Source organism: Procambarus clarkii, chromosome 25, assembly GCF_040958095.1.
Source record: "Procambarus clarkii isolate CNS0578487 chromosome 25, FALCON_Pclarkii_2.0, whole genome shotgun sequence".
Classification (NCBI taxonomy): domain Eukaryota; kingdom Metazoa; phylum Arthropoda; class Malacostraca; order Decapoda; family Cambaridae; genus Procambarus; species Procambarus clarkii.
The window spans coordinates 41,214,907-41,286,995 of NC_091174.1; the positions used below are offsets into that span (position 1 = coordinate 41,214,907).

General features: G+C 40.7%; 2 protein-coding genes and 2 long non-coding RNA genes across 6 annotated transcripts; 2 read left to right on the top strand and 2 right to left on the bottom strand.

The window, feature by feature from the left end:
* Positions 1 to 8,734: 8,734 nt before the first annotated feature.
* On the bottom strand, positions 8,735 to 11,808 carry LOC138368410 (uncharacterized). The gene is made up of 3 exons (XR_011229590.1): positions 11,698 to 11,808; positions 9,305 to 9,432; positions 8,735 to 9,176 (listed from the first exon to the last, which is right to left on the bottom strand). It is a non-coding gene; the product is annotated as an uncharacterized lncRNA (long non-coding RNA).
* A 2,674-nt stretch (positions 11,809 to 14,482) lies between these two features.
* On the top strand, positions 14,483 to 15,478 carry LOC123756574 (uncharacterized). The gene is made up of 3 exons (XR_006772657.2): positions 14,483 to 14,580; positions 14,997 to 15,127; positions 15,246 to 15,478. It is a non-coding gene; the product is annotated as an uncharacterized lncRNA (long non-coding RNA).
* A 4,940-nt stretch (positions 15,479 to 20,418) lies between these two features.
* On the top strand, positions 20,419 to 25,254 carry LOC138368411 (uncharacterized). The gene is made up of 3 exons (XM_069330927.1): positions 20,419 to 21,103; positions 22,800 to 23,005; positions 24,659 to 25,254. The coding sequence occupies exons 1-3, from the start codon at positions 21,001 to 21,003 to the stop codon at positions 24,695 to 24,697; spliced, it is 348 nt and encodes a 115-aa protein (XP_069187028.1). The 5' UTR covers positions 20,419 to 21,000; the 3' UTR covers positions 24,698 to 25,254.
* Positions 25,255 to 41,919: 16,665 nt separating this feature from the next.
* LOC138368668 (uncharacterized) lies at positions 41,920 to 48,956 on the bottom strand. 3 transcript variants are annotated; one of them, XM_069331396.1, is made up of 10 exons: positions 48,818 to 48,956; positions 47,656 to 47,727; positions 45,914 to 47,188; positions 45,465 to 45,569; positions 45,080 to 45,309; positions 44,695 to 44,873; positions 43,988 to 44,105; positions 43,661 to 43,752; positions 42,610 to 42,817; positions 41,920 to 42,476 (listed from the first exon to the last, which is right to left on the bottom strand). In XM_069331396.1, the coding sequence occupies exons 7-10, from the start codon at positions 44,067 to 44,069 to the stop codon at positions 42,340 to 42,342; spliced, it is 519 nt and encodes a 172-aa protein (XP_069187497.1). In that variant the 5' UTR covers positions 44,070 to 44,105; positions 44,695 to 44,873; positions 45,080 to 45,309; positions 45,465 to 45,569; positions 45,914 to 47,188; positions 47,656 to 47,727; positions 48,818 to 48,956; the 3' UTR covers positions 41,920 to 42,339. The 3 variants fall into 3 exon arrangements, 2 of the variants coding, with proteins under 2 accessions (XP_069187497.1, XP_069187499.1); XR_011229642.1 differs by lacking the exons at positions 47,656 to 47,727; positions 48,818 to 48,956 and having other exon boundaries at positions 45,914 to 46,510; XM_069331398.1 differs by lacking the exons at positions 44,695 to 44,873; positions 45,080 to 45,309; positions 45,465 to 45,569; ... (1 more) ...; positions 47,656 to 47,727; positions 48,818 to 48,956 and adding an exon at positions 44,321 to 44,621.
* Positions 48,957 to 72,089: the final 23,133 nt, after the last annotated feature.

Sequence of the window (72,089 nt, forward strand, 5' to 3'; positions counted from 1 at the left end):
CAAAGGGCTGGCATACCGAAAGGGAAACTATGAGATGAATAAATTCCTAAGAGATATACAGTGAGACACAGAACTCAGAACCAAGTCCGTATGAGACATGATGGACTATGTCACTCAAAAGTGTCAGGAGGCTGTGTTAAGAATTTAAGTGCTGATATGGGGGGATGGAGTATTAAAGTGAAGGGCCAGCAGTTAGAATCAGGATGTATGACAATTAAGGGAGGTCAGATAGGCCCGGCCCCCCCAATAAGAACATAAACAATATTAAGTAAGTGGCTTAAAGTCAATACGTCAGCCTAGAGGTTTGATCACTGCTCCCTTATACTCCTTTAAAACTAACTTATTAATTAAACCCTCTTAACAACCCCCTCATATACATTAAATAACACTAACAATAACTACTTTACCACACTATTTTACGTTAAAAGCCTTGGTCCACATAAGCAGGATACAAGGTTTTACAATGAGGACAAACTAGGGTAAAGTCTACTAGGCAAGGGACACTAGCAACGACTCTAGGTAGCTTGGTACCACTTGAGCACACGTGGTTCCACTGAGACCCCTTAGAGTAACTTAGCAATATAAACACTAGCGTAGCCTATACACAATACTACACACTTATATGCCAGAAAACGAACATGCAGCACGGTACTTAGCTTGGTAAACTAGACACAGGATAAGGTAAGGGAAGAGGAGAAGGAAAAGGAGAGGGATAAAGACCAACACAGAAGAAGTATTGACTCAACTACAGCAGTTCAGAGACACCGCTCCAGCGTCCAGTCCCAGAGCTCCCGAATTGTTGTTGTGGTTGCCGGGAAGGCCTAATTGATCGTGCAGTTACAAACAGTACAAATCTTCACCGGTCTTCGTTACTTTACTAGTTCTAAGAATAGTTAGTAATTAGTTCACTTATTAATAAACAAAAACAAGCTCAAGTCTGAATGCTCTGTGAGAAACAAGATTAGTCTTACGTCTGGCAAGGAAGATAGGAACAAAGGCGCATCGACAAGCGCACCAAATAATGTACGGTAAGTTATTTTAGAGCTCAATTTGACCTCTAGTTTCCACTGAGGAACCAAGGGTCGTAACAGGCTGTAAGCAGGTTTGTCACCGGCCCGACAGGAAAAAAACAGAGAAGCAAAAGAAGAATTCATGCTTTACTAGGGAATGTATGAAAGGAAAGGAACGGAACAAAAGGGGCATGGAGGAACTTACGTAATAACAGAACACCTGAAAGTAGAGAGAGATACCAGAGAACCAGGAACGAGTATGTCAGTGTGAGAAGAGCAGCTGAGAAAAGGTATGAAAATGATATAGCTAACAAAGCCAAGACCGAACCAAAGCTACTACACAGTCACATCAGGAGGAAGACAACAGTGAAGGAACAGGTGATGAAACTTAGGGTGGGGGAGGACAGGTACACAGAGAATGACAAAGAGGTGTGTGAGGAACTCAACAAAAGGTTTAAGGAGGTCTTTACAATAGAACAAGGAAAAGTCACGGCGCTAGGAGAGGTGGCAGCAAACTAGGCGACCTTGGAAAGGTTCGAAATTACAAGTGATGAGGTCAAGAAGCACCTATTGGAGCTGGACGTGAGAAAAGCTGTTGGGCCGGACGGAATCTCACCATGGGTATTGAAAGAGTGTGCAGGAGCACTTTGCTTGCCACTCTCCATAGTGTAAAGTAGGTCACTGGAAACGGGAGACCTACCAGAAATATGGAAGACGGCTAATGTAGTCCCAATATACAAAAAGGGTGACAGACAAGAGGCACTGAACTACAGGCCAGTGTCTTTAACTTGTATACCATGCAAGGTGATGGAGAAGATTGTGAGAAAAAACCTAGTAACACATCTGGAGAGACGAGACTTCGTGACAACCCATCAACATGGGTTCAGGGAGGGTAAATCTTGCCTTACAGGCTTAATAGAATTCTACGATCAGGTGACAAAGATTTAGCAAGAAAGAGAAGAATGGGCGGACTGCATTTTTTTGGACTGTTGGAAAGCCTTTGACACAGTACCCCACAAAAGGCTGATGCATAAGCTGGAGAAACAGGCAGGAGTAACTGGTAGGGCGCTCCAGTGGATAAGGGAGTACCTAAGCAATAGGAAACAGAGGGTTACAGTGAGGGGTGAGACCTCAGATTGGCGTGAAGTCACCAGTGGAGTCCCACAGGGCTCTGTACTCGAACCTATCCTGTTTCTGATATACGTAAATGATCTCCCAGAGGGTATAGACTCACACCTCTCAATGTTTGCTGACGACGCCAAAATTATGAGAAGGATTACGACAGAGGAGGACAGCTTGAGGCTTCAAGTAGACCTGGACAAGCTGCAGGAATTGTCGAACAAATGGTTGTTAGAGTTTAACCTAAGCAAATGTAATGTAATGAAGATAAGGGTAGGAAGCAGGAGACCAGATACAACATATCATTTGGGAGACGAAATACTTCAGGAATCAGAGAGAGAGAAAGACCTGGGGGTTGATATCACGCCAGACCTGTCCCCTGAAGCTCATATCAAGAGGATAACATCAGCGGCATATGCCAGGTTGGCTAACATAAGAACCGCATTTAGAAACTTGTGTAAGGAATCTTTCAGAACATTATATACCACATATGTCAGACCAATCCTGGTATATGCGGCTCCAGCATGGAGTCCATATCTAGTCAAGTATAAGACTAAACTGGAAAAGGTTCAAAGGTTTGCCACCAGACTAGTACCCGAGCTGAGAGGTATGAGCTACGAGGAGAGACTACGGGAATTAAACCTCACTTCGTTGGAAGACAGAAGAGTTGGGGGGGACATGATCACCACATTCAAGATTCTCAAGGGAATCGACAGGGTAGATAAAGACAGGTTATTTAACACAAGGGGCACACACACACTAGGGGACACAGGTGGAAACTGAGTGCCCAAATGAGCCACAGAGATATTAGAAAGAACTTTTTTAGTGTCAGAGTGGTTGACAAATGGAATGCATTAGGAAGTGATGTGGTGGAGGCTGACTTCATACACAGTTTCAAGTGTAGATATGATAGAGCCCAGTAGGCTCAGGAACCTGTACACCTGTTGATTGACGGTTGAGAGGCGGGACCAAAGAGCCAGAGCTCAACCCCCGGAAGCACATCTAGGTGAGTACAACTAGGTGAGTACACACACACAGACAGACAGACAGACACACACACACACACCTTGTCAAGCACAAGACGAAGCTTGAAAAAATTCAGTGGTATGCCAATAGGCTAGTCCCAGAACTAAGTGGCATGAGTTACGAGGACAGGCTGCGAGAAATGCACGTCACGACACTGGAAGACAGAAGAGTAAGGGAAGACATGATCACTACCTACAAAATTCTCACAGCAGTTGATAGGGTACTTAAAGATAAACTGTTTAACACGGGTGGTACGCGAACAAGAGGACACAGGTGGAAACTTAGTACCCAAATGAGCCACTGGGACGTTAGAAAAAACTTTTTCAGTGTCAGAGTAGTTAACAGATAAATTGCATTAGGCAGTGATGTGGTGGAGGCTGACTCCATACACGGTTTCAAATGCAGATATGATAGAGCCCAGTAGGCTCAGGAATCTGTATATCAGTTGATTGACAGATGAGAGGTGGGGCCAAAGAGCCAGAGCTCAACCCCCGCAACCACATCTAGGTGAGTATACACACACGCACACACATACGTGTACACACACACACACAAACATACACATACTAATGCTCCTATTCACCTTGCAGTAAATAGGAACCTGGAAGTTAGAAAGCTGCTACAGGCTGCTTCCTGGGGCTGTGTGTGTGTGTGTTAGATAAAAATATATGTTGTTTAGATATGATGGAGGAAAAGAGGCCGAGAGTCGGTACATTAGACAACCGACGCTTAGAAAGGCGGGCTCCAAGAGCTAACAGCTAAATCCCGCAAATATTATATAAAAATATTTAATACACACACATACATGTTTTACATGAATTTGTCTGAGGGCGACCATCTCTGATGGCCTCGACGGGGGAAGAAAGTCGGCGGTTGATCAAAGGCCTCCCATATCCTCCACATACCTGAGGATTTTTCCGGCTTAATTTTAAACGGAAGTAATGTCTTGGCATTTACGGCTTCAGCGGGTGGGTGGGGCCATGGGGTTTATTACGCTATAAGCGAAAAACAGTCGCCTGTTCTCTATTTTATATTGCCACTTGTTGAGTTTGAAGCTGTTGCCCCTTGTGTGCGTTGCACAAGGGGATTAATTCTCATTATAATATCCTGGGATTGTATCCCAGGTTATTATAATGATAGCTTCTCAGGATATTACAATGATAGCATCACAGGATATTACAATAATAGCGACACTATCATTATTACAATGATAGTGTCTCAGGATTTTACAATGATTGTATCCCTGGATATTATAATGATAGCTTCTCAGGATATTATAATGAGAGCATTTCAGGATATTACAATGATAGCGTCTTAGAATATTACAATGATAGCATTTCAGGATATTACAATGATAGCGCCCCAGGAAATTTCAGTAATAGCATCTCAGGATATTATAATAATAACGCCACAGAATATTACAATGATAGTTTCTCAGGATATTATAATGATTGCGTCTCATGATATTACAATGATAACGTCTCAGGATATTATAATGATAGCATCTCAGAATATTACGATGATATCGTCTCAGTATTTTACAATGATAGCTTCTTAGGATATTACAATGATAGCATCTCAGGATATTACAATGTAACTAGCTCTAAAAATGCCTTCTGCCACACGTGTGAACCTCAATTTGGAGATGTATTTTTTCCACTATGCTATTAAGGGGTTTGTCTTCGTCTACTGAACATTTTCCCAACATATCTTCTGCACTATTTATCTTTTTTACTATAGACAATTCATCCGAGTAAGCCTAGAAAATTCCAGCCTCAAGCAATGTTTCAAACTTAAGTACAAGGAATTTGTGCACTCTTCAGATAATGCTGACATTGCAGCACCTCTGGCCACTTCCAAGAGAACTAGATTCCCATTAATTTCAAAATTTACCAGTTCTGACTTGACTGAAAATACTGTTTCTTTCACAACATAAAGTTTACTATCATCACCCACGGCATCGTCAGTCTTCTTCAAGTTCAAGTTTAAGTTTGTTTATTGAGAAAAGAAAAAATACATCCCAAAGAGATAGAGTAGTTTAGGCTGTTTCTACCCCCAACAGTCTTCTTATCTTACGACGTCTGCTTATCGTCGTTTACTTACCCTCGTCTACTTCCTTGACCACTTTTAAATTTACTTTCAAATTACAATTTTCATCCCCTTTTCCCCTCACTACGAGGATTATCTTCATTGTATTATTATTTGTTATCAAGTTGTTTCAACACACATTTTTCACAAGTTATTTATAGTTAAAACAGATTCACACGAATCACTTTAAATCTGTAATTTATAATACTTTATTTAGAGTCACAATGTTTATTTACATGATGTCTGACCTTGTACGACCAAAATCTCTTGGGTGTCTGGTTTCTCATTCCTAAAGAATCTTTCCTGATATAAATTCCTCTCGAAAAAAGTCTACGATGACATAGATTGTCAATGTAAATTTTCAGCTTCAACCTAGGGAATATTTCAAGATATTACTGCCATGAAAAGCTGATCCCTAACTCCTATCATCGAAATGAACTCCAAAATTGCAATTTTTAGCAAATGTCTTTTAATCCGCATATAACACTTGTAAGATTTCCTGTTGCTTGTTTGTTTTCTTTTTGGAAATCCATCACACTTCTCTTGTATGAAGGTTTCAGTATACAAAGACATCTTAGCAGAGTAATCAAGTACTTACATACCTTCGTATGCAACAAATCTGGTGTACACACATTTCCCAGGACCATATAGAACGCTATTCCCAGTGAAAATAATACGAACTGATTTTTTGTTTGCATCCTCCTTAATTCCACGATGTTCGAAATTGGTTTCTAACATGCTCAGCAACAACTACAGTGAGATTTAGGCTGCCTCAAGTGGTTCCATTTTGATTATGAACGTAGCCATACCAACAGTAAAGATTGACACAAACACAACCTACCAGTCTGTAGTTCCTCCTGCCCGTCCACACCACGTAATCTCGAGTCCTTTCTCATTCTATTTCTAAAAAAAGATTGATTAGAATGGCGGGGTCCAAGAGCTAATAGCTCGATTCTGCAAGCGCAAATAGTAGACACTTTGTTTGGATCCTGGACTCACCCACCCTATGTCAATCCTTGTCACCACTGTTAAGTGTTGGGTAAAATGACAAAACGCATTTTAACGTCATGTTTTTTCTCAACAAAAACCCTACTCTCACTGGTATAAACGCCAGGTATAAGCATACAGTAGACTTAATTTAAATGAATGAAAATAGCTTCTGATCCTAATAGTACGAACCTAACTTAGTTAATATTAATCCAGGAAATCACACTGAACCCTAAGAGTAATATAGTAGGTTATTACTGTTACAGACTTTTACTCTCTTGCGTGAGGTCACGAGTACTGCAGATGTTGTGGTGTCTACACACCTAACAGTTTGCAGTCGATAATTCTGAAACTGCCTGAAATCTATCAGTTTAAGATAATGATTTTTTAAGACAACTTACATCTTTCCTTTTACCTAAGACTTCGTTGACTTTTGCTAATATTGTAACAGGAAGTTCTCTACTAATTGCTGAAATGTTATTCCTTTTATAGTTCTAATTTGTGATTTACAGTGTACCCAAGAATCGGTGTATTATTGTTTTAAGCCTGAACTTCCTGCCTCACAGCTATATTCAAGAGCACTGAATATTATTGTTTCACGCATGAACTTTAATTTCCACAACTTATTACCAATTTTGTAGCTATAGTTTGTTGAAATGTTTATTGTCTAGAATAATTCATCTATGAACAAACGGTGCCTCATGCTGAACAACCAAATTCCACTGAATAACAACATATTTATTTACAAACACATTTTTGTATGACGGTTTAAATCCTGATCTGAGAGAGAGAGAGAGAGAGAGAGAGAGAGAGAGAGAGAGAGAGAGAGAGAGAGAGAGAGAGAGAGAGAGAGAGAGAGAGAGAGAGAGAGAGAGAGAGAGAGAGAGAGAGAGAGAGAGAGAGAGAGAGAGAGAGAGAGAGAGAGAGAGAGAGAGAGAGAGAGAGAGAGAGAGAGAGAGAGAGAGAGAGAGAGAGAGAGAGAGAGAGAGAGAGAGAGAGAGAGAGAGAGAGAGAGAGAGAGAGAGAGAGAGAGAGAGAGAGAGAGAGAGAGAGAGAGAGAGAGAGAGAGAGAGAGAGAGAGAGAGAGAGAGAGAGAGAGAGAGAGAGAGAGAGAGAGAGAGAGAGAGAGAGAGAGAGAGAGAGAGAGAGAGAGAGAGAGAGAGAGAGAGAGAGAGAGAGAGAGAGAGAGAGAGAGAGAGAGAGAGAGAGAGAGAGAGAGAGAGAGAGAGAGAGAGAGAGAGAGAGAGAGAGAGAGAGAGAGAGAGAGAGAGAGAGAGAGAGAGAGAGAGAGAGAGAGAGAGAGAGAGAGAGAGAGAGAGAGAGAGAGAGAGAGAGAGAGAGAGAGAGAGAGAGAGAGAGAGAGAGAGAGAGAGAGAGAGAGAGAGAGAGAGAGAGAGAGAGAGAGAGAGAGAGAGAGAGAGAGAGAGAGAGAGAGAGAGAGAGAGAGAGAGAGAGAGAGAGAGAGAGAGAGAGAGAGAGAGAGAGAGAGAGAGAGAGAGAGAGAGAGAGAGAGAGAGAGAGAGAGAGAGAGAGAGAGAGAGAGAGAGAGAGAGAGAGAGAGAGAGAGAGAGAGAGAGAGAGAGAGAGAGAGAGAGAGAGAGAGAGAGAGAGAGAGAGAGAGAGAGAGAGAGAGAGAGAGAGAGAGAGAGAGAGAGAGAGAGAGAGAGAGAGAGAGAGAGAGAGAGAGAGAGAGAGAGAGAGAGAGAGAGAGAGAGAGAGAGAGAGAGAGAGAGAGAGAGAGAGAGAGAGAGAGAGAGAGAGAGAGAGAGAGAGAGAGAGAGAGAGAGAGAGAGAGAGAGAGAGAGAGAGAGAGAGAGAGAGAGAGAGAGAGAGAGAGAGAGAGAGAGAGAGAGAGAGAGAGAGAGAGAGAGAGAGAGAGAGAGAGAGAGAGAGAGAGAGAGAGAGAGAGAGAGAGAGAGAGAGAGAGAGAGAGAGAGAGAGAGAGAGAGAGAGAGAGAGAGAGAGAGAGAGAGAGAGAGAGAGAGAGAGAGAGAGAGAGAGAGAGAGAGAGAGAGAGAGAGAGAGAGAGAGAGAGAGAGAGAGAGAGAGAGAGAGAGAGAGAGAGAGAGAGAGAGAGAGAGAGAGAGAGAGAGAGAGAGAGAGAGAGAGAGAGAGAGAGAGAGAGAGAGAGAGAGAGAGAGAGAGAGAGAGAGAGAGAGAGAGAGAGAGAGAGAGAGAGAGAGAGAGAGAGAGAGAGAGAGAGAGAGAGAGAGAGAGAGAGAGAGAGAGAGAGAGAGAGAGAGAGAGAGAGAGAGAGAGAGAGAGAGAGAGAGAGAGAGAGAGAGAGAGAGAGAGAGAGAGAGAGAGAGAGAGAGAGAGAGAGAGAGAGAGAGAGAGAGAGAGAGAGAGAGAGAGAGAGAGAGAGAGAGAGAGAGAGAGAGAGAGAGAGAGAGAGAGAGAGAGAGAGAGAGAGAGAGAGAGAGAGAGAGAGAGAGAGAGAGAGAGAGAGAGAGAGAGAGAGAGAGAGAGAGAGAGAGAGAGAGAGAGAGAGAGAGAGAGAGAGAGAGAGAGAGAGAGAGAGAGAGAGAGAGAGAGGGGAGAGAAATGAGAATAGTGCATAGGAGTAGTGTTGATAGTCGACCTTCACACGTTATCAGCTACACAATATACACCAAACCAGCAGTTTTGATTTCGACCTGGACTCGTTCTCAGCTACGCAATATACACCATACCAGCAGTGTTGATGGTCGACTTTCACACGTCCTTAGCAACACAATATACACCATACCAGCAGTGTTGATGGTCGACTTTCACACGTCCTTAGCAACACAATATACACCATACCAGCAGTGTTGATGGTCGACTTTCACACGTCCTTAGGTACACAATATACACCATTCCAGCAGATAGTGTGATGACAGTGTGATGTTCTATCCACGGTGATGGTACGATGGGAAAGGCTGGTGGACCGGGTTGTTAGTGTGACGGAACACAGCCCTGTGGGACCTACAAGCATGGTAAAGGTCAATTACTGCATTACAACACATCACAGTAACTTATGACACGGTATTGTTTGTAGCAAATATAATATGTTACAAATATTAGTAATCTCAGAACTTGATAGTGATTCTTACACATGACCAAACGACCCATGTCCAAGCCTGTGTCCACTGCCATGTCCCAATCTGTCACCATGTCCATAGCTAAGGTTGGGTAGTGCCACTGCCACAGCCACCAGAGCCACAAGTGCCACCAACACCAGCTGAGGAAGGAAGAAAAAAATTTAACAATTGGAAAACTTATCTACAGGAAGCTCCGGATCATTTTGTTCATACATATGCGTGTATGCAAGTCAATGTCTTTCTTTATTATGCACCCCATACCCATCCCGTGGGCGGTAGTGTAAAGGATTACAGAGGCACATAATTGGTTCAGGAACTGAACCCTCTAGTTCGTGTCGCTAAGCAAATAACAATCTTTTGACGCTAGTTACACAATTATCAATGTTATATATACATGTACACATACTCATACATACATGTACATATATATACATATACATATATACAAACACATACATATATATACATATACATATATCACTGAAAACTCACACCCCAGAAGTGACTCGAACCCATACTGCCAGAAGCACTCTGCAATCTGGCGTACAGGAAGCCTTAACCACTCGACCAACACGCCCGGACACAAGAGGATGGTAGCCGAGGCAATTTCCACCCCCCTGCTGGCCCCAAAGAATGAGGTGATTTGATCAAATACCATGCCCAAGATTACCGAGTGCCGGGGGGGGGGGGGGGAGGAGGTGGAAATAACCTCGGCTACCATCCTCTTTTGTCCGGTCAAGTTGGTCGAGTGGTTAAGGCTCCCTGTACACCAGATTGCAGAGTGCTCTTGACAGTATGGGTTCGAGTCACTTCTAGGGTGTAAGTTTTCAGTGGCATATATGCCTGGAGACCATTCAGGCTTGTTCGCATTTGTGTTCCTCATGTGTGCCCCAAAGAATGAGGTGATTTAATAAAATACCATGCCCAAGATTACCAACTGAGTGCCAGCGAGGGGGTGGAAATAGCCTCGGCTACCATCCTCTTTTGTCCGGTCGTGTTGGTCGAGAGGTTAAGGCTTTCTGTACGCCAGATTGAAGAGTGCTCCTGGTAGTATGGGTTCGAGTCACTTCTAGGGTTTGAGTTTTCTTGAGATCTTGAGATGATTTCGGGGCTTTTAGTGTCCCCGCGGCCCGGTCCTCAACCATGCCTCCACCCCCAGGAAGCTGCCCGTGACTGCTGACTAACACCCAGGTGTTAGCCTGGTAACACCCAGGTAAAATATCATTTTACTGCTAGGTAACAGGGGCTTAGGGTGAAAGAAACTTTGCCCAGTGTTTCTCGCCGGCGCCCGGGATCGACCCCGGGACCACAGGATCACAAGTCCAACGTGCTATCCGCTCGGCCGACCGGGTCCCCTGCAATCTGGCCAATTTCAGTGGCATATATGCCTGGAGACCGTTCATGCTAGTTTGCATATGTGTTCCTCACGTGTGCCCCAAAGAATAAGGTGATTTGTTAAAATATCATGCCCAAGATTAGCAACCGGGTGCCGGCGGGGTTGGGTGGGGGGGGGGGTGGGTGGAAATAGCCTCGGCTACCATCCTCTTTTGTCCGGTCCCGTGGTTAAGGCTTCCTGTACGCCAGATTGCAGAGTGCTCCTGGCAGTATGGGTTCGAGTCACTTCTGGGGTGTGAGTTTTCAGTTGCATATATGCCAGGAGACCGTTCAGGCTTGTTCGCATATACATATATACATACACATACATATTTAATCACTACACAAATACACACATCAATAATCTTTTGATCACAAGTGATTCAACAAGAGGCTCACAAGTCACTATTCAAAGCACTTTACATCTATAGTGGGTCACACAGTTACTAGTCTTGCTGCATCCACCCAACTGGGCGGCAGCTTTACAGTCATGTGCATGCATTATCTACAAGAAGCAAATTTTGGATACTTTGCTAAGATCTCGGGCAGCACATCATTATGAATGAAGTACTTACACATTTCTTGGACATCATTGATGGTGTTATCTCTAAATTCCGCGATTTTTTCACATTCCAGTACATAATGACGCAGAGTTTGCGAATACTTCTGCTGACAGAGTTTTGCAAGACGCTGTTAGTAACAGCTTTACCGATCAAATTTGTCACCAAGATATTTTGCCTCAGACCGGGATGCAGGAGTAGAGAAATTCTCGAAACCGACCACAAGTAAAATGAGGAGGTTGCCAGCCGGGTTCTGGCGTGCGTCTTACTGTATATGTGAATATGTATTGTTGATGAAGACGCTTCTTATATTTGTGTTGTCAGTCTTCAGGCCAACTTTCAAGACGAAGTTTTAAGATTTGTTTCCGGGCAATCATTGTAACAATTTATTTTCTGACTTTAACATAATGAAGAAGTGATAAAACTAAGTATTATTCAAGCAAGACGTGAGAGTAATGTTAATGTACTCACAAGATGGCTTAGAGCGGACATAATGCGGTGTTGTACAGTTAACTTAATTGTTCTTCCTTAGTGTGAAGACAGACACCAGACCGATTTTACTACGATATCAGTGTAGCACAGGCTATGGTGAGCTGTAAGGCCAAACAGTCTTAAGGGTCGCTTATATGTATTGTGGAGACCCCGAGTCCCCACCAGCAGTTGCCACTTATGGTTTACTCCGCTTCTCTTTTTAACCCTAACTCACTCACAGAACTATATTTGTATTTGTATAGAATAGGTCACAATGCAAAGTTTGTTTAAACTTTCTAGTAATGTAGTCTAAACATACTCATTATAGACCAATAATAATAATTAATAACACGCAATTACCTACAGCGGCAAGAGGGAAGCCCTCAGAGAAATCTTCTTAACAACTTTCCGAGTTAGTGAGAGGAACTTGGCAAGTCATATCTGGTGTGGGCGCTGCGTGACGCAATACCCACTTATGCCACCAATTTTTGTTTTCCTGAAGTTCATTTATTATACACCCTATACCCATCCTGTTGGTGGTAGTAGAAAGGGGCACATATTGGGCTCAGGAACTGAACGCTAAATAAATAATTTAGATATGCAACTTGTAGTCTTGATAAACTAGAAATAAAATATAATGAATATTAAAATAATAATAATAATAATAATAATAATAATAATAATAATAATAATAATAATAATAATAATAACAATAATGATAATAATAATAATAATAATAATAATAATAATACTAATAATAATAATAATAATAATAATAGTTCATTTAGGTAAAAGTATATACATACAAATTGAGTTACAAGCTGAATGTTGGATATCTTGATAGAGCTAGTATATACTATGCCTAACGCACACAACGTTTCAGACAAGAAGTGGGAAAAAATTGAAAACTATTGTTTCATTAACAATGGGTTCAAGAGTTTAACCACAATTAAGGATGATAAAGAATCATTTATAATACATCGTATCATGTTTGGAGACTCGTACACATGTGAGTGTAAGAAGCCAGGTAAATAACTCGGTCTGAAGGGTAAAGGCCCATTTACTTATACAGACTCTCCACTCAAAATATAAGCCATCGCCCATTGTCAGGACAACTGCCCATCCAACTGTCTCGTGAGACAGTGCAGAGAGCCAAGTGTGTAAATGGTTTGAAAGAGAGCATCGTGAAGAACCAACACCGCGACACTCTAGCACCACGGAGAACCAGCAACATCACGAAGTATCAACACCATCACACTTCATTATCCTAAAGAACCAGCACCACATTCAAACATCACAGAGCACCCACCACCACACTCCAGCACCACAGAGAATCAACACCCTGACACTCAAGGAACATGTCAGCAAATGCAATACCTATATACAAAGGGCAACAAACAAGAGGAAGTTGTAGTTCTTCGTGAACTACAGGAAGATTGTCCCTAACTTGTATATCAGGCAAGTTGATGGAGAACATCGTGAGAATAATCCTAGTAACACATCTGGAGAGAAGGGACTTCGTGACACACCATCAACATGGGTCCAGGGATGGCAAATCTCTCCTCACATGTCTAAAAGTATTCTACAACAGACGTCAAATATTAGGCAAGAAGAGAAGGTTGGGCAAACTACATTTTCTTGGACTGTCGGAAAGGTTTTGACACAGTACCCCTTAAGAGGCTGCTGGATAAGTTGGAGAAAAAGGCAGGAGTAACTTGTAGGGTGCTCCAGTGGATATGAGAATACCTAAGCAATAGGAAACAGAGAGTTATTGTGAGTGGCGAAACCTCAGAATAGGATGATATCACCAGCGGAGTTCCTAAGGGTTCCGTACTCGTATCTATCCTGTTTGTGATATACATAAATGATCTTCCAGAGGGTATAGACTCATTCATCTCCAGGATTGCTGATGATACCAAAATTATGAAAAGGATTAAGAGGAAGACAGCATGAGGCTACATGATGACCGAGACAAATTGAAGGACTGGTCAACATAAGAACTACATTAAAATATTTGTGTAAGGAATCATTGAGAACCTTGCATACCCCATATGTCACACCAATCCTGGAGTATGCAGCTCCAGCATGGAGACCGTATCTAGTCAAAAAGAAGACTAAATTGAAGATGGTTCAAAGGTATTCCACCAGACTAGTACTCGAGCTGAGGGATTTGAGCTACCAAGAGAGAAAGAGGGAACTAAACCCAAGGTCGCTGGACGACAGAAAACTTAAGAAAGACATGATTACTAGCACCACACTCCAGCATCACGGAGAACCAGCACCACCACACTCCAGCATTACGGAGAACCAGCACCACCACACTCTAGCATCACGGAGAACCAGCACCACCACACTCCAGCATCACGGAGAACCAGCACCACCACACTCTAGCATCACGGAGAACCAGCACCACCACTCTCCAGCATCACGGAGAACCAGCATCACTATATTACAACGCAACGAAGGATCAGTGCCCTGTCCGGGAAGTTCCAGTAAGTGCGTCATCGACCTACGGCCTTGACCTCCTCTCTCCAACTCGGAAAGTTATGTTGATTTATCCAAGTATTTTCCCTCTTTGCTGCTACAGTCAATGATTTTTATTAACTTTTATAATATGTCGGCATTCAGTATCGTTGAGCTGTACTTCTTGTAAGATGTACACCAATTGTCGCCAAACCGTAAGTACATGTTAACTTTACTTATATCAGTAAGTATGGCCAAGAGTCGGAGTTAATCATAAGTGGCAACTGCAGGTGAGAGGACCCGGGGTGTGACCGGCACATATAAGCGCCCAGTAAGACGGTCTGGCATCAGTCTTCACACTGAGGAAGAACAGTTAAGTTCACTGTAAAGCACCGCATTATGTCCGCTCTACGCTCTCTTGTGAGTACAACTGTATTTATTCCTGTTTTATGAGATAATAACAATGGCAACGGATGTTTTGGTAATAGGCTTAAGTCGTTCATGTTGAACATATCAGTAAAACTTTATATAGTGTTGTTCATATGTAAATTACAATGTGCTGTGGGGGCTCACAATACCCTAGGTCTTCCCGGCCCATACTTACAAAGTATTGTTCTCCATCTTGAGAGCTGATGTCTCTAGAAATACAAGACAAAATTTTGAAGTTTCTTCAACAACAGCGTTGCGGATAATATATTTAGCAAGACGACAGCCACAACCAGTGTCACTAACCCTTCCTGTTCCTCGGCTGGTGGTAGCGGTAGCACTCCTGGCTCTGGTGTACGTTGTCCTGGGTGCCACCAACAGCCTGTCACTAACCTCTTCTTCTTCCTCAGCTGATGGTGGTGGTGGCACTCCTGTCTCTGGTGTACGTGGCAGTGGCACTACCCTACCTTACTAACGGACATGGTGGCAGATTAGGACACGACGGAGGATACGGGATTGGACACGGTCCTCTCGGTAATCTGTAAGTATTTTTATATCTACAAAACTTTTATGTCTTATTTAGTAAATAAATATTTGACTTAAATTGTGCCATAACTTAAACTAACTTGAAGAGTAATTCAACTTGGAGATCTTTACAGGGTCCATGGGCCAGCTTACCGACCATCAGATCATTCTATCACCCATCACTATGGATAGAACATGATGCTGTCTTTAACCTGACAGTTGATATTGGTGCATAATGGGTGCCGGAGGGCGAATGAATGTCCACCTTCAACTCTTCTCATATCCAAAACATTCCTTCTATTCCTCAAGATGAGGAATTGACACTGTGATTATAAATATATTTTTGTAATAAAATTTGTGTTGTTAACTTTCATTTTTACTGATCAGGTGGCGGCGGCAATTGTCCGGGGAATACTGATGTTGGAAAACTTGGATTAATAACGAAAGCCTTTCTAAGTATGAGGAAGAAATTACAATGTTTTCAGTAAAATTGTTAGAAATGAAGCACTTAAATGAATGGGTTTTAGCTCATGGCTTACCTTCTGATTTAAAAACAATTCTAAAAGCTGGAACATTGGTAAAAAAATAAATGTGGAAATAGAGATAACATATTTTAAAGAATTCTGTAAACTCTACTTTCTTTAGAAACACAAACATAAGAAATTCCAACAAAGTATAAACAAGCAAACTTCACTTGTTGAAGTTTGTGAAAAGATACGAAAAATCTCTAGAAGCAACCCAACCAAACAACAGCACCACAGCCCACTATAACAAGCAAACATTCTCATTAATCAATGGGCACTAACATCGTTACAACTCACTCCCAATTAACATACAGCACCAACTTAGAGAATCACGCCACAACAGACAAGGAACCATCAATCTTGCCTGTACAGCTATTTTCGTGTTGGATCCTAATTATGTATTTGATTGGAAATTAAATCATACACTACAGGTGGGCAAATTACCTGTTCCTGGAGAGAACGGTATTACTTACAGTTTACTAAGATTAGTCTCACAAGTACCAGGTAATCCACGTTTAGTATTATACAGAACGAGTTTAAGTGAAGGAGTATTGCCAGATGATTGGACAAAGTGTCATTTTTCCTATCCCCCAAACCACATTCAGATAATTATAGACCCTTATCTCTAACATCGTGTGTTTCTAAAATGCTTGAATGCATTGTCCTTAACCGATTTATGTATCCTATACAGGGGCACCTGTAACCTCAAATGTTTGGATTTATGCCTGGGCTCAGTTCAGAACACTGTTCTGCTGAATACTTCGCTCATACTGAAGCTTCCCTTAAAGCAGTCTTCATCGACCTACAGCAGCTTTTGATACAGCAAACAGGGAAATCATAACAGAACAGCTTGCTGATCTAGGAATACAAGGGAAATGGCTAAAGGGCTATTTGTCTAATCGAACAACATATGTTTTGTTTAATGGTGTTAGAAGCACAAAGAGCAAAAACTTTGGACTGAGGACTCCACAAAAAGGGGTCCTCAGCCCCTTATTAGTTAACGTTTTAATGCATAAACTTATTAAAGATCTTCCATCTAATAAAAAAGACACGGTCGTCTGTATTGCTGATGTTATATGTTTACAGGCTGCCTCCGAGAATAGAATGTTAGTTCTGCTCAATACTTTTGCAACTAGAGCTGAGGAAGGTGGACTGCTTATCTCTGTACAGAAAACTAGTCCCCTCCTTCCGTGTGGTATTCCACCACCCAATTATCATATAGATGGGTGTGCACTTGAGAGTTGCGAGTCATTCAGATACCTTGGTGTCCCCCATTATCGACCCGGGGTACCTTTCTTCTCTCAAGAGGAGATTCTGGGAGAGATTAATGCCCTAGCAGGTCCTCGTTGGTTTATTTATACACTCTGTGATTGACTACAATGATCTACATCTCACACTGTACACAGAAAAAGAGCTAAAATCTCTTGAATCCTTGCAAAATGAAGCTTTGCGTTTCTTCCTTGGGGGGGTTCAAAATCCACGAGAATAGTTCATATGAGAGCAGAGTTAAAATTACCTGCCATAAGTGAGAGAATTGTGTCCATTAGCACAGTTTTAGGCGTGAAGGCATTAAGTAGATCTCGGCAACATATGAAATTTCCAGCTAAATTTTTTAATATGCTACACTCACCTGAGGTCTAAGAAGAGCAAAATCTGATTAAGCATTTTGGTTTTACAAGGTATTCAACTCCATCAAAATATTAAATATGTACCCAACTAAATTAATGATTAATCAACCAATTAATCCATGGGATAACTGGGATCTATTAGTTGATTTTGTAAATGCACCCAAGAAAGATAGCATACACGCTACATTATTAAAACAGTTAACACTGAAAATCATCACAGAGAGTACCCAGGTTAACGGCAAAGATGTGTACATCGTTGTATACAGCTATACAGACGGTTATGTAGAAGAAGGTAGAAGATGTACTGGAGGTGCATGCAATATATTTAAACAATCTTTTATCATTTGTTCAACAATGAAAGGGCGTGTCAATGATTGGGCAAGTACAACTCAAATCGAACTTGCAGGCATGTACCTTGCCACTGAATTTTTAAAAGACAAAGGCAGTGGACTTATATATTGTGACTCGCAGAGTGTTGAACGCACATAGTAGTATCACCCGGAAAATTGTCAGTGATATACGAATGAATGTTTTAGCTGCTAACGAAAACAGATTTTAAATTCAATTCCTTTGGATACCAACACATGTTGGCATCTCAAGGCATGACACTGTTGATATGCTTGCAAAGACAGCCTGAAGGAAATCAGTTGTAGTAATTGATATTAGTATTGTATTAGCAGTGACAAATTGAATACTTAAACAAATATCTAATGAAAGTCTCACTGGCCTAACAAATTCACAAAAGCATGAAAGTTGTAGCATTAAACATTACGATAAATATCGCGAGGAGACATGAGAATTAATAGACCAAGAACTCAGCAATGTAATGTTATAGTGATCAGAACAGGCCAGGGATATTGACGTATCTGGCAGCTTTCTATAAACCAAATGTCGAATACACCATGTGTCAACTTTGCGAAAGGGAAAACATGCACTCCCATGAACTATTTATGGTAGAATGTCCCGTAGTGACTGACTTTCGATCTCCTGTGATGAGATATGCTGAACTCTGTAAATACTATATGAATACTGGAACACTTGATGATATATTGGACATGTACCCAAGATTGCCTATGTAATACAATGTATTGTACCTATAGAATATGTAATACATCTGTCATACAATGTATGTACCTATAACCTGAGATTGTAAAAGCATCTTAATCACCTTCAGTGGAAAAGTGTTTAGTATCACACTAGTTTCTATAGATGCTATCTTACCCTGTCAAAGTATGAGAGACATAGGTGTATGTATATATATGTGAGTGGGTATGTGGAAGCTGGTCAGATTTGCATTTCTCCTTTGTAAACACACAATAATGACGCAATGTAAAAAACACCTCGAACACTGTATATGTAGAGCAGACGTAAATCTGTGAATTTATGTTTGTAGATTAACTCTAGAGTGTTCAAAGCACTACAATCACCTTCTGTGGCTGATTGGTCACTGAATCAGTCAACTGAAATAAATCATAAATAAAATAAATTCATAAATAACTGAAATATATGTTTAACAGATCTCTAACACTCTCCATAAAGGACAGAAGAAAATGTATATATATTTATGCTGGTTATCATTGTAAATGTCTTGACACGTTTGTGGAAGAATAATATTAATAAAAATAATCTATATAAATAAAAATGGAAATGTTCGTTTGTTCAAAATCGCTTATCTCCGAAAATTCTTTACCGATTGCTTTGAAATTTTCACACAGCGTTCCATTCGCATCCGAGCGGGTTTTTATATACATATTCAACCCGTTCTCACACAAGACAGTACATATATGACTAGTGCTTAAAGTCAATATGTGGAATGTGATTTAGTACATATGTGATATATTCCCAGTTAACTTTTTTACCAAGGCTCAAACTCTTCCTCACGTACCAATTTACGTCTCACAGTACTCGTCCATCAACGTAGATAGCTGAATAGTCGTGATTGGTTCAATTATAACGAAAATTATAGTTTTCAGGTCCCACATGGGTTGTGAAATTCACCTACTATTGTCCATGCTCTTATAATATTACAGATCAGCTACATCCTATTGAAGGCTCGTAGTTTTGTTTTGAGAAATATTAGTTGTTCTTAGTAAATTATAATAAGCACAATAAATTATTACATAGAATAAGTGCTTCACCAATCAATATTATATACTATAGTTTGTGCTTTAGAAATCTTTAAAGAATGTTTTGTAGGAACGCTAACAGAAAACGATGTTATGTTGGAATGTATATAGGGTAAACTACTGCAAACAGGATGGTATGGTGTGGATTATTGGAAACTATAGGATTAGTATAGGGTCCACTACCACCTGTTAGGTGGGGAAGGGGTCCAATAACACCCGCAGGATGAGTATGGGGGTCACATCCACCCACAGGAATGGTATGGGGATCACTTCCACCCACAGGAAGGGTATGGGATCCAATACCATCCACTGGATGTGTATTGCGTCCACTACCACCGACAGGATGGGTATGGGCTCACAACCACCCACAGGATAGGTATGGGGTCCAATACCACCCACAGGATGAGTATGGGGTCCACTATAACCCACAGGATGGGTATGGGGCTCCAACCACCCACAGAATAAGTATGGGGTACAATAACACCCACTGGATATGTATGGCATCCATTGCCCCCACAGGATGACTATAGGGTACAGTATCGCCCACAGGATTAGTATATAGGGTTCACTGCCGCCCACAGAGTCGGTATGGAGTCCACCGCCACCCACAGGGTCGGTATGGGGTCCACTACCGCCCACTGGGTCGCTATGAAGTCAACTACCGTCCACAGGGTCGGTAGGGGTCCACTACCGCCCACAGGGTCGGCAGGGGGTCCAATGCCACCCACTGGGTCGGTAGGGGGTCCACTGCCGCCCACAGGATCGATAGGGGGTCCACTGCCGCCCACAGGGTCGATATGGGGGGGTCCACTACCGCCCACAGGATCGATAGGGGGTCCACTGCCGCCCACAGGGTCGGTAGGGGGTTCACTGCCGCCCACACGTTCGGTAGGGGTCCACTGCCGCCCACAGGGTCGGTAGGGGGTCCACTGCCGCCCACAGGATCGATAGGGGGTCCACTGCCGCCCACAGGGTCGATAGGGGGTCCCTTACCGCCCACAGGGTCTCTATGAAGTCAACTACCGCCCATAGTGTTTGTATAGTGTCCACTATCGCCCATAGTGTTATTATGGGGTCCACTACCCCTCATAGGGTCGGTATGGGGGTCCATTACTACCCACAGGGTGTGTCTGGGGTCTATTTTGGCAATACTGCTTTTCCAATCTCATTTGTTGTTCAATGTAAAATATTTGTTGCTCGACTTGCAACAATTTATATATATATATATATATAGTATAGTGCCTTTGCAATAATGTACCAATGTGTGTATTTTCATAACTCGTTTTAAATTGTTGAAAAATAAATAACTACATTGTGAATGCAAGTCAATGTTTACATGCTAAATCAGAGTTGCCAGATTCCGCTTAAAATAGCAAATTGTGCTTATTTTCAAAGCTTGAGAATTTAGCTTTAAAGTAGTTAAAAAACTACGAATTTCGCAATTTGCTATGTACTTTAGTGTACTATTTTAAAATAAGGTTGGTTTTTAAGCTGCAAGTCATATGAATCTCAAAAAAAGTATATTATTAACAATCTTATCTCCATAGTTCACTAGTTTCTGTAAATCAGATCTGGTAACTGTAGGCCAAGTACTGGTAGACTCAAGACACAATGTGTGTTGAAGCTATTCTCTTTGAAGAAGTCATCTCGACAGGATCTTCCAGCTCCAGCTATAAAACTTCACCAAACATGGATCTACCTAGTACATCAAATGGTAAGAAATTACTAAACTGTAGTAAACTGAATCTGACACTGTCATATATATATATATATATATATATGTATGTGTGTATGTATGTATGTATGTATGTATGTATGTATGTATGTATGTATGTATATATATATATATATATATATATATGTTGTACCTAGTAGCCAGAACGTCATACTCGGCTTACTATGCAAGGCCCGATTTGCATAATAAGCCAAGTTTTCCTGACAGTATATTTTCTCTAATTTGTTTTCTGATGAAATGATAAAGCTACCCATTTCATTATGTATGAGGTCAATTTTTTTTATTGGAGTTAAAATTAACGTAGATATATGGCCGAACCTAACCAACCCTACCTAACCTAACCTAACCTATATTTATAGGTTAGGTTAGGTTAGGTAGCCGAAAAAGTTAGGTTAGGTTAGCTTAGGTAGGTTAGGTAGTCGAAAAACAATTAATTCATAAAAACTTGGCTTATTAGGCAAATCGGGCCTTGCATAGTAGGCTGAGAAGTGCGTTCGGGCTACTAGGTACGACATATATATATATATATATATATATATATATATATATATATATATATATATATATATATATATATATATATATATATATATATATATATATATATATATATATATATATATATATATATATATGAGGGGTACCACCTCTGGTGCAAGTGTAGGGACCCATAGCCTCGGAGAAGAAAATAAAGAGTACTCAGAGAAGACCTTGTGGATCCTCACTGAACACTTTCATATTTTCTTCTCCTACCACCCTTATTCTTTTGGTATGTGTGTATATTTATCTAACTTTATTTGAAAACGTCATTACACAAAAAAAGTTACAATATTGATTATATATATATATATATATATATATATATATATATATATATATATATATATATATATATATGTCGTACCTAGTAGCCAGAACGCACTTCTCAGCCTACTATGCAAGGCCCGATTTGCCTAATGAGCCAAGTTTTCCTGAATTAATATATTTTCTCTAATTTTTTTCTTATGAAATGATAAAGCTACCCACTTCATTATGTATGAGGTCATTTTTTTTTTATTGGAGTTAAAATTAACGTAGATATATGACAGAACCTAACCAACCCTACCTAACCTAACCTAGCCTATCTTTATAGGTTAGGTTAGGTTAGGTAGCCGAAAAAGTTAGGTTAGGTAGGTTAGGTCGTCGAAAAACAATTAGTTCATGAAAACTTGGCGTATTAGGCAAATCGGGCCTTGCATAGTAGGCTGAGAAGTGCGTTCTGGCTATTAGGTACGACATATATATATATATATATATATATATATATATATATATATATATATATATATATATATATATATATATATATATATATATATATATATAATTTTTTTTTCTTCCAATAATATAGTATTCGCTTGAAATTAACAGCCTGGTCAATCAGGCTGTTGGATTCAACTCCTCTCAGTTTTGTTATACGAGTTACAGCATGGTTAATCACATCCAAAATTAAAGTTATTTCCAGATGCAGTCCTAAAATTTTTAACATTGCTCTCACTAGTGTTAATGTAGATTATTTCATAATTTAAATAATATATTTAATTACTGTAGTACATTTTAACAACAATTTAACTTATAATTTTTGCAGCATAGGTCATTTGAATATAAGTATTTTATTAGAAACTATTTCCTTCAGGTCTTCAGGGAAAATTCTTGAGGAGATGCACAAACTGCAAACAATGTGTGCATGTCCGAAGCAATGTTTGCAAGTTCTGCCAGTGTGACTTCCGAAACAGTAGAGAATTAATGAAGAAAGAAGAGGAAGCCCGTTTTCTACTTAAAGGCAAGAAGGCTTTAGAACGAAATACAGCAAGCCGGGTTCTACGAAGGATTGAAAATCAGGTATTGAAGTTTGTCTACATCTGTTGTATTCATTTGTATTCTTCTTATGCTGAACTTGCTTGATAAGGTATAGAATCAACATGAATAATGCTGTACAGTACTTACATACTATTTGTTTATTTATTTATATACAAGATAGCACACTGGGATTATGAGAGTACATAGAATTGATGTTTTTACATTATTGTAAAGCCACTTGCACACATAGTGTTTTGGGCAGGTCCTTAATCTAACAGATAATTTTAAATAGGCAATTTAAAGCTTAAATGGAAAAAATTGGCTGGTACATTGTAAGAAAGTATCACAAAGATTACTATGTACATTAAAGTAAAATTTGAGGGTTATCAACATATAAATTGTAGCATAATTTGAGGAATATTTCAAGGTATAATATAGTAAGATATGCATTCAATATAACAATCATGATATAAGGTGATAGCAATGATTACAATGGAAAAGTTGTATGGTTTAGGCACATATATTCTGGCATTGGATTTCATAAGATACAGTGCGAGTTTAATACACTAGTTAGGAAACTATCAAGAAAAAATTTAGGTACTTTTTGGTTTTATTTTTTAAAATGGCAGAAGTTGGCCAAGTTTTCCTGAATTAATATATTTTTTCTAATTTTTTTCCTATGAAATGATAAAGCTACCCAATTCATTACGTATGAGGTCAATTTTTTTTATTGGAGTTAAAATTAACGTAGATATATGACCGAACCTAACCAACCCTACCTAACCTAACCTAACCTATCTCTATCGGTTAGGTTAGGTTAGGTAGCAGAAAAAGTTAGGTTAGGTTAGGTTAGGTAGGTTAGGTAGTCGAAAAAACATTAATTCATGAAAACTTGGCTTATTATGCAAATTGGGCCATGCATAGTTGGCTGAGAAGTGCGTTCTGGCTATTAGGTACGACATATATATATATATATATATATATATATATATATATATATATGTATATATATATATATATATATATATATATATATATATATATATATATATATATATATATATATATATATATATAATTTCAATTCAATCATCTCTGTCGTTGATGTATATGGCAAAAAGTGTGTGGCCCAATACAGCACTATGTCTTAACGTAATGGGTCCAAGGGCCCATAAGGTCTCGACAGCATTAAGGGTCCTTTAGCAAACCAGTGTGCTGGTGCCCCTATGACACCCATGACGTCTTTGTATCATTTCAAGTTTGTACATGTACTTCTTAAGATATGGGCACCATACAACTGCTGCATATTCTAGCTTTTGTCTAAAAAAATCATGAACAATTTATTTATTATTTATCCATGAATGCCAGAACTAAACCCTGTGGTACTCCACTCGTGACATTTCTCCAGTCCAATACATTGCCTCTGATTACTGCCCTCATTTTTCTATCAGTTTGAAATTTTTTAATCCATGTTAGAAGCTTACCTGTCACCCCTCCAATATGTTCCAGTTTCCAGAACAAACTCTTATGTGGAATTCTATTGAATGCCTCTTTTAGGTCCAGATAGATGCAGTCAACCCAACCATATCTTTCCTGTAAAATTTCTGCGGCTCGATCATAGTAACTGATTAAATTTGTTACACAGGATCTTCCATTTCAAAATTTTTTATTTTTTATTTTTATTTTTTATTCCAGCACGCACAAGGAAGCTTGATGCAGATAAACTTACATTAGGATCAGAAGGTGATAGCGATAATGCCCTGGAAAAAAATCCTGACGAGCTACAAGTGCAGCAGGTGCATAAAGTCCAAAAAGTACCGCAGGTGCAAGAAATTCAACAATTACAAAAAGTTCCGCAGGTGGAACATTTACAAAAAGTTCTGCCGGTGCAACAAGGGCTACCATTAGCAATCCTTCAGAAACAGCAAGAAGTACAAGTAGTAAAATTTGAACCACAGGGAACTACACCAGGAAAACAGTGTAGTAACAACGGAATGGGAATTTTAAAATACCTGAGGAAACAGGTAAAAAAGGACAAACAATAGAAATGGTTCCTTACACATTATTTGGTAGTTTATAGGTATTTTACTTATAATACTTTATATTATGTCTACAGTTTATAATTTAGTTTACAGTTAATTTACTTTTCAACTTCCATATCTTACATGAAGGATTTTTACTGTTTTTCATTTTTAAAACCTTATTAGTATCATTTATAGTTTAGTGTCAATTCACTTATAATACAATATATGGAATAATTTACTAAATTCATTTAACTATAATAAATTTAAATAAACATTTTTACCCCAGGATGAGTTTCAGTCACCCTACCCAAAAAATTAATGTTTCTTTATTACTAATCTTGTGAGAGGTAGCTTATTGTGCAGCCCATACTCATTCTGTGAGTGTTAGTTTATTGTGCACCCCATAGTCATCATGTCACCCAAGCCTGCTGCAGCTGCACCTGAGGGGTGGTGTAGGGAACCATTAGTGTACTATTATGATTTGAGAGAGAGAATGCTCTGTGGACAGAGCATCAATATGGCTTAAGGCATTGAGCTTTGCCTCAAGATGAAGCTTGGGCTGATCTCTGATTTGCTTCTTGGGAGTCTTCATTTACGTGCACCCCATACTCAACCACTTTGTAGTAATTAATTGTGCAACCCATACTCATCCTGTTACCAGTAGTTTGTGCAACCCATACTTATCCTGTGATCCCTATCCCTCTACTTCAAGTCCCTCAAGGGGCGCACGAATTCAGTTTGGCATACTGCATCCTGCCTTCCCATCCCTAGCTACTGACCCATCACAATATTTTATTTTATTTTATTTATATATATACAAGTAGGTACATTGGGGTTGTGAGAATACATTGAATAGTACAGTATTTACAATCTTGTAAAGCCACTAGTATGCGCAGCGTTTCAGGCAGGTCCTTAATCTAACAGATAATTTTAAGTAGGTAATTTCTATCAGAATTGATAAATGATAATAAATACATTGTTTACATACATACATTACAAATACATACATATAAGCTCAAAAGCTTCATTGAAGGTTGTAACAGAACCCATGAGCACCACACCAGAAAAAAATACAGTTTTGATATTCCAAGAATACGACTTAATCAAACTAGAAATGCTCTACAAATCAAGGGACCCAGAATGTGGAATGATCTTCCCAACCATGTTAAAGACTGTACCTCTCTCAACCAGTTTAAGATAAAAACTAAACACTACCTAATAAATTCACTAACCTACCTTACCCCTCTATTGTCAACCCATGTCTGTTATTTTTTTTTTTTTTTAATCAACACTGTTTGTCAACCTATTGTATTTGTGCTGCTTTTTCAGTCATGTTCCCTCTTTTTTTTATCTTTATTTGTATTTGTTCTCAACACATTTTATTCTTTATGCTCAATTAGTATTAAGTTCTAGATATTAATGTTTTTCCTGCCCGAAACGCGTTGCGTAATAGTGGCTTTAGGCATTGTATGTACTAGCTCTATCTATATATCGATCCATTAATGTAACATTACTTGTATGTATGTACCTTACCTGAATAAACATATTTATTTATTTATTTATTTATTTATTTATTTATACAAGTTTAACTCTGGGGATATCAAAGAGATATTTATTTCTGGTGTGGTGATAATGGGTCCTATTACATCTGTCCAGGAAGAGTTTCAGAGCAGGATTTGCATTTAAGAACAGGGTTTTGTAAATGTAGTTGACACAAGAGAATTTATGGAGTGAGATTATGTTTAGCATGTTTAGGGAGTTAAACAAGGGGGCTGTGTGTTGTCTGAAAGCAGAATTTGATATTATTCTGATAGCAGATTTTTGCTGGGTGATGATGGACTTGAGGTGGTTTGCAGTGGTTTGCAGTGGTTGAACCCCATGCACAGATACCATAGTTGAGATAGGGATAGATTAGTGTATAATATAGAGAGATGAGAGCAGGGTTAGGTACATAATATCTGATTTTGGAGAGTATACCAACTGTTTTAGAGACTTTCTTAGTTATGTATTGTATGTGGGTACTGAAGTTGAGTCTCTTGTCTAAGAATAGACCAAGAAACTTTCCATCATTGTTATTGCTAATGTTTACATTGTCATCTGAAGCTGAATTGCATTTGTAGATTTGCTTCCAAATAAGATGTAGTAGGTCTTTTCTATGTTAAGTGTTAGTTTGTTGGTTGACATCCATAAGTGGACTTTTTTTAGTTCATTATTAACAACATTACAGTATTTAGTGTATGTGGGTTGGGGTTGGAGTAGATGAGTGTAGTATCATCAGCAAACAATATAGGTTTCAGAATGTTAAGAACATATACATCCTGCCTTCCCATCCCTAGCTACTGACCCATCACAATATACATGTAGTAGAGTGTTTTCTGTAGGCAATTTTCTAATTATACAATCATATGTTGCCCTCAGCTCTCCTATTTCATACATACTTTTTTTCTTTTGCAAGGGAGTAATTACTACATCTACATTACAATCCTCCCATGGTGGTGTAAATTTTCTCTTGGGCACAGCAATACACTCTGAAATAACATCATACTTAATAACATTAGAACATAAGGTATTCATATATGCTCTTTTCTTCATCATACATTGTTCAGTACTTCCCACCTTTTGAACTGAGAGGACCAATTCATTAGCTCCCCCACCTCTCATTAATCTAATGGCAGAAGCTACATTTATCTCTGCAATTCTATCCCCAATACTCTGCAGATTCAACTCCATCCTGATTTTCTCAATCATAGCATTTCTTGGGCATCCTAAGATAATTCTCATGGCTTCATTTTGTACCTGTGGGAGGTTGGTGCTGGGGTTACTGTGGGAGGTGTACTGTGTGAGGTTGGTGTTGGGGTTACCTGTAGGAGGTGTACTGTGGGAGGTTGGTGCTGGGGTTACTGTGGGAGGTGTACTGTGTGAGGTTGGTGTTGGGGTTACCTGTAGGAGGTGTACTGTGGGAGGTTGGTGCTGGGGTTACCTGTGGGAGGTGTACTGTGGGAGGTTGGTGTTGTGTACTGTGGGAGGTTGGTGCTGGGGTTACCTGTGGGATGTGTACTGTGGGAGGTTGGTGTTGTGTACTGTGGGAGGTTGGTGCTGGGGTTACCTGTGGGAGGTGTACTGTGGGAGGTTGGTGTTGTGTACTGTGGGAGGTTGGTGTTGGGGTTACCTGTGGGAGGTGTACTGTGGGAGGTTGGTGCTGGGGTTACCTGTGGGATGTGTACTGTGGGAGGTTGGTGTTGTGTACTGTGGGAGGTTGGTGTTGGGGTTACTGTGGGAGGTTGGTGCTGGGGTTACTGTGGGAGGTGTACTGTGTGAGGTTGGTGTTGGGGTTACCTGTAGGAGGTGTACTGTGGGAGGTTGGTGTTGTGTACTGTGGGAGGTTGGTGTTGGGGTTACCTGTGGGAGGTGTACTGTGGGAGGTTGGTGCTGGGGTTACCTGTGGGATGTGTACTGTGGGAGGTTGGTGTTGTGTACTGTGGGAGGTTGGTGTTGGGGTTACTGTGGGAGGTTGGTGCTGGGGTTACCTGTGGGAGGTGTACTGTGGGAGGTTGGTGTTGGGGTTACCTGTGGGAGGTTGGTGTTGTGTACTGTGGGAGGTTGGTGTTGTGTACTGTGGGAGGTTGGTGCTGGGGTTACCTGTGGGATGTGTACTGTGGGAGGTTGGTGTTGTGTACTGTGGGAGGTTGGTGCTGGGGTTACCTGTGGGAGGTGTACTGTGGGAGGTTGGTGTTGTGTACTGTAGGAGGTTGGTGTTAGGGTATTCACCTAGTATATCTTGTTTCTGGGTGTACTAACCTAGTATATGTTGCGTGTGTGTGTGTATACTCACCTAGTCTCACCTAGAATATCTTGTGTGTAAGTTCTCAACTAGTACTCACCTAGTATACCTTGTATGTGTGTATTCACCTAGTATATCTTGTTTCTGGGTGTACTAACCTAGTATATGTTGCGTGTGTGTGTGTATACTCACCTAGTCTCACCTAGAATATCTTGTGTGTAAGTTCTCAACTAGTACTCACCTAGTATACCTTGTATGTGTGTATTCACCTAGTATATCTTGTTTCTGGGTGTACTAACCTAGTATATGTTGCGTGTGTGTGTGTATACTCACCTAGTCTCACCTAGAATATCTTGTGTGTAAGTTCTCAACTAGTACTCACCTAGTATACCTTGTATGTGTGTATTCACCTAGTATATCTTGTTTCTGGGTGTACTAACCTAGTATATGTTGCGTGTGTGTGTGTATACTCACCTAGTCTCACCTAGAATATCTTGTGTGTAAGTTCTCAACTAGTACTCACCTAGTATACCTTGTATGTGTGTATTCACCTAGTATATCTTGTTTCTGGGTGTACTAACCTAGTATATGTTGCGTGTGTGTGTGTATACTCACCTAGTCTCACCTAGAATATCTTGTGTGTAAGTTCTCAACTAGTACTCACCTAGTATACCTTGTATGTGTGTATTCACCTAGTATATCTTGTTTCTGGGTGTACTAACCTAGTATATGTTGCGTGTGTGTGTGTATACTCACCTAGTCTCACCTAGAATATCTTGTGTGTAAGTTCTCAACTAGTACTCACCTAGTATACCTTGTATGTGTGTATTCACCTAGTATATCTTGTTTCTGGGTGTACTAACCTAGTATATGTTGCGTGTGTGTGTGTATACTCACCTAGTCTCACCTAGAATATCTTGTGTGTAAGTTCTCAACTAGTACTCACCTAGTATACCTTGTATGTGTGTATTCACCTAGTATATCTTGTTTCTGGGTGTACTAACTTAGTATATGTTGCGTGTGTGTGTGTATACTCACCTAGTCTCACCTAGAATATCTTGTGTGTAAGTTCTCAACTAGTACTCACCTAGTATACCTTGTATGTGTGTATTCACCTAGTATATCTTGTTTCTGGGTGTACTAACTTAGTATATGTTGCGTGTGTGTGTATACTCACCTAGTCTCACCTAGAATATCTTGTGTGTAAGTACTCAACTAGTACTCACCTAGTATACCTTGTCAGACCTTGCCTATACCCTATACAGACCTAGTTTGTGTGTACGATCATATGTGGCATTCTTCCAAGAAAAGGAGTTAGAAATGAAACGGTATAATCAGATCCTTTTATACAACACATTGAGAAAGAATAAAGGTTAAGTGTGGTATCAGTAAGATTTACACACTAGTCCACACTTGCGTGGTGTACAATGTAAGTGGAGGCAGAGTTGGAGGGAGGGAAATGTAGTTGGTGGACCTGTGGTCAGGGTGGCTCCAGAGGTAGGGTGTCAAATTTCAGTGTTTATGGCAGGGTAAGGGAATGGTCGTCGTTGGTCTTGTGATTCAATATTTTCTTGTTGTCGCTAAGTTACACTTTTTCAGGTCTATATAGTACAATGGCCAGTCCTCATGTACCTAGTAATTATGTACCTTAAATTATGTACGTAAATTATGTAATTATGTTCATGTACCTAGTAGCTATAGTGTCAGTTGGGGGTTAATGGGCCAGGCCGAGTGTGCCTGTGCCCCACAAATATCACCCTTATTGCTGACTAGTTGGTATAACGGCTTTTCCCAAACCTCTCTCTCGCCAGAATTATACTGACATGTGAATATCTTTGGCAGTTGATGAATCCTAAATATAAATAATAAATAAATAAATGTTTATTTAGGTAAGGTACATCCATACAAGAAATTTTTACAAAGATTGGTGGACTTATAGATAGATTCATACATTGCATAACTGCATGGCATAACTGGCAATCCCCTCATAGTGTTCAAGTGAGAACTGGATAAGCACCTCCAAAGGATACCCAAGTATGCCAAGTATGCTGCCCTGAGGAACACCAATGTTGATGGGTAGGGTGGGAGAAATTGAATTATTCACAGAAACATACTGGAGCCTGTCAGTGAGGTACGTAGGATTTGAGGTATTGCAGGGAATACAAGACACTGATCACTGGTCTCCCATTTGGTCCTCATTGCTTTATCTTACTATTATTGAATGTCAATAACCGTATTATGCAATTTCAATTTCTTCTATTGCTTTCTTTATTATGCACCCCATACCCATCCCGTGGGCCGTGGTGTAAAGGATTACAGAGGCACATAATCGGTTCAGGACCGGAACCCTCTAGTTCGTTTAGCTAAGCAAATAACAATGTTTGACGCTAGTTACAAAATTATTAATGTTGTATACACATGTACACACACACTCATACATACATACATATATATATATATATATATATATATATATATATATATATATATATATATATATATATATATATATATAATTATACCAGTATAATCTAATAATATATACTGGTCTAATAAAATAATTATACCAGTTAATACTCTCACTCGTTGTGTTAGGATATGTTAGCTTGATAAAACTGACTGTTCATTGTTGAGAAATGTGTTAACAAACAATATATCTTACTTATCAAGACTGTAGCTTGCTTAGCAAGGAACTTTTTTTAAATTTGGGTTCAGTTTAACTACCGCTCAAGGGATGAGTAATTGGGGCATAATAAAGGAACTAAGCTGATAAAATGAAAGATGGGGGATCAGCCATTACACGTGTTAATGACTCTTGTATAGTTGTGTAGTTAAGGACAACAGGGTAAAGGGGTAATGGGCATTGTGGTTGATTGTTCTACCTGGGAATCCTCCACTGTTTTATATCTTATGTATGTATGTATGTACTAACCTAGTTGTGGTTGCAAGGGTTGAACTTTGGCTCTTTGGTCCCGCCACTTGAATACATACACTTGAATACATACACTTTCCATACACTTGAAACTGTGTATGGAATCAGCCTCCACCACCTGTGTCCCCTTGTGCGTGTACCACATGTGTTAAATAAATGTATGTATGTATGTATGTATGTACGTATGTATGTATGTATGTATGTATGTATGTATGTATGTATGTATGTATGTATGTATGTATGTAAGGAGAGAGAGAGAGAGAGAGAGAGAGAGAGAGAGAGAGAGAGAGAGAGAGAGAGAGAGAGAGAGAGAGAGAGAGAGAGAGAGAGAGAGAGAGAGAGAGAAAGAGAGAGAGAGAGAGAGAGAGAGAGAGAGAGAGAGAGAGAGAGAGAGAGAGAGAGAGAGAGAGAGAGAGAGAGAGAGAGAGAGAGAGAGAGAGAGAGAGAGAGAGAGAGAAAGAGATGAAGATCGAGACAGAGAAATAGATATAGACAGAGTCAGGGAGAGAATGTTAGACACAGAGACGTATAGATAAGGATATGCAAAGTCAGTGAGAGAATGACAGAGATAGAGCGAGGAAAGAGACAGAGAGATAGGCTGACACAGAGAATGTCAGAAACGAGGAGAGGCAGAGACAGAGGGACAGGGACAGACGGACAGGGCCAGAGGAGGGACGGGGGAACAGAGGGGGAGCAGTGGGACAGGGAGGGAGACAGGGACAGAGAGGGGGACATGGACAGAGACAGAGACAGAGGGACAGGGTCAGAGAGGGGGACCGGGGGACAGAGGGAGGAGAGGGGGGCAGGAGACCAAGAGAGAGGGGACAGAGGAGAGACAGGGACAAGGGGACAAAGATGGATAGGGGGACTGGAGGAAAGGGAGGGGGACAGATGATGGACAGCGGACAGAAAGAGTGGGCAGGGGGACAGAGAGGTACAGGGGACAGAGAGATGGACAGGGGGACATAGAGGAACAGGGGGACAGAGAGTGACAGGGGGACAGAGAGAGGAACAGGAGGACAGAGAAGAACAGGGGGACAGAGAGAGACAGGGGGGACAGAGACAGGGACAATGGGATAGAGAGGGACAGGGGGACAGAGAGATGGAAAGGGGGGACAGGGGGACAGAGAGGGGGAAAGGGATCTGGGACAGAGGACAGAAAATGTGGGCAAGGGGACAAAGTGAGGGACAGGGGACAAAGATGGACAGGGGGACAAAGATGGACAAGGGGGACAGGAGGAAAGGGGGGAGATGTATGAGGGGAAATGTTTGCGGAAGATGGAGAAGGGGTATTTAGAACGGTAAGTTAGAGAGGGGGCAACTAAGGCCCATCATTGAAAAACAAATGAGCATCATTGCAATAGCAGGAGCCACGCACATCTTTAGCCTGCGTTGTTGAGACATTGTCAATTAAGCGGTGTCCAATAGCAGTATCTTCGGTATTTAAGCGTTACCTTAAAAAATACTGGAAATATTGAAAGCTATTAATCCAGATATTAATCCCCTTGTGCAACGCACACAAGAGGCAACAGCTTCTAGCTCTACAAGCCGCAATATAAAATAGAGAATAGGCGATTGTTTTCACTCACAGTGTAATAAACCCACGGACCCACCCACCCGCTGAAGCCGTAAATGCCAAGACATTACTTCCGTTTAAAATTAAGCCGGAATAATCCTCAGGTATGTGGAGGATGTGGGAGGCTGTTACAAATGATATGAGTGGGGCTTCTATGGGGTTCTGGTAATATTAAGGGGTATAGGTAGTTAGAAGACAAGAGTATCAAATATGGGAGAGCTAAAAGGCCCGGCCCCCAAAATAAACTATCCACAGTAGTAATAACTTGCTACAAGACCATATAATGTTAGTCTAAGGGTTGATCACTGCGCTCCCACCTTGGAAGAAGAGATACTCTGTAATTCATGTACTTATTTATTAACCCCTTAACAACCCCCCCATACACTCACACCAATAACAATAATAATAATAACTTTACCACACTATCTTACGTTAAAAGCCTTGGTCCACGTAGGCAGGATACAAGGTTTACACTAATAACAAGCTAGGGTAAAGTACTACTGGATAAGCACTGAAGCTGGATGCAGCTTAGGGTAGTGAGACCACGTGGGACCCTAATACAAAACACAACACTTAGGGGTACCCAAACACTGGCAAATACTAATCCCCAGGTCTCACCAATAGTTACTACCAGAGTAGGCACACTTACACTCATGCCTAGTACTTAGCTTAAGGATACAGGAACTTCAGGTAAGGGAAATAAGTAAGAGGAGAAGGAAGGAGAGTAGGGATACAGCCACAGAGTAGGTCTTAACCTCACGCCACCAGCCAAGAGAAGAGCCGAGGCTAGCCACCAGCTGCCTCCCTCATGTTGTGGTGCCGGGAGGAGCCTAATTGATCGTGCAGCTAAGCACATTAAAGATCTTCCCCTATGAAACGTATTGTTACTTTATGAATGATTAGAAAGTATTAGTAAGCAAAGTTGGTGCCTATGTTATTATTTAATAATCAACCCCCAGCTCAGTCTTTAAATGCTCTTTGAGAAACAATAATAGTCTTACGTCTGGCAGGGAAGATACAAACAATTGACATTCTAGATGCCCAACTGTGCTACCAGGAAAGTTTAATAGCTCAATTTTGACCTCTGGTTTCCACTGGAGAACCCAGGGTCGTAACACTCCTCCCCCCTTCAGAGAAAAAAAAATGTGACTACTAGAATAGTAGTCATATTTTTTTTTGTAAGAGTATACAGAGAACAAAAAGAAAAACATATGACAAAAACAAAAAATAAATCAAAAGCAATTTCTCTGCAAAAAAAAAATACAAAGGAGTTCTCTGAAAGAAAAAAAAAAAAAAAAACATACACAAAAAAATAAAAGAACAGGGAAGTAAATAAATTGGACACGGAATATTTAATGTCACAGGAGAACCTAAAAAAAAATAACTAAAGCATGACAGTTGGTAAATGGCTTTCTGTGGCTCAGATGAATGTTATTCAGGCAACCGGGACAGAGCGTCGGCTATCACGTTGAGTCTGCCCGGTAGGTGGGTAATGGAAAGATTGAAGTCCTGTAGGTACAACGCCCACCTGAGGATGCGTTTATTCTTACCCTTCATCTGAGTCAGGAAGACTAGTGGGTTATGGTCCGTGTACACTTCCACTATATTACCTGTGAGGTAAACTTCGAACTTTTTACATGTTAACACTAGCGCCAACGCCTCTTTTTCTACCACTGAATAATTGCGTTGCGCCTTGTCGAATTTCACAGAGTAATAATATACTGGGTGTTCCACCTGATCATCCCCAGTTTGCAACAACACTGCACCAGCACCCGAGTCAGACGCGTCAACATGAATTTTAAACGGTCGGTCGAACCTTGGACTAGCAAGCACTGGGGCGGAAGCTAAGATCAATTTCAAATTTTTAAATGCCTCTGCACAGTCTGATGACCACTTAAATTTAACGGCTTTCCGCAACAAGTCTGTGAGAGGAGTGGCAACACTGGAAAAGTTCTGACAAAAACGTCGATAGTACGCACACATACCGATAAATCTTTGAACGTCCTTTTTAGACTTTAGTACTGGATACTCCAGAATGGCATTGATTTTATCTTGCCGAGGTAACACTTTTCCTTGGCCCACTTCATAACCGAGGTACGTCACTGTGCCTTGGCCAAAATGACACTTTTTAGCATTTAAGGTAAGATTTGCCCTTTTCAAGATGGCAAACAACTGGCGTAACCTAGCTATGTGGTCAGCCCAATTACTGTCAAACAGCACGATATCATCTAAATACGCCCGACAATTTGGCACCTTAGCGAGTAGAGAGTTCATGAGTCTCTGGAACGTGGCAGGGGCATTACGCAAGCCGAACGGTAACACTTGATACTCAAAAACACCCTCGGGTGTCACGAACGCAGGTGAGCTGTTTAGCACGTTCAGTGAGTGGGATTTGATAATACCCCCTCGAGAGGTCGAATTTCGAAACGTACTTGGCATTTCCCAACTCGTCGATGCAGTCCTCGAGGAGGGGCAGCGGATAGGCATCCACAATGGTCACCTTGTTGAGCTGCCGATAGTCGGTGCATAATCGCCATGAGCCGTCTGGTTTGGGGACCAAAAGGCAGGGCGAGCACCAAGAGCCCTGGCTCGGCCGGATGAGGCCGTGCTGGAGCAAGAAGTCGACCTCCTTCCGTACTGATGGCCTTCTTTTCTGGACTCATCCGATAGGGTTGAAGGCGAATGGGAGTGTAGTCCGTCAACTCGACATCATGGCAAATGGCATCAGTCTGGGTCGGGACCTCCCCGAACAGACTGGAGAATTCAATCAACCAACGACTGCACCTCTTCACGTTGGGCCATCTGCAAATGGGACAGTTCCTCCACAGCATTCACAGAACTAGAATTATTGAAAATGAGATTAGTTGGGTCCCCAGAACAATCATCCCCTCTCTCACTGGAAATGGAAACATTGGTTAGTGCAATGGGCCTGGGGCCCTGGAACTTCTTCAGTCGATTTACATGTATGAGCATTACCTGGTTACGTTTGTCAGAGTGCCTCACTTTGTACGTGAGGTCCCCAGTCTTTTCTGTCACAATGTAGGGGCCTTCGTACTTGTGGGACATAGTGTTCCCTAGTCGAGGCTTTAATACCAGGACAGGGTCGCCAGGCTGAAATACCCGTAACTTAGATTTAGCATCGTTACGTTCTTTCATCTTTTCTTGGGCCTTGCCAAGATACTTTAATGCAGCCGCCTTGCAGTCCTTGAGTCTCTGGTGGTGTTGCGCAAAGAAAGCCGAACCTTCGGATAACGTTACGTTCCCTAACAGATTCTCCTGTAACATTTGCAAGGGTCCACGAACTTTATGGCCAAAGACTAACTCAAAAGGAGAACAGCCCAGTGAACTTTGTAATCCCTCTCTAGCCGCAAACAAAACATACGGTAAATTCTCATCCCAGAAGGTGTGGGAACTCTCGCACGATGTCTTCAACATCTGCTTCAGAGTTAGATGGAAACGTTCAATTACCCCCTGACTCTGTGGATGGTATGGGCTGGAAACCTTATGAGTTATTCCATGTTCCTTACAAAATTGCTCGAAAACATCAGACTTAAAATTAGTACCATTGTCAGTTTGCACGACCCGAGGCAGTCCAAAAGTGGAAAAAAATTGCAACATACGAGCAACAACAGTTTTTGCTCGGATGTTCCTTACAGGAAAAGCCTCTGGGTAACGAGTAGTGATACACATCATCGTGATTAGGTAAATATTACCAGACTTAGTTCTAGGTAATGGTCCAACACAGTCCATTACCACATGAGAAAATGGTTCCTCCGGCACGACAATAGGCCTTAGAGGAGCTTTAGGTGGAGTCTGGTTTGGTTTCCCAACCAGTTGACAAACAATACACGCATTACAAAATTTTGCGACATCGCTTTTCAGCTTGGGCCAGAAAAAATACTTTAAAATTTTGTGATACGTAATATTAATACCTTGATGTCCCCCCATAGGAATCATCATGAGCAGCTGCCAAAACCCTTTCTCTATAGCAGGTCGGCAACATAACCTGGTGGACTACCTCCCACTCATTTGACAAGGGAGCACTCTGTGGTCTCCATTTTCTCATCAAAATCCGATCATTGTAGTAGTACCCAGTTGCTGCGTCTACAATTTCCTCCATAGAGACGGCTGTTTTCATGACAATCTGCAAGAGTGGGGTCAGCTTTCTGTAACTCACTCAAGGAGGCATCTAGGCCTTGGTCAGATGCCATTGGCCGAGGCTCAACAGTGTTCTCCACCTCCCCACTACTCTCGGTAGATGGCGGTGGCAGGCTCTCCACAATGTCCTCGGCCACGTCATCGAGTCGGGCCATAAATGTGTCCGCGAGGTCCACTTGGTTTTCACCACTCGGAAAGCTCCTCGTGACCTCGGGATTTACCACCTTGGCAAGCACAGGGCTGCCCTTACATTTAAGTCCCATAGACCTGGTCACCGCGCACGCAGGGTACACAACATTATCCTCTGCGGCGGGTGGATCCAGGCAAACCTTAGGGGTAGGCAACATAATAGGCAGTCTGGAGTCCCCTACCTTATCCCCTGCTAAATCATTACCAACTATTACATCAACATTAGGGAAAGGTAGGTATGAAGTGACTCCGACTGTACAAACACCCTTGTGGAAATCAGATTCCAGGGTAACCTTATGGAGGGGTACTGCCCGAGTATCACTAGTGACACCCTCGACCAGTACCACCTCTCCAGTGTCGAGAGTGTTGGCACCTTGCAACGCACTCTCTAAAATTAAAGTCTGGATGGCACCGGTGTCTCGGAAGATCACCACGTCCTTCCAGGAAGAACCCTCAGACAAAAGTAGTCTCCCTTTCGATAAGAATGGGGTAAGCAAGTCCAACCACTGTGGGTTGGAGGTCTTACTCCCTAACCCTTCTGAAGGCCTCAAGCCCTGTGTCACAACTAGAGCATTGGGTCTTTTTTCATGGGTACAGTTGCCAACAACGGCTAATAGTGTGGTTTGAACGATTACAGTGACCACAAAAACGTCGGGGAGAAGAGACATTACTAACAGAATTACCCTTCGGTTCACCTTTAGGTGCCGTTGGGCTAGACACTTTAACAGGGTTAGTTATGTCTGAAACAGAAGGTGCATTAGGTAAAGGGTTAGAATGAGCTGGTCTGGACTGGCTGTGGGTATAAGGTTTGCTACTCTGTGGGGTATAATTATTTTTATTGGGCCTTTTGCCCGCCAATTGGTAGTTTTCTGCCAACTTGGCCAAATCCCCTATTTTAGAATTTAACTCTATCCTTCCTCTAATATACTGTGATACATTCTCTGGCATAATATCTATAAAATGCTCCATTAAAATTAAGTTCCTGAGAGCCTCGTATGTTTCGGCTTTCGCCGAGCGAATCCATCTATCAAATAATCGAACTTGATCATTCACAAATTCAGTGAGCGGTTGGTTGTGAGTAGGCCTAAGGTTACGATAAACTTGGCGGTGAGCTTCAGGAGTAATTTCATATGCCCGCAAAATACATTCCCTGACTTTATCATATTCGAAACACTCGTCGTCAGGCATGTTTATAAAAATATCTTGTGCTTTACCCCTAAGTCTTCCCTGTAGGATTTTCACCCACTCTTCCTTTGGCCAGTTCATGGACGTGGCCACTCTCTGAAAATGGTTGAAAAACCTTTCAGGGTCAGACTCGGAAAATTCAGGCAAATTATGCTTTTTCTCATAATGCCTGGGGTTTGAATCCCCGGCAGGTGGAGTTCCAGTGGCATTCGCTCTAATTCTAGCCTCCTCGGTTTTGAGTTTTTGCTCCTCTAATTTTATTTTTGCTAACTCTAAAGCTAATTCACTTTCCCTATGAGTTGCACTTTCTGCTTGGCTAGGCTGGCATAAAGGTGTATCACTTGCCAATAGTTGTTCATCAATACAATGTTGTAATATTTCATTCACCAAAGTCCACTTTTTATCTGCGACATTTAATTCTAGGCCAAATTCCTGGCCTAACAATACTAAATTAGACTTTTTAAGTTTCTTTATCTCTACCACTGAAGGCTCCCTTGCCAGTTTCTGCATTTCAGAAGACATCACTAATAATTTTAGCTCCCAGCCGAAGAAAAAATTAAAAAATAAAAATTGGAAAAAAACAAAAATTTGCACGGCCCCTATCACAAGGCCACACTAACCTTAATCGTGAAGGGATCCAGTTGGGTGTCCAGTCAGTGCAAGAATGTCCTTTGCTAGATGAGCTGGACCCTAGGCTAGCACACAACCGTTCTGCGGAAATAAAAAATTTTAATTTTGGCACTCAAGAATCTAATTTTTTACACTTATAATGTTCCTCCCGGACTGGCCAACCACTTGTTACAAATGATATGAGTGGGGCTTCTATGGGGTTCTGGTAATATTAAGGGGTAAAGGTAGTTAGAAGACAAGAGTATCAAATATGGGAGAGCTAAAAGGCCCGGCCCCCAAAATAAACTATCCACAGTAGTAATAACTTGCTACAAGACCATAATATGTTAGTCTAAGGGTTGATCACTGCGCTCCCACCTTGGAAGAAGAGATACTCTGTAATTCATGTACTTATTTATTAACCCCTTAACAACCCCCCCATACACTCACACCAATAACAATAATAATAATAACTTTACCACACTATCTTACGTTAAAAGCCTTGGTCCACAGTAGGCAGGATACAAGGTTTACACTAATAACAAGCTAGGGTAAAGTACTACTGGATAAGCCCTGAAGCTGGATGCAGCTTAGGGTAGTGAGACCACGTGGGACCCTAATACAAAACACAACACTTAGGGGTAACCAAAACACTGGCAAAATACTATCCCCAGGTCTCACCAATAGTTACTACCAGAGTAGGCACACTTACACATAATGCCCTGTACTTAGCTTAAGGGATACAGGAACTTCAGGTAAGGGAAATAAGTAAGAGGAGAAGGAAGGAGAGTAGGGATACAGCCACAGAGTAGGTCTTAACCTCACGCCACCAGCCAAGAGAAGACCGAGCTAGCCACCAGCTGCCTCCCTCATGTTGTGGTGCCGGGAGGAGCCTAATTGATCGTGCAGCTAAGCACATTAAAGATCTTCCCCTATGAAACGTATTGTTACTTTATGAATGATTAGAAAGTATTAGTAAGCAAAGTTGGTGCCTATGTTATTATTTAATAATCAACCCCCAGCTCAGTCTTTAAATGCTCTTTGAGAAACAATAATAGTCTTACGTCTGGCAGGGAAGATACAAACAATTGACATTCTAGATGCCCAACTGTACTACCAGAAAGTTTAATAGCTCAATTTTGACCTCTGGTTTCCACTGGAGAACCCAGGGTCGTAACAGAGGCCTTTGATCAACCACCGACTTCCTGCCCCGTCGACGGGGCCATCAGCCCTCAGTGTTCCCTCAGCCAAAATAATGTGAAACATGTATGTGGGTGTATTAAATATTTTAATTTATTATTTCCAAGATTTAGCTGTTAGCTCTTGGACCCCGCCTTTCTAAGCGTCGGTTGTCTAATGTACCGACTCTCGGCCTCTTTTCCTCCATCATATCTAAACAACATATATTTTTATCTAACACACTCACACATCCCCAAGATGCAGCCTTTAGCAGCTTCCTGACTTTCAGGTTCCTATTTACTGCAAGGTGAATAGAGGCATTAGTGTGTGTATGTTTGTGTCTGTGTGTGTGTGTGTATACGTGTGTGTGTGTGTGTGTGTGTGTGTGTGTATACTCACCTAGTTGTGGTTGCGGGGGGTTGAGCTCTGGCTCTTTGGTCCCACCTCTCAACTGGCAATCAACTGATGTACAGATTCCTGAGCCTACTGGGCTCTATCATATCTGCATTTGAAACTGTGTATGGAGTCAGCCTCCACCACATCACTGCCTAATGCATTCCATCTATTAACTACTCTGACACTGAAAAAGTTCTTTCTAACATCCTAGTGGTTCATTTGGGTACTAAGTTTCCACCTGTGTCCCCTTGTTCGCCTACCACCCGTGTTAAACAGTTTATCTTTATGTACCCTATCAATTGCATTTCTCGCAGCCTGTCCTCGTAACTCATGCCTCTTAGTCCTGGGACTAGCCTATTTGCATACCACTAAACTTTTTCAAGCTTCGTCTTGTGCTTTTTTTTTTTTTTTTTTTTTTTTTGAGATATATACAAGAGTTGTTATATTCTTGTACAGCCTAGTACTAAGTATATGGTGTTTGGCTAGATAAGAGTAAAACTGCTTGTAGATTAGTTTTTCAAAAAATGTTGACAAGTTAGGCAGGATTGATATAGGTCTGTAATTGTTAACATCTGTGAGATCACCACATTTGTGTACAGGGGTAACTCGCTTTTTTTAGGATAACTGGAAAGGTTTGGAGTTCAAGTGACCTGTTGAAGAGCATGAGAATTCTTTGGAGACAATTCCTAACCTATACTTCTTCTCAAGGTCATGTTTTTTATTAATGGGTTTAAGTATTCCCTTTGTAAGCAAGGGATTGTTAAGCCTTTTGGTTATGCTTACAAAAAAGTCACAGGACAGACATTATCAGCAGCAGTTATAAAATTGTCAATAGCAGTTTCATTGTGCAGCCTAAAACTTAACTCCCTTGACTCTAGAGGTATATATATTAGGTTTAGGTTAGGTTTTTTTAATTAAACCAGCCAGGATGAGTGAAGCCATGAAGGGCGTTTTTATTAATTAAAACACCCAAATGTTGGGTGCTTCAGGTGTTGTTCCTCTTGGATGATCTTGTACCTCTCTGTCTCACACCTGTAAGAATGAGTGATATGGTTAAGGGGGAAACAAAGTGCAGGCAAGGCAATGGAGGCCAGTAGTAATCTTAGGGCTAGGATAATTAGAAATTAGAGAAATTAAGTAAGAGAAATTAGCAAGAGAAATCAGGTAAAATTTATTATACTTAACTTTTGTATCATGAGTTTAGTAGTAAATCTTCATCTTCATCATCATCATCTTCACTGTCACAAAGCTCCAGGTAGGGCTCGGAAACATCAACATCCTCTTCCTGGTATCCAAATAAACGCTTTGCATCACTCAGCTTGTCAGAACACATCTTTTGCCCTTGCTTCAAAAGAGCCAAGATTCCACTCTTATTTTTGGTTGAATTTCAGAGTTTTCACTATTGTAGATTTTTATGAAGCCTTGAAGCTTTTTCCTATCACACTCATTTCTGTGCCGGAGGGAAGAGCGCATTTTACTGGATGCTGCAAATAAAGTTTTTTGGCTGAAAGTTTTAAAGTTGTTAAAAAAATTTCCTCATCATTTACCTACATAGAAATTATAGACAAGAGCTAAATAGAAATTGCTTCAGAGTTAACAAAGAAATAGTAAGCCTACCTGCATCAGTGGCAATCAGATTTTTGCGATGCCTGATAGAGTCTGCAACTGCCTCGATAGAATATTTTATGTTCTTCGAGGTTGTTCCAGTGTTTAACTCTAACTCCTTACAAATCATTTGTAGGTCAGATCGCCATTCTTGAATCAATGACTTTTGAACATCAAGTTTGTCGATCTCATTTGAAACTGTTATTTCCGTCTCTCTGGCCTATTTGAAAATATAATAAATTTAATGAACAAATCACATTAACCATGATGAGTGGTTCGAACCTATGGGCTTGGCATTCCCAGATGCTTGCTGTAGTTGAATGCGCCACAACATGGTCAAAAGAATTGCAACCTAGGGTACTAATGAACCCACAATTCAATTTTTGTTAATTATGCACCCCCATACCCATTCCATGGGCGGTTGTGCATGCAGTTTCCCATGTACTTGGTCTGTGTCCTCCAGTAGTTTTACCTCTGATGGCCCTTTCAATACACATAGAATTCATATTATTGTGATATATCAATACATGGAGAAAGACATTGAAATGGGGGCATCAAAGGCAGAACTACTGAATGACAGAGACCGAGTTCATGGGGGAATTGTGTGAAACCTGGTTTGGCTTCAGTGGAAGCCTTGGGATCCTTGTGGGTGCAGTAGTACTCCAAGTTGCAATTCATCTGACCATGTCGTGGCGTAGTGAACTAGAGCATGCATCTGAGAGCACTCAGTGCATGGGGTTCAAACCCTCATCACAGTTCCCGTGATATATCACGATACTGTGATTTCTCTGTGAACACATTTGATATATCTCGGAATCATACATTTAGGTTAATTAAATACTATATACTTTATACAAATTAACCTTATTGATATATTGAAAAAGTTCAAGCAGTTAATTCAAGGAAATGGTCGCTAATTTATAATGGAAAATATATGTAGTACATGATCTGAACACATAACTAACCTATAAATGCATTATAATACCTTTCACATATAAATGCATTATAATAAGTTTCAAAATAAATACAAATAAATAAAATAAATATATATTATTTTTAGTACCTTTCTGAGTCGAGTAACTAATGCACGAGCCAGTCCATCAATTTTTCGATGGTTCCAAAAGACTGCACCCTCTGTGAGTTCTTCTGTTCTTTCTGAGAAAAATATTTATAGCAATGAACATCTTGAAGAGCATAGATTAATAACAGTTTCATAACATACCTTTACTCACCAAGACCAACTCAAGTTTGACCAATATGTTTTCATTCTTTTATTGATTATTTGAGGGAGTTGATACTTATTGAATACTGAATACAAATCGCATTATACTGATTACAGGGCAGGTAAAATAATAAAAAACTTGATCAGATGAACCATATAAACAAATACCAGCTTTCAGCATGTTTTTAGTTGTAGAGTTGTATCGTGAGAGGTATGCAAACACTTGCTCTGCCTCTTCCCCTAAAGTCATGCCACTTCCTTCTTGCCACCGCCCTCCATATAATACCTTTAACATAAAAGTATACAGTAAAAAAAAATTCAAATTATTGTACAAAAATTAAAAGCCTCCTACTATATTAAATGATACGTATATCATTAATCTTAAACAATCAGAAATCTTAAATTTTTTTACACAAACTGTACTTATTATATTTAATGTAATGTATACATTACATTAAATTTAATTAGTATACATAAATGTAATGTTATATTTTTATTTACCTGACAATACCAAGCATGTCCTTTTGCATGTAGGACTCCTAAAAATGGCTTTGCTTGTGGCTAATATTAAACAATGGGTAATGGGGTATCAAAAAATGTTTTATATGAAGAATTCTGATGCACTGCTAAATTTTACATAAAACAAAAATTTACATGGTGTTAGATAAATAAAATGATGATATGGATGCAATTGAAAGGCAAACTATAAAGACATACTCAGTTAAAAAATATGTCATATGACAATGTATATTTATATGTGCATACTTTATTTATAAGAACATTAATTTGAAGACAATATAATTCATTATAATATAGTGTGTGTAGAGAACAAAAGAATACTATACATTAAGTATCTGTAAAGCACATTTTATTACCTCCCAACTTTGTTGTAACGATACAGCTTCTTGTTGCCATCAATATGTACTGCTAAAGGGGTTTTATCACAAGCAGGACACTCATTGTCAGCTTCTCCTCTAATTTTTCTCAGCTCATATTGCTGGAATCGCCATTCGAAGAACACTCTCTTCGAAGTTATATAATTAATGGGTCCAATCTAGGAATAGAATTTTTTAGATGGTGACATTTAAAATGCATATTATGACATAAGATAAATAAACAAAAAAAAACATTCCATTTTGTGTTTGAACAAAATTAAAAACTAATTATTAATAAATGAATATACATTACTACAAAATTTTGATAATTTTTGTATTGAAATATAAAACTGAAAATATTAAGAATAACGGTATCAAAACATACACGCCCACGAGAAGCACCAAAGGATTCCAGTGCAGTGACTAATGCCCGAAATGATGTTCCAGGACAATTTCTTTTTATATGGTGCCATGATTCAAGCAGACTGGTGCTGTAGAATGTGCTGCTCTTTCCTAATGATGAATAGAAACCAGACTTGTGCATGGTCTTGCCTAGTTGTTGATGCTCATATCCACAGTGGCATGTATAGATTGGAGTATAGAGGTCATACCTTCCTGTAGTTTAAAATACAGTGCATTGAGTGGTGTGGCGACTTGCTAAAATAGTGATGTAAAAATTAACATTTATAGCAACAAAAATTTCAAAATGTATTGTGATTCAGGAATATCCGGTAATGGAAATAAAAGGGTAAATTTTAAAGTTTATTTACCCATTATAGTGATGAAGATGCAGAGATTGCTGGAGCTTGAAATTTTAAACTTGCAATCTGTGCAGTTGGGGCAAGAATTTGGTGGTTGGGCTGGTACAACAGGTTCTGGTAACAAAGAAAAGGAAGACAGTTTGACAAAATGAGTTTTATGGAAAAGAATTTCAGACTGAATATTTCATTGTTTCTTGATTGTACAAAATATTGACATTATTCTCCAGATAATGACTGAGAAATTCACAGAAAAGAAACAATCAGACGATTAAATCAATCTATAAAACCAAGTGTCAGGTTTAAACTTTAAGACTTCTCCAAATGTTGTAATGACTGAAATGAAACATTTATTCATTTTATTTTGTTATACCAAGATAATCGTAGCTCTAGACTGGGATTGGGAAGTAGAAGTAATCTCGGAACAAAGTACGGATTTTATACAGGTATCGTATACTTACTCCAGTGAAAGATATTTCCTTCAGGGCACACAGTTTGTGTCGGGTCTAATGGCTCATAAAAGCCATTTTTCCAATATAATCTGTGGTGGAAAGGCATGAGAAAATGTTGCATTTGGTCACAAATGTGACACAAAAATGCAAAACAGTCTTCACATTTGATGCTTGCCTCACAATTTGTACATTGTACACAAACTTTACCTGATGAAAAAAGGGGTAATTATTTATACTAATTTTAAATACTGTATACCTAACATTTTAAACAATCTGAAGTCTAAATGTATTAATAGAGTGTCATTAATATGCATATGATGCTTATTATACAGTATAACCTTAATGAACACAGCAATATTTAATTTACCTTTATCTGGAACACCCAACTCAGACAATGTCCAATCGAACAGCATTGCCCTGCTTTCTCCCCAATTAATCTCTGCATTTTTTCTTCTTTTTTGCCAGTCAGAAACACTTGGCTGAGAATCTTTAATTTGTTCAAGTTCTGCAGCAAGTACTTTGAAATATGGGATTACAAATTAGTAAGAAAAATTTGTAAGTGAAAGGAATGATTAGTATAATATGTTAAACAAAATTTCATAGGCATTAAGCACAATTTTGGTACATAATATTTATGACGTGTGTCCATTAAATAAACCCTCATTTAAATACCAACAAATGATGTTGGGACATACCAACATCAAATGATTCCAAAGTTTCTTCACCAGCTGCCAAATAACTTTGAGTGTACGTTCTGCCACTAGTAGAATAGCCCGCATTTTGAATGTGTGGTGGTGAAAGTATAGCAGGCAGAATGTCTGGGTGGCACATTTGAAGATTTAAGCATGGTACATAATTGCAAATTGTATACAAGTATTAATATTTTCAGACAAATCTCAAGATATTACTATAACTAACTTTATGCTACCAAGTTGTTCAGTGTTATAGTAATTTAATCTCCATAATTGTCTAGCATACACTTAAAAATAGGCAACAAATATTATTGGAAAGTACACAAATAACAGCTGTAGAAATATTGTTAAGAAAATAATAGAAGATTACCATCAGATTGGGGTGCAGCTGGTCTTTGTTTTGAATTAATGTGTGATACATCCTGTATGTTATCTTTTTTCTGTTTCTTGTTTGTCACCTTTATTGAGTTTGGTTCCTCCACGTTTAAGAGTCTCTTCAAGTACTCATTTCTTTGTATCATTGCAGCACGTGCTTTCTGGTACTCACGTTCAAGATGTTCTCTAGTCATCACTGCTATTCTCCGGTGAAATTCTGAAGAGAAAATAATACTGTTCGAAGGAAAAGTACAAGAACAAAACAAGAAAATTATGCTTATGCAAAATTATGCTACAATGTACCTATTAATAATCTTAAAATTTGCTACAAATTTCCTACTTATAATTATGTGTTAAATTATGGACTTTCCCATAATGATATGCATGTTAGTGGCATTACCTATACTGCCTACCTGGAGCCCCCTAGAGAGATAGTGACACAAGTTAAGGTAATCCCTTTAGTAAGGTGCTGGGTCAACATAAATAAGCTATAACTAATAAGGACACAAATCAATATGTTCATTTAACAGTGGTATTAACATTTATATAAATATAGCTAAGAATAAGTTTTTACAAGTGTAACAAAGTGAAAGAAATGTATGAAAATTTTGATGATATATTAAAATGCTCATTGATTGAACTTGTCTTCCTATATATAAAGTATAAAAATAGTAAACACAGTACCATTATTGTTGTCTGTAGTTATTTTTGGAACATCTGGTATGTACAGCATACTGTCAAAATCCGATGATCTATCTGAAAAATTGATTGGTAGCGTAAATATTTGAATTCATTGCATAGCCTTTTATACAAACAAAAAAGAAAAATTGTACAGAAAAGCTAACACAACATTATAACACCTTTCTGTGGTACTTTCTATGGTACAAAAGAAAACAAACCTTAATTATAAAGGAAAATAAACTGACAGAAGAACTATGAATACTGCTGAAAATACTTTCCACAAAATATCTGAACCAAGGGATAGTACCCCGAGATTTGAAATATGAAAATTTCACCCTTACAGTATTTAAAAAAAAAGCAGAAAGAGTTAAGCACAAAACTAATGTCCAATCAGCTAGGTATAACACATCTGCAAGCTCATGGCGAAAATCCTAAGGGAGGGAATCATTTACCATCTTTCAGTGAACAATCTTATTCAATCGACACACCATGGTCTTCTTAAAAACAGATGCTACCTTATAAAACTCCTCACTTTTGGGACATGGTAACATGGTACTCAGATAAAGGGTTTCCGGTGGATGTAGTATACATGGATTATGCTAAAGACTTTAATAAGGTACCACATGGAAGACTAGCAAGGAAATTACAGGTTCATGAAAAAAATTGTAAAGTGCACAAAACAATAGTTAAAACAAAGAGAGCAAAAGGTCATACTAAATGGGAATGAATATGAAGAAATGTGTTAAGTTGAGTACCTCAGGGGTCCATTTTTAAGTCTAAAATATTTTTCATATATTGAACATCTATGATATAGAAAAGAATATAATCTAATCAACCACATCCTCATATTTGCAAATGCCTGGCATTTCACGAGCACTTTGTCCGGGGTTTATATTCTAGCCGGGGAGGATTTACTGGGTTAGGCTAACCTAACCTAACTTAACCAAACCAAACCAAGTATCTCAAGTTACAAATATCTCTGGGAATTCATATTATCTGCTGTTGTAGAATTGACAAAATGGACAGTGTCAACAAAATTATTCCCACATACTCCGTCACTATGTGATTGAGTACACATAGAATAGGGACTGAATTGTCCCTGACAGGGACAATTCTGTAACAAATGTTCTAGCATAAAACTTTGTACAGTTTAGTAATTCCTTACCATTTGATGTACTAGGTAGATCCATGTTTGGTGAAGTTTTATAGCTGGAGCTGGAAGATCCTGTCGAGATGACTTCTTCAAAGAGAATAGCTTCAACACATTGTGTCTTGAGTCTTCCAGTACTTGGCCTACAGTTACCAGATCTGATTTACAGAAACTAGTGAACTATGGAGATAAGATTGTTAATAATATACTTTTTTTGAGATTCATATGACTTGCAGCTTAAAAACCAATCTTATTTTAAAATAGTACACTAAAGTACATAGCAAATTGCGAAATTCGTAGTTTTTTAACTACTTTAAAGCTAAATTCTCAAGCTTTGAAAATAAGCACAATTTGCTATTTTAAGCGGAATCTGGCAACTCTGATTTAGCATGTAAACATTGACTTGCATTCACAATGTAGTTATTTATTTTTCAACAATTTAAAACGAGTTATGAAAATACACACATTGGTACATTATTGCAAAGGCACTATACTATATATATATATATATATATATATATATATATATATATATATATAAATTGTTGCAAGTCGAGCAACAAATATTTTACATTGAACAACAAATGAGATTGGAAAAGCAGTATTGCCAAAATAGACCCCAGACACACCCTGTGGGTAGTAATGGACCCCCATACCGACCCTATGAGGGGTAGTGGACCCCATAATAACACTATGGGCGATAGTGGACACTATACAAACACTATGGGCGGTAGTTGACTTCATAGAGACCCTGTGGGCGGTAAGGGACCCCCTATCGACCCTGTGGGCGGCAGTGGACCCCCTATCGATCCTGTGGGCGGCAGTGGACCCCCTACCGACCCTGTGGGCGGCAGTGGACCCCTACCGAACGTGTGGGCGGCAGTGGACCCCCTACCGACCCTGTGGGCGGCAGTGGACCCCCTATCGATCCTGTGGGCGGTAGTGGACCCCCCCCCATATCGACCCTGTGGGCGGCAGTGGACCCCCTATCGATCCTGTGGGCGGCAGTGGACCCCCTACCGACCCAGTGGGTGGCAGTGGACCCCCTGCCGACCCTGTGGGCGGTAGTGGACCCCTACCGACCCTGTGGACGGTAGTTGACTTCATAGCGACCCTGTGGGCGGTAGTGGACCCCATACCGACCCTGTGGGTGGCGGTGGACCCCATACCGACTCTGTGGGCGGCAGTGAACCCTATATACTAATCCTGTGGGCGATACTGTACCCTATAGTCATCCTGTGGGGGCAATGGATGCCATACATATCCAGTGGGTGTTATTGTACCCCATACTTATTCTGTGGGTGGTTGGAGCCCCATACCCATCCTGTGGGTTATAGTGGACCCCATACTCATCCTGTGGGTGGTATTGGACCCCATACCTATCCTGTGGGTGGTTGTGAGCCCATACCCATCCTGTCGGTGGTAGTGGACGCAATACACATCCAGTGGATGGTATTGGATCCCATACCCTTCCTGTGGGTGGAAGTGATCCCCATACCATTCCTGTGGGTGGATGTGACCCCCATACTCATCCTGCGGGTGTTATTGGACCCCTTACCCACCTAACAGGTGGTAGTGGACCCTATACTAATCCTATAGTTTCCAATAATCCACACCATACCATCCTGTTTGCAGTAGTTTACCCTATATACATTCCAACATAACATCGTTTTCTGTTAGCGTTCCTACAAAACATTCTTTAAAGATTTCTAAAGCACAAACTATGGTATATAATATTGATTGGTGAAGCACTTATTCTATGTAATAATTTATTGTGCTTATTATAATTTACTAAGAACAACTAATATTTCTCAAAACAAAACTACGAGCCTTCAATAGGATGTAGCTGATCTGTAATATTATAAGAGCATGGACAATAGTAGGTGAATTTCACAACCCATGTGGGACCTGAAAACTACAATTTTCGTTATAATTGAACCAATCACGACTATTCAGCTATCTACGTTGATGGACGAGTACTGTGAGACGTAAATTGGTACATGAGGAAGAGTTTGAGCCTTGGTAAAAAAGTTAACTGGGAATATATCACATATGTACTAAATCACATTCCACATATTGACTTTAAGCACTAGTCATATATGTACTGTCTTGTGTGAGAACGGGTTGACATATTATATAGATGTCACGACTGTGACGGGATTTTGTTATTTTTTTTAAACTGTTTTTATGTGAGGGAAATCTTTGGAACGACTTTACCGATTGGTTTGAAATTTTGACACGACGTTACATTCGAATAGACACGTGTATTTAAATACCTACTACATACATGCCTCACCTGTGATAGGAAAAAACATGCTTTTATTGAAAAACAGTGCTATCTGTTGGACATAGGAGCAACATACACTGTAATCTCGCAGAGTTCTTCACCGATTGCTTTGAAATTTCGACACAACGTTCCATTCGAATTTGCGTGTTTTAATATACCTACTACATAGATGCCACACCTGAGACAGATAAAAGCATGTTTTAAAAAATACAGTGCTATCTGTTGTACGTTATAGCAACACACACACTATACTAAATATGTTACAAATTCCATTTCAAAGTTTCTGATTGCATTGATAAATTTAATTTTCATAGATTTCGATTTAATTAAATATTTATTGAATTATTTTGTGAGATATTGTATTGGAATTGAGCTGTGTTGTTTACCATCCCATTCATTTTGTATGTATAAGTATAGATGCCACACCGGTGATGGGTAAAACTATGCTTTTCTTGAAAAACAGCGCCATCTGTTGCACGTAAGAGCAACACACACGCTATACTAAACAAGTTACAATTCCATTTCAATGTTTCGGATTGCATTGATAAATTGAATTTTCATAGATTTTGATTTATTTTAATTTTGATTTAATTATTTTGTGTGAATTGCGTTGGAAATGAGCTGTGTTGATTACCATACCATTCATTTCGTGAGTATAGTTTATTTTTTTATTTTTAAATATTTTCTTTGAATTTTTTAACTGTTTTCTTATATTTCAATTATTGGAACATCAGATGACTTGATGTTCCCAATTTTCTGATAGGAACATCAGACCATTTGCGAAGGCATCGGACAAAGGAGTGGGGAATGGTGGGAATGATGAGTGGACGGAAGTGAGAGATGGTGGGGAGGACGAGGGGACAAGAGAGGGGGGGTAATGGTGGGGAAGGACGAGGGAATGGGAGAGTTTGGGATGGTGGGGACGAGGGGATGGGAGAATTGAGAATGGTAGGGAGAACAAAGGGACAGGGAAGTGAGGAATGGTGGGGAGGACGAGGGGATGGTTGAGTGGGGAATGGTTGGGAGCCTGAGGAGACGGGTGAGGGGCAAATGGTGGGGAGGACTGGGGGAACAGGGAATGTTGCTATGGCTCAGCAACGCACATGCGTTGCTGAGCCACAGCAATGCGTGGCCGGGTACTGCTAGTAAAAAAAAAGAAAATAACTTTCCGCCATCTCCTTGCATCACCCCTTCCCCCCCACTCTCGGCCTTCATCTTTCAGCCATTCCACTCCCACCCTACACCTGTCTGACCACCACACCCAACACTCACCTGTGAGACCACCACACCCAGCCTTCACCTGTAAGACCACCATACCCAGCCTTCACGTGTGAGACCTCCACACCCAGACTTCACCTGCGAGATCACCACACCCAGCCTTCACCTGCGAGACCACAACACCCAACCTTCACCTCTGAGACCACCACACCCAGCATTCATCTGTAAGACCACGACACCCAGCCTTTACCTGTGAAACCATGTTATGGGGAGTATGATGTGTTACTCAGAAGGCTAGAATCAAGATGTATCAAAAATAGTGGGATAGATGGGCCCGGCCCCCAAGGAACATAGGTTCCTGTTAATGCTTCAAGATTTTAGATGAGGTCTGTTGTCTAGACAATCACCTACACCACTTCAACAGGATTAATGGATACACCTCAAAAACTATCTTATTTATTAAACCCTCTACTAACTCCCATATACATTACTATATTAAAAACACTTTACCACACTATCTTATGTTAACTATCTTGGTCCACATAGACAGTATACAAGGCTTACACTTGGAAGAAACTATGGTAAAGTCTACTTGAAGAGAGGCACTCGAAAGACTTGAAGCAGCCTGGGGTAGCTAAGCCCCACATGGTACCCTAGTCACAACGGAATACACTTAGGGATTCATTATCTGGAGATGAATTCGGGGCTTTAGTGTCCCCGCGGCCCGGTTCTCGACCAGCCCTCCACCCCCAGGAAGCCGCCAGTGACAGCTGACTAACACCCAGGTACCTATTTTACTGCTAGGTAACAGGAGCATAGGGTAAAAGAAACTTTGCCCATTGTTTCTCGCCAGTGCCCGGGATCGAACCCGGTACCACAGGATCACAAGTCCAGCATGCTGTCCGCTCGGCTCCTCTGGATGCCCAAAACACTGGGTTATACTACATAATACTTATAAATAAAACACACACCTAGCCAGTAACACGGTACAGTAATCCTAAATAACTTAACTGTGGAATAACCCCAGAATGCGGTAAGGGAAGAGCGGAGTAGGAAGAGGACGAGACAGAGCCACACAGGAGAGGTGCTGACCCCAGCACAGCAGTCCAGACAAGAAGGAAGCAGCCTTCAGATCCTGAGCTCTCTCACTTTGTTGTTGCTGGGAAGATACCTAGCTGATCTTGCAGCTACAACCAATACAAGTCTTCACCGGCCTCGTTACTAGTTACTTTAATAGTTCTAAGAATAGTTGATAACTAGTTCAATATTATATTTAATCAACAACAAGCTCAGAGTCTGAATGTTCTGTAAGAAACAAGATTCATCTTACATTTGGCAAGGGCGACAGGAATAACGCATACCCCCGGTTTAAGGAGCCATGATATAAATATTATTGTAATTAAATATCCTCCTCACATGATCCGATTCTATGAATTAATGTAAAGTAATTATTTAGAGCTCAATTTGACCTCTGGTTTCCAACTAAGGAACCCAGGGTCATAACACTCCTACCCCCTTCAGAAAAAAAAAACGTGGCTACTAGAATAATAGTCATATTTTTTTGTAAGAGTATACAGATAATAAAAAGGAAAATCTATGTAATAAAAGAAAATTAACATAAAACAAAAATTTCTCTGCAAGAAAAAGCACAAAGAAATTCTCTGAAAGAAAAAGCACATAAAAAAAGAATTGGAGATGTACATAAATTTGATACGGAATATTTAATGTCACAGAAGAACCTAAAAAAAATAACTAAAGCATGACAGTTGGTATATGGCTTCCTGTGGCTCAGATGAATGTTACTCAGGTAGCCGAGGCGGCGCTTCGGCTATCACGTTGAGCCAGCCCGGTAGTGGGTAATGGAAAGATTGAAATCCTGTAGGTAAAATGCTCACCTGAGTATGCGTTTATTTTTCACCTTCATCTGATGTATAAACACCAGTGGGTCTGTGTACACTTCCACTATATTAGTTGTTAGATATACTTCAATTTTTTTACATGTTAACACTAGCGCCAATGCTTCTTTTACTACCACTGAATAATTGCATTGCATCTTGTCAAATTTCACAGAGTAATAGTATACTAGGTGGTCCACTTGATCATCCCCAGTTTGCAACAACACTGCACCAGCACCCGAGTCAGACGCATCAACAAGAATTTTAAACAGTCGGTCGAACCTTGGACTAGCGAGCACTGGGGTGGAAGCTAAGATCAATTTCAAGTTTTTAAAAGCCTCTGCACAGTCTGTTGACCACTTAAATTTAATGGCCTTTCGCAACATGTCCGTGAGAGGAGTGGAGATACTGGAAATGTTCTGACAAAAGCGAAGTAGTACACACACATGCTGATAAACCTTTGAACGTCCTTTTTAGACCGGAGCACTGGATACTCCAGAATGGCACTGATTTTTTCTTGCCGAGGTAACACTTTTCCTTGGCCCACTTCATAACCGAGGTATGTCACTGTACCTTGGCCAAAATGACACTTTTTTGTATTTAAAGTTAGATTTGCACTTTTCAAAACTGAACAACTGGCGTAACCTAGCTATGTGGTCTGGCCAATTACTATCGAAAAGCACAATATCATCTAATATGCCCGGCAATTTGGCATATTAGTGAGCAGAGTTCATTAGCCTCTGGAACGTTGCAGGGGCATTACGCAAGCCGAACGGTCACACTTGATACTCGAAGACACCATCGGGTTTTACGAACGCAGTTAGTTGCTTGGCATGTTCCCTAACAGATTCTCCTGTAACATTTGCAAGAGTCCACGAACCTTATAGCCAAAGACAAACTCAAAAGGAGAACAACCCGATGAACTTTGTAACCCCCTCTCGAGCAGCAAACAAAACATATGGCAGGTTCTTATCCCAGAATGTATGGGAATTCTTGCACGATGTCTTCAGCATCTGCTTAAGGGTTTGATGGAACCGCTCAATTACCCCCTGACTCTGTGGATGGTATGGGTTAGAAACCTTATGAATTATTCCATGGTCCTTACAGAAGTTCTCAAAAATATCAGACTTAAAGTTAGTACCATTGTCAGTTTGCACAACCCGAGGCAGTCCAAAGGTAGAAAAAAATTGCAACATACGAGCAACAACAGTCTTTGCTCAGATGATCCTTACAGCAAAAATCTCAGGGTGCAGGTCGTGATACACATCATGGTTATCAGGTAAATATTTCCAGACTTAGTTCTAGGTAATGGACCAACACAATCCATTACCACATGAGAAAATGGTTCTTCGGCACTACAATAGGCCTTTGAGGAGCTTTAGGTGGTGTCTGGTTTGGTTTCCCAATAAACTCAGAAGGAATACATGTATTACAAAATTTTTCCTCATCCCTTTTCAGCTTGGGCCAGAAGAAATATTTAAAAATTTTGTGATAGGGGATAATAATACCTTGATGTCCCCCCATAGGATCATCATGAGCAGCTCCCAAAACTCTTTCCCTATAGCAGGTAGGCAACATAACCAGGTGGACTACCTCCCACTCATTTGACAAGGGAGAAGTCTGTGGTCTCCATTTTCTCATCAAAATCTGATCATTGTAATAGTACACGGTTGCTGCATCTAAAATCACCTCCTTAGAGAGGGCTACATCGTGACATTCTGCAAGACTGGGGTCAGCTTTCTGTAAATCACTCAAGGAGGCATCCATGCCTTGGTCAGATGCCATTGGCTGAGGCTCAACAGTGTTCTCCTCCACCTCCTCACTACTCTCAGTAGTGATGAGTAGGAGGAGAGTCCTGAGGATGAGTCCTTACTTATCAGTAGGAGGCGATGGTAGGCTCTCCCTTATGTCCTCTGCCTCGTCATCGAGTCGGGCCATGAACGTGTCCACAAGGTCTACTAGGCTTTCACCACTCAGAAAGTTCCTCTTGTTTTCGGGATTTATCACCTTGGCAATCACAGGGCTGCTCTTACATTTAAGTCACATAGGGAGCCGGTCGGCCGAGCGGACAGCATGCTGGATTTGTGATCCTGTGGTCCTGGGTTCGATCCCAGGCACTGGCGAGAAACAATGGACAGAGTTTCTTTACCCTATGCCTCTGTTACCTAGCAGTAAAATAGGTACCTGGGTGTTAGTCGACTGTCACAGGCTGCTTCCTGGGGGTGGAGGCCTGGTTGAGGACCGGGCCGCGGGGACACTAAAGCCCCAAAATCATTTCAAGATAGCCCATAATATAATAGGCATAATATTATAATAATCAACATAATAGGCAGTCTGGAGTCCCCTACCTTATCCCCTGCTAAATCATTACCCAATATTACATCAACATTAGGGAAAGGTAGGTACGAAGTGACTCCGACTGTACAAACACCCTTGTGGAAATCAGATTCCAGGGTAACCTTACGGAAGGGTACTGCTTGAGTATCACTAGTGACATCCTCGACCAGTACCACCTCTCCAGTGTCGAGAGTGTTGGCACCTTGCAAAGCACTCTCTAAAATTAAAGTCTGGATGGCATCAGTCACAACTCGCAAAACTTGGGACTTTTAATTTTTATTGGCTGATTTTTTCTCTGATTTCAAACTCTATTTTCTTTGTCTCTTTAGATTATTTTGATGATTAGGGACCATATTATGGCTTTTTCACTTTTATAAAGTATACCCTAAATATATCCCCTAAATCATTATAAATATTATAATTATCCATATATTTGGTGTTTTTTGAGGGTTATTTTTTCTTGACTTCATTTCAACACATATTGACTTACAACTTTCACATATATAAGTACGAATGCTAAACAATGTTTATTAAAGCATACAATTAAATTAACGAATTAAAACTACCTTCATTCATTGATGATAACTTCAACTTCAATTATCTCTGAAACCAGATTTTCAACTTTGAGTGGCTTCTAAAATTCCAGTTATTAACCAGTTCTCACTATTCTCATTATTGTGTGCTCAGCTGTCTGTTCTACAAGACTAATCTGAGTGGATTTTTCATAAACTTTATACATTTGGAGTTATAATTTTTTTTGGTCTAAATTTGTCACATATTTCAAATGCCATATTGACGATTTTTTTTTACAGTAAACTATACTGAAAACCTATATTCTAATTTTATGAAAATGAAGATCATATGCTATTCTGAGAGAATAATAACTTTAAATGAACAATTAATGATAACTCATATTTTTTATTCTGAATTGAAAATCTGAAGTTTTCAATATTCAATTTTAGAACCAATTTTGATTCTCTTGTTTTACAAGTTACGCTGTGATTATTTAGACAAGGTCGGAGCATTTGCATAGTTGATTATGCCTAAAAAAAATTGAAAAGTGTTTGTGCAAGTTTCCAAAACTTATGTTAAATTATTTTTTGTCAAATCATATATGTTTGTATTGCACAGTCTAAGGGTTAAACATTGTCAGATGACGGCTATGATAGCGCAGTACAGCTCCTTAAGGAAAATTAAGCTAAACCAGAACGAGCTATAAGACTTTTAACACAAAAATTGGTGGATATACTACCCACAGATGGATCCGCTGACTCACTCCAAGCCTTTAAAATGGAGCTTGAGTCCTTGCTCAAAGCACGTAGCCTTAAAGTAAATCTAAGTGAATCGGATTAAATAATTAAATTTCTTGTAAAACGCAAGTTATCCAGTGAAATAATGGATAAGTTGTGTGCATTTCACAACAAATCTTCTCTGACAGTAAAGGAGATTACAGAGGTTTTACGCTCTGTTATAGAATGACAAAGAGACAACACAGATGGTAAATCAACACCTAAACCTTCAATAACCACTCAAAGTAAACAACCGGGTACAAACAGTACTCCAAATTTAACTAAACCATCTACCTCTACACCAAGGTGGAAACAAGGCGGTGTGGGCACAATTGCAGTGGATCCCTCCAAACCTACAATTAATGTGTCACCCAAGACAGTGACTCCCAAAGGTGCTGTCAACGTCTGGAGGCCATATCTGTTCTGGGAAGAACATTCCATGTACAATTGCAATACTTACCCTGATTGTGCTACACGTGTAAAACGACTCAAGGAGTTGCACAGATGTACCAGGTGTCTAAGATCACATAACCTGTGCAACTCAATTGTGCACCTGCAATCGGTGCAATAAAAGTCAACACCATACAGCACTGTGTGGGGACTCAAGTACAAAGTCTCCCAAACCACAGGAGGAGGAAGGAACTTCCACTTCGGTACAGCTCTGTAAAGTATTTCCAGATGTAAGAGTACTATCAACAAAGTCTGATAAAAAATCAGCTTTGCTCACTGCCAAATTAATCCTTGAAAACTGAAGGTCCAAGGTCACCACGAGAGACCAAAATAGACATAGCAGGATTCCTGATTAACTCAAGAATCCAAGTCTTCAAGGTGGTACAACCTAGAGTACATTTAGGTGGTTATGTCCGAATGGTACAGGCTCTTGTAGACAAATTCCCTTCAAACCTGTATATTTATGGTCTAGGAACAACAACCAAATTCCTGGAAGAAAAGGGAATTAAGTTGGCTGACAAAATCACGTACTGACAACTTCTCCAATATTGGTATCCTTATCAGTTGAGACATCTACCATAAGTTTACCAAAGGAAAGGATGAAAAACAGAGAATGAACCTGTTAACGTCTACAGGAGGCTATTTGCTAACAGGCCCTGCATTAAGGCTGAAGCAATCCATATCTGCTGACAACCAACATGCCAACCTAGTGATGGCTGCATTACTAGGCGAACAGTCACCACTACAATTCAAAGAAATGTCTGAGGAGGAGCTTGATCCCCCCCTGTACATAAATTATGGGATCTGGTAACTCTCGGCATTGTCCCTGAACAACCTAGTCTGGATGATGACTGGACCTACAAACAATACCTGGACTCAGTTGTCTACAGAGATAATCAATACTGGGTCAGGTTACCATGGAAGCTAAATCACCCTCAGCTACCCATCAACCATTTCATGGTACAAAACCAATTAAGGTCACAGGTGATGCACGTACAAAGACATCCTGAGAACTTGAAACTGTACCATGATATAATTCAACAACTCTATAACAAATTTATCGAGGTGGTAACAAATGATGACCCAAAGGAGGGAACACTACCTGCCACTCCACCCTAGTACTGAAAAATTCAGCTACTACCCGAATAAAGATAGTATTTAACTGCAGTGCTAAGACTAAGCAGAACAGTGTTTTATTGAATGACTGCCTTCAAACTGGCCCTAGTCTGACACAAAGGCTATTCGACATGCTGTTAAAGTTCCACATCAGGACTTATGCATACATGGCCGACATCAGTAAGGCCTTCCTTAGGGTAGGTCTCCAAGAAGAAAACCGTAATTACACCAAGTTCCTATGGATTAAGGGTTCTAACGATCCAAACAGTGAAATAATCACCTACAGGTTTGCGTCAGTTTTGTTTGGACAATACTTCTTCTCCGTTTCTGCTTCAAGCTACCTTGGACACGCACTTGAAGAAGTCTAATAACCCAATAAAACTGAAATTAGCAACAATGTGTATGTGGACAATTTCCAAGGAACAACCAGCAGTGAAAGCAAACTGCTGAACATATATAACGAGGCCAAACGAGAATTATTGGGAGCAAATATGACTCTCCAGTCATGAGTCTACAACAATACTAAATTAAATCCACTGATAAAAACAGAAATTCCCGACTACAAGGTACCCCAAGACAAAAGTACTAGGCGTCGAATGGGATACGACTGCAGATCAGTTGACAATCAAGTTGGTGGAACTAGATACCACCAACCTAACAATGAGAAAACTTCTATCCCAAGTCAGCAAACCCTTCGACCCATTGGGACTATTAAGTCCAATCTTAATAAATGGAAAGTTGATAATGCAGGAATGCTGGCAGCGGAAGATAGGCTGGGATGATCTTCTAACACCTGCCTTAAAAGAAAAATGGCAGGGGCTAGTGAAAGAAATAAGTATTCTAGAGTCTGGCAAGTTCCCTCAGAACACAGTAAATGAAAAGCAACCAATTAAGCTACATGTGATGCCTCAGGAAAGGTTTATGGCACAGTAGCTTACCTGGTATAAAATGGGCAAGCCAATTTGCTCACCTCAAAGGCCAGAGGGGCACCGTTAAAGAAACGATCATTGCCACAACTGGTGTTAACAGCCCTACTGTTAGGAGAAAGATTGGCTCATTATCTGATCAAGGCCTTAAGCAACATCCACTTTGAAGAAACAGTGGTATGGTCAGATAACGAGGCAGTACTATAGTGGGTGAAAACAATAACAGTAAAAATCCTTACGTGAGTAATTGTGTTAAGGAAATACGAGAATTATCAGCAGGGTACAAACTGAGATATGTACCCAACAAGGAGAATCCAGCTGATTATCTCTCCCGAGGTCTGACTTTACGCAATTAATCAAAGCAGAGATGAGGTTCAATGGACCTCAGTGGCTAGTCAGTGACCAGTGGCCTAAACAAAAGCCACAAGTCATTGAGACCAATGTCACTGTTCCCACTGAGAATCCAGAACCACCTCGTACTTTGGTAATTGATCCTAATCGGCACTCTGAACTGAACAAACTATCCCAAAGGCCTCCTCTACTCCCAAAGGAAAAATTTATACATATTCGTCCCTTTGAGACCACACGAGCAGATTTCACAGGAACACTAACACTAACAGGCACCTAGGACAAAATCCCAGTGAAGGCATACATCTGCCTATTCACCTGTGCAACAACAAGGGGACAATGGGAGTTAATCTAGAAGTGACTCCTGATATGAGTGCCGAGGCCTTCTTACAGCCTTTCTGCAGGTTTGCTTCACATAGATCCTGTGAGACTACCACTCCCAGACTTTACCTGTAAGACCAACTCACCCAGCCTTCACCTGTGAGACCACCACACCCAGCCTTCACTTGTGAGACCACCACACCCAGCATTCACCTATAAGACCATCACACCCAGCCTTTACCTGTGAGACCACCACACCCAGCATTCACCTATAAGACCACCACACCCAGCCTTCACCTGTGAGACCACCACACCATATATATATATATATATATATATATATATATATATATATATATTAGTATATTTTGGTAGCAGTCTTTCCTGTAGACATATATTATTAAATATGACCGAAAAAGTAAGATTAATAATTCTAACACGAATTTTCTCAATCTTTCGTACATTTCGTTTCACTGTTGGAGGTAAATAAAAAATCAATTCTCCAAAATTCATTTTTATTTCTAGTCTGACGCGACACGAGCGCGTTTCGTAAAACTTATTACATTTTCAAAGACTTTAGTTCACAAATACACAACTGAATAGAACTTACGCATCTCCGATTTTATATCTACATTTGAGTGAGGTGGAAGGGGTGATGTGGCATTAACACAAGACAGAACAAGATGTGGAATTAATAGGGTATTAATTTCATTAACACAAGACAGAACAAGAGTATTAATAGGGTATTAATTTCATCAACACAAGACAGAACATGAAACAATGGATATTGAATAGAAGTGTTTGTAGAAAGCCTATTGGTCCATATTTCTTGATGCTTCTATATTGGAGCGAAGTCTTGAGGTGGGTAGAATATAGTTGTGCATTAATTGGCTGTTGATTGCTGGTGTTGACTTCTTAATGTGTAGTGCCTCGCCGACGTCAAGCCGCCTGCTATCGCTGTATCTATCGATGATTTCTGTGTTGTTTACTAGGATTTCTCTGGCGATGGTTTGGTTGTGGGAAGAGATTATATGTTCCTTAATGGAGCCCTGTTGCTTATGCATCGTTAAACGCCTCGAAAGAGATGTTGTTGTCTTGCCTATATACTGGGTTTTTTGGAGCTTACAGTCCCCAAGAGGGCATTTGAAGGCATAGACGACGTTGGTCTCCTTTAAAGCGTTCTGCTTTGTGTCTGGAGAGTTTCTCATGAGTAGGCTGGCCGTTTTTCTGGTTTTATAGTAAATCGTCAGTTGTATCCTCTGATTTTTGTCTGTAGGGAAAACGTTTCTATTAACAATATCTTTCAGGACCCTTTCCTCTGTTTTATGAGCTGTGGAAAAGAAGTTCCTGTAAAATAGTCTAATAGGGGGTTTAGGTGTTGTGTTAGTTGTCTCTTCAGAGGTTGCATGGCGTTTCACTTTCCTTCTTATGATGTCTTCGACGAAACCATTGGAGAAGCCGTTGTTGACTAGGACCTGCCTTACCCTACAGAGTTCTTCGTCGACTTGCTTCCATTCTGAGCTGTGGCTGAGAGCACGGTCGACATAAGCGTTAACAACACTCCTCTTGTACCTGTCTGGGCAGTCGCTGTTGGCATTTAGGCACATTCCTATGTTCGTTTCCTTAGTGTAGACTGCAGTGTGTGGAAACCTCCGCTCTTTTCCATGACTGTTACATCTAGAAAAGGCAGCTTCCCATCCTTTTCCATCTCGTAAGTGAAACGCAGCACGGAACTCTGCTCAAATGCCTCCTTCAGCTCCTGCAGATGTCTGACATCAGGTACCTGTGTAAAAATGTCGTCAACATACCTGCAGTATATGGCCGGTTTCAAGTTCATGTCGACTAAGACTTTTTGCTCGATGGTACCCATGTAGAAGTTTGCAAACAGGACACCTTGGGGAGAACCCATGGCGACCCCATCTACTTGCTTATACATGTGCCCATCCGGGCTCAAGAAGGGTGCCTCTTTAGTACAAGCTTGGAGTAGTTTCATTAGAATATTTTCTGGTATGTCAAGAGGAGTACAGGCCGGATCACGATACACTCTGTCGGCTATCATCCCGATTGTCTCGTCCACAGGTACGTTGGTAAACAGTGATTTTACGTCCAACAAGGCTCTTATCCCTGTGGCCCGTGTGCCCCGCAGCAAGTCAACAAATTCCTTTGGAGACTTCAGGCTGAAGGCGCAAGGGACATAAGGAGTTAGCAGGCCGTTGAGTCGCTTCGCCAGTCTGTACGTGGGTGTGGGTATCTGGCTAATGATTGGCCGAAGTGGGTTTCCAGGCTTGTGTGTCTTGACATTTCCATACGCATATCCAGGTTTATATTCCCCAATAATCTTTGGCAGGTGGAGTCCGGATTTCTTGGCGTTCACAGTTTCGATCAGTTTGTTGACCGTTGCTTTCAATTCGGCTGTAGTGTCCTTCGTTACCCTTTGGAATTTAGTTTGGTCAGAGAGTATGAGGTTCATTTTCGCCAGATATTCGTCTTTTTTAAGAATGACGTATATTGGCGACTTGTCACCTCTCCTGACAACTATCGCCTGGAAAGTGGAGTTGGAAATTCTGTTGGACGACATATTCGACCCAGAGACACAAAAGAAGGTCACTACCAAAGATACCTTACAAGCAGAACTTATTGCGGAAGGAGGAAAGAATCGAGGCAATTACAGAAGCACCATACTGTCCCCCGAGCTCAAAGTGGCAGCTAAAAGCCTTCGTGAGAACAAGGAGATAGTTGTCAGGAGAGGTGACAATTGCTTTTCGACTACCTAACCTACCTAACCTAACCTAACTTAACTTTTTCGGCCACCTAATCTAACCTAACCTATAAAGATAGGTTAGGTTAGGTTAGGTAGGGTTGGTTAGATTCGGTCATATATCTACGTTCATTTTAACTCCAATTAAAAAAAATGGACCTCATACATAATAAAATGGGTAGCTTTATCATTACATAAGAAAAAAATTGGAGAAAATATATTAATTAAGGAAAACTTGGCTTATTAGGCAAATCGGGCCTTGCATAGTAGGCCAAAAAGTGCATTCTGGCTACTAGGTACGATATATATATATATATATATATATATATATATATATATATATATATATATATATATATATATATATATATATATATATATATATATATATATATAGATAGGGAAGGGATTACCACCTCTGGCTAAGGGGGACCCATAGCCTCGGAGGAAACCACACATAACGCATTGGAGGGAATGTAGGTCCCCTCCAATACAGTTTATTTGTGCTTTTCTCCTACCACCCCCTTTCTTTTTTTTTTTTTTTTTTTTTTTTGCTTTATTGTGTATTTAAAGGTTACAATACATTCAAGACAAATACCTAAAGGTTATGGATATCCTGAAGCTCCTCCACTTCCGGACATGAACCGAGGACGCAGCAAGCATTTCCCCTCTGGATCACCACACTGAGGCGCTGAAACAAAAAACTGGAAGCCCTTGGGTCTCTGGTGACGTCAATGAGCTTGGAACCCAATTCCTTGAGATATCCCAAGGCACTCTTGCCCCAGGGGCCATGTGTCTCTGACGCAATATGAACAAAGAGGTATTTACCTTCCAGTCGCCTGTACTTGAGTGATTTTGCTGTTTCCCTGTGGTTGGCCGCCTCACCTGCTTGATCAGCTCCGAAGTGTACATAGGTGTCAGCCAGGGTGGATACACATGTGTAGTCCCACACCAACTGTCTACCCTCCTTCCATGAGTATATGGTGATGCCGTCAGGGCGAAGTGCGAGGAAATCCTGGTTTTGGACCCCTAGGATGCGAGGATCTCATAGGTTATATAGGTCTCTCTCTCTCTCTCTCTCTCTCTCTCTCTCTCTCTCTCTCTCTCTCTCTCTCTCTCTCTCTCTCTCTCTCTCTCTCTCTCTCTCTCTCTCTCTCTCTCTCTCTCTCTTCTCTCTCTCTCTCTCTCTCTCTCTTCTCTCTCTCTCTCTCTCTCTCTTCTCTCTCTCTCTCTCTCTCTCTCTCTCTCTCTCTCTCTCTCTCTCTCTCTCTCTCTCTCTCTCTCTCTCTCTCTCTCTCTCTCTCTCTCTCTCTCTCTCTTTCTTTCTCTCTCTCTCTCTCTCTCTCTCTCTCTCTCTCTCTCTCTCTCTCTCTCTCTCTCTCTCTCTCTCTCTCTCTCTCTCTCTCTCTCTCTCTCTCTCTCTCTATATATATATATATATATATATATATATATATATTAGTATATTTTGGTAGCAGTCTTCTTGTAAACATATATTATTAAATATGACCGAAAAAGTAAGATTCATTGTCTATGGTAATTGAAAAATCAATTCTCCAAAATTCATTTTTATTTCTAGTCTGACGAGACACTTGAACGCGTTTCGTAATAACTTATTACATTTTCAAAGACTTTAGTTTACACACACACAACTATAACCTGCAAACACTATGCTATAATTTAAACGGCTTTCATTTTATATACCTGCATTTGGGTGAGGTGATATGTTACAACAGTTTTGGATGAGGTGAAAACAAACTTTCAACACAAGATAGAACACGAAACAATGGGTATAATATTGGGTAAGTTAAAGGGAAGAATGGAAGTAACTGCAAAAGGCCTATTGGCCCATATTTCTTGATGCTTCTATATTGGTGCGGAGTCTTGAAGTGGGTAGAATATAGTTGTGTAATATTTGGCTGTTGATTGCTGGTGTTGACTTCTTGATGTGTAGTGCCTCGCAGATATCAAGCCGCCTGCTATCACTGTATCTATCGATGATTTCTGTGTTTTTTGTTAAGACTTCTCTGGTGATGGTCTGGTTGTGGGAAGAGATTATATGTTCCTTAATGGAGCCCTGTTGCTTAAGCATCGTTAATCGCCTGGAAAGAGATGTTGTTGTCTTGCTTATATACTGAGTTCTTTGAGGCTTACAGTCCCCAAGTGGGCATTTGAAGGCATAGACGACATTGGTCTCTTTCAAAGCGTTCTGCTTTGTGTCTGGAGAGTTTCTCATGAGTAGGTTGGCCGATTTTTTGGTTTTATAGTAAATCGTCAATTGTATCTTCTGATTTTTGTCTGTAGGGATAACGTTCCTATTAACATATCTTTCAGGACCATTTCCTCTGTTTTATGAGATGTGGAAAAGAACACAGGTACCTGATGTTAGACATCTGCAGGAGCTGAAGGAGGCATTTGAGCGGAATTCTGTGTTGCGTTTCACTTACGAGATGGAGAAGGATGGGAAGCTGCCCTTTCTAGATGTAACTGTCATGGAAAGGAGCGGAGGTTTCCACACTGCAGTCTACACTAAGGAAACAAACATAGGAATGTGCCTTAATGCCAACAGTGACTGCCCAGACAGGTACAAGAGGAGTGTTGTTAACACTTATGTCGACCGTGCTCTCAGCCACAGCTCAGGATGAAAGCAAGTCGATGAAGAACTCTGTAGGGTAAGGCAGGTCCTTGTCATCAACGGCTTCTCCAATGGTTTTGTTGAAGACATCATAAGAAGGAAGGTGAAACGCCATGCAACCTCTGAAGAGACAACTAACACAACACCTGTACCCGCTATTAGACTATTTTACAGGAACTTCTTTTCCACAGCTCATAAAACAAAGGAAAGGGTCCTGAAAGATATTGTTAATAGGAACGTTATCCCTACAGACAAAAATCAGAAGATTTTACTGTATGAGCCACAGTAACGCATGTGCGTTACTGTGGCTCAGTAACGCACATGCGTTGCTGAGCCACAGCAACCTTCCAATGTCTCTCAATTCTCCCCACCATTCCACCCCCTCCTTCTCCATCCCTTCATCCTCCCAACCCTTCCTCACTCTCCTGTCCCCTCGTCCTCCAAGTCAATCCCCTCTCCCCCGTCCCCTCATCCTCTCCACCATCCCCCCTTCCCCTTGTTCTCCCCACTATCCCTCAATCCACCTTCCTCCTCATCCTCTTAACCATTCCTCACTCCACCATCCCCCTCGTTCCCCCCACCATTCCCCACTCCCCAATCCCCTTGCCCTCCCCCACCATTCTCCATTCCCCTGTCCCCTCGTCCCCACCATCCCCAACTCCTTCGTCCCCTTCGTCTTCCCCCACTATTACCCCTTACCCTGTCCCCTCGTCCTTCCCAACATCCCAACTTCTGTACCCTTGTCCTCCTCACCATTCCCCACTCTTTTTTCCGATTCATTCCCAAAGGATCTGATGTTCTCATCAGAAAATTGGGAACATCAAATGATCTGATGTTAACATTACTGAAATATAAGAAAAACAGTTAAAAAACGAAATGAAAAACAGTTAAAAAATTTCCAATAAATTATACTCACAAAATGAATAGTATGGTGAAAAACACAGTTCAATTCCAATGCATTGTCACAAAATAATTAAATAAAAATAAAAATAAATCAAAATCGTTGAAATTTCAATATATCAATGCAATCGGAAACATTGCAAGGAAATCATAACATATTTAATATAGCATGAGTTGCTATTATATATAACAGATGACACTTTTTTTCCAAAAAAGCATGTTTTTACCTGTCACAGGTGTGGAACTATATAGTAGGTATATAAAAACATTCACGTATTCAATTGGAGTGTTGTGACAAAATTTCAAAGCAATCGGTGAAGAACTTTCGGAGATTACAGCGTGTGTTGCTCTTACATCCAACATATGGCGATGTTTAAAAAAAAAGCATGTTTTTTTCCTGTCACAGGTATATAGTAAGTATATATAAAAGCACGTGCCTATTCAAATGCAACATTGTGTCAAAATTTTAAAGCAATCAGCAAGGAGGTTTTGAAGTTTTCCCCTCACATGAAAAAGTCGTGAAAAACACAGTTTAAAAAAAAACATGTCTTCTCCTGTCATAGAGGTGACATCTATATATAGTAAGTCAAAAAAATCCGCTTGGATGCGAATGGAACGTTGTGTGAAAATTTCAAAGCAATCAGTGAAGAACGTTCAGAGATTATCGATCTTGAACAAACGAACATTTTCACTTTAATTTATATAGATTGCTTGTGTTGCTCTTACAGTGAACAGTAGGCGCTGTTTCTCAAAAACAAAATAATGATTTACATGTCACAGAAGTGGCCTCTATACCTATACTTACGAAATGAACGGTATGGTAAACAACACGGTTTAATTCCAATGAAATGTCACACATAATAATTAAATCAAAATGAAAATAAATCGAAACCTATGAAAATGTAATTTATAAATGCAATCGGAAATATTGAAATGGAATCGTAACATATTTAGTGCACTGATGGCTCTGTTTTTCAAAAAAAACATATTCTAACCTGTCACAGGTGTGGCATCTATATAGTAGGTATATAAAAACACGCGCGGATTCGAATGAAACGTTGTTTCAATACTTCAAAGCATTCGGTAAAGAACTTTCGGGGATTACAGCGTGTGTTGCTCTTACGTCTAACAGATGGCGCTGCTTTTAAAAAAATGCAAGTTTTTCATGTCACAGGTGAGGCATGTATATAGTAGGTATCTAAAAGCACGCACATATTCGAATGCAACGTTCTCAAAATTTCAAAACAAGCGTTAAAGATGTTGAGAAGAATTCCTCAAACATGAAAATCTCATGAAAAACACAGTTTTCAAAAAAACATGATTCTAACCTTCAGACACGTGACATCTATATGGTATATATATATATATATATATATATATATATATATATATATATATATATATATATATATATATATATATATATATATATATATATATATATATGTATATATATATATATATATATATATATGTAAAAATGTAAATGTTCATATATATATATATATATATACATATATATATAAATGTTCATATATATATATATATGTATATATATATATGTATAATATATATACATATATATATATATATATATATATATATATATATATATATATATATATATATATATATATATATATATATATATATATATATATATATATATAAACCCGCTCATATATGAATGGAACGTTGTGTGAAAATTTAACAGCAAGCGGTGATTAAGTTTCAGAGATAAGCGATTTTGAACAAACGAACATTTACATTTTTATTTATAGAGGTATACACATTTGTACACATAAGTGCATATATGTGTATATATATGTACAGGTATGCACATGTGAGAGTATGTATATGTTTGTATGTAAATAAAATATGAGTGGAAGCTGATCAGAATTACATTTCACCTTTGAAAACACATTATTGACACTATTTAAAAGACTCATCGAACACTCTATGTACGGGAGACGTAACTCTGCGTATCTATGTATTTATGTCTGTAGGTTAGATAAGCATTTTAAAAGAAGTACAATCACCTTCTGTGGTTGATTGTTCAGGTAATCAATGAACAATATGTATGACAAACCTCTCACCCTGTCCCTAGAGGACAGAAAAAAATGTATATATTCTAGTTAGCATTGTAAATGTCTGGCCACGTCTGAGGTAGAAAAAAATAATAACAAAAAAACCACATGTGAGACCACCACACTCAGCCTTAACATGTGAGACCACCACACTCAGCCTTCACCTGTGAGACCACCACACTCAGCCTTCACCTGTGAAACCACCACACCCAGCCTTCACCTGTGGAACCACCACACCCAGCCTTCACCTGTGGAACCACCACACCCAGCCTTCACCTAAGACCACCACACCCAGCCTTCTCCTGTGTGACCACTACACCCAGCCTTCACCTGTGAGACCGCCACACCCAGCCTTCACCTGTGAAACCACCACACCCAACTTTAACCAGTGAGACCACCACACCCAGTCTTTACCTGTGAGACCACCACACCCAGCCTTCAACTGTCAGACCACCACACCCAGCCTTCACCTGTGAGACCACCACACCCACCCTTCACCTGAGAGACCACCACACCCAGCCTTCACCTGTGAGACCACAACACCCAGCCTTCACCTGTGAGACCACAACACCCACCCTTCACCTGTGAGACCACCACACCCAGCTTTCACCTGAGACCACCACACCCAGCCTTCACCTGTGAGACCACAACACCCAGCCTTCACCTGTGAGACCACCACACCCACCCTTCACCTGAGAGACCACCACACCCAGCCTTCACCTGTGAGACCACTACACCCAGCCTTAACTTGCGAGACCACGACACCCACCCAACACCTGTGAGACCACCACACCCAGCCTTCACCTGTGAGACCACCACACCCAGCTTTCACCTGTGAGACCACCACACCCAACATTCACCTGTGACACCACCACACCCAGCCTTTACCTGTGAGACCACCACAACCAGCCTTCACCTGTGAGACCATCACACCCTGCCTTCACCTGTCAGACCACCACACCCAGCCTTCACCTGTGAGACCACCACACCCAGCCTTCACCTGTGAGACCACCACAACAAGCCTTCACCTGTGAGACCACCAAACCCTGCTATCACCTGTGAAACCACCACACCCAGCATTCACCTAAGACCACCACACCCAGCCTTCACCCGAGGGACCACCACACCCAGCCTTCACCTGTCAGACCACCACAACCAGCCTTCACCTGTGAGACCACCACACCCCGCCTTAACCTGTCAGACCACAACACCCAGCCATCACATAAGACCACCACACCCAGCCTTTACCTGTGAGAACACAACACCCATCCTTCACCTAAGACCACCACACCCAGCCTTCACCTGTGAGACCACCACACCCTGCCTTCACCTGTTAGACCACCACACACAGCCTTCACCTAAGACCACCACACCCAGCCTTCACCTAAGACCACCACACTCAGCCTTCACCTGTTAGACCACCACACACAGCCTTCACCTGTGAGACCACCACACCCAGCCTTCACCTAAGACCACCACACCCAGCCGTCACCTGTGAGACCACTACACTCAGCTTTCACCTGTGAGACCACCACACACAGACATGACCTGTGAGACCACGACACCCACCCTACACCTGTGAGACCACCACACCCAGCCTTCAACTGTGAGACCACCACACCCAGCCTTAACCTTTGAGACCAGTACTCCCACCCCTCACCTATGAGACCACCAAACCCATCTTTCACCTGTGAGACAACCACTCCCAGCTTTCACTAGTGAGACCATAACACCCAGCCTACACCTGTGACATCGCAACACTCAGCCTTCACCTGTTAGACCACTACACCCAGCCTTCATCAGTGAGACCACCACACCCAGCCTTCAACGGTGAAACCACCACACCCAGACTTCACCTGTGAAACCACCACACCCTGCCTTCACCAGAGAGACCACCACACCCAGCCTTCACCTAAGACCACCACGACCAGCCTTCACCAGTGAGACCACCACGCCCAGCCCTCACCTGTGAGACCACCACACGCAGCCTTCACCTGTGAAACCACTACACCCTGCCTTCACCTGAGAGACCACCACACCCAGCCATCACCTAAGACCACCACACCCAGCTTTGACCTGTGAGACCACCACACACAGACATGACCTGTGAGACCAATACACCCAGCCTTCACCTGTGAGATCACCACACACAGCCTTAACCTGTCAGACCACTACACCCACCCCTCACCTATGAGACCACCACACCCATCATTCACCTGTAAGACCACCACACCCAGCCTTCACCTGTGAGACCAGCACACCCAGCCTTCACCTGTGAGACCACTACACCCAGTCTCAACTTGCGAGACCACGACACTCACCCAACACCTGTGAGACCACAATACCCAGCCTTTACCTGTGAGACCACCACAACCAGCCTTCAGCTGTGAGACCACCACACACAGACATCACCTGTGAGACCACGACACCCACTCTACACCTGTGAGACCACCACACCAGCCTTCACCTGTGAGACCACTGCACCCACCCCTCACCTATGAGACCACCACACCCATCTTTCACCTGTAATACAAACACACCCAGCCTTCATCTGTGAGACCACTACACCCGGCGTTCACCTATGAGACCACCACTCCCAGCTTTCACTAGTGAGACCACCACACCCTGCCTTAACCTGTGAGACCACCACACCCAGCCTTTACCTGTGAGACCACCACACCCTGCCTTCACCTGTCAGACCATCACACCCGGCCTTCACC

What these genes read in the sequence shown, in the direction of transcription:
- LOC138368411 (XM_069330927.1), top strand. Translation starts at nt 21,001, where the DNA reads ATGTGTGTTGAAGCTATTCTCTTTGAAGAAGTCATCTCGACAGGATCT. An exon ending in TCTACCTAGTACATCAAATG is followed by an intron (nt 21,104 to 22,799) that starts GTAAGAAATTAC and finishes TATTTCCTTCAG; the next exon opens with GTCTTCAGGGAAAATTCTTG. An exon ending in TACGAAGGATTGAAAATCAG is followed by an intron (nt 23,006 to 24,658) that starts GTATTGAAGTTT and finishes TTTTTATTCCAG; the next exon opens with CACGCACAAGGAAGCTTGAT.
- LOC138368668 (XM_069331396.1), bottom strand. Translation starts at nt 44,069, where the DNA reads ATGACTTTAGGGGAAGAGGCAGAGCAAGTGTTTGCATACCTCTCACGA. An exon ending in TAAAAACATGCTGAAAGCTG is followed by an intron (nt 43,753 to 43,987) that starts GTATTTGTTTAT and finishes TATTTTTCTCAG; the next exon opens with AAAGAACAGAAGAACTCACA. An exon ending in TCTGATTGCCACTGATGCAG is followed by an intron (nt 42,477 to 42,609) that starts GTAGGCTTACTA and finishes CTTTATTTGCAG; the next exon opens with CATCCAGTAAAATGCGCTCT.